Below are 72,089 nucleotides of genomic sequence, written 5' to 3'. Positions count from 1 at the left end.
GTTTTGTGAGATGCATTGAATTTTTGCGTTTTATTGTGATAATTTTTTTTTAACGAAATTTAGAGTATATGCCCTCATAGTAGTGTTACAGAGGAGTATGGGGACAAAATCCATATATGAGCCCCTAGGGACATGTGTATAGTGTACATAGCATTCAGATTTCTATTTGAATGATTTTTCTTTTGTTGAGTTGTTTTAAGATTTTCTTTCTTTATTATTAAGAAAAAAATAAAAAAATCCATAATCCACATGAAGAAAAGACTAACGAGAGGCCTGAGCACTACAAAGAGAAGAAGGTACACGAAAACGATGAAACTTCACGAAGTATGTCTCAGCAGCCACTACAACAGCCGAAGAACTTGTCACAAAGCAGTGTCAACAGGAAACCGACAAGTCATACAAGTCAGAGTTGAGTAGCTACGCCACAAAATGAGCGAGGTGTTAGTCCCAAAGCTTCAAGTAATATTCTCTGTGGTCTAAGAGTCTTAGCTATTCTAGTATAGGTGAGCAAAAGAGTCGAAGTCTAAGTACTTAAGTCTGGTGAAGTGAAGGAGAAGGTCCAAAAGACACTCACGTACTGAGCACAGTGAGATACCAGTGGAGAAACTTCTACATCGAAAACCCTTCTTGGAAAGGTGGAAGCTATTGAGACATCTCTTGATGTCACATGTGCTACATTTATTCCTTGAAACACCCATCATCTCCTTCTTTCACATTGCACGCTTTTGTTGACAAATTTCTCATATGCATATAGAGTGTCCCATAATTGGCACTTGCATCAGGCACTATTTTCGTGTTTCACCCAAGCACTCACCTTACATGAACATGTACTTCACGTTCAACTGCTCAACTCCAATAAAAGCGTATACCAAAGGCATTTTTTTTCCCACCGGGTTTTTTCCTTTTGGGCATCCCACTATTGAAATCACTCTCGTCTCAACTCCTTTGTCTCTATAGCCCTTAGTCCCATTGCACCCTTTGAATTTTCCATTTGTAGTGCCTCCTCCTTTGGTATCCCATCCTCTAGGAATGTTGTAATGACTACCTGCCTGTTTGCCTCGTCACTCGTCCCTCCAAAGTGGATGACAATGTCTATTGTCTAGCCTCATGGTGGAGAAAGGTCTTCAATGCCCCAATGGTGGTAAAGGGGAATCAAGATCGTAGTACATTGAGCAATTTGAATGCATACAAATGCTATGGATAAGATAGTAAATATGGAGAATGTGGTCACAACCCAAAGTGTAGAAACCTCCATTGTCAAACAATTTGTGACAAATGCATCACTTTGAGTGATATTCCAATGTGGCCCATACACCCATCAAAAGCTCTTGCGTGCCTAGAACAACGTTAGGCATGTAAGGGTAGAGTGGTATCAAGGGATGATCTTTGTGTTGCTATGGGAGCAGCTAAGGTAAGCTTGCTGGCATGATAAGTTCTTTGATTGGAAGTAAGCCACATGTCGCTTAATGGTGGAGTCCCCCAAGGCTAATCAAGTGTCATTGAGCACGTTCTCCAACTCTCCATCCCTTTGCTACACTGTGGTCAACTCTCATGTGAGCTCCTCTATGCAGCTATGGAGCTCCAAAGAGGGATCAGCCTTTATCAAACACAAAAACACACAATTTGAGAATTTATTTTCCAAAAATTAGTTTGTAATTATTAAAACCATAGGTGAGTGACTGTACTTATGAAGTTGTGCTAGCAGTTGTCGGCATTGACAACATTGAAGGTGTGGTCATGGAGGTGGCTCCACTAGTGGCTAAAGAGAAAGTGGCCTAATTGAGAAAAACAAAAAATTAAAAAATAGTAAGCATAATGAATGGCAATCATAAATAAAGCAAAGAAAAGTGTGGGAAGGTTATCTATAATGTGTCACAAGTATCATCTACAATATGGTCCTATCTGTGTGGGCTAGCAAGTGATGCACTATGTAACGGCACCTAGAAAAGTAAAACGTAAAAAATGGCATAAACTATCGTTCTACCAGCTAAATATTTGTAAGTAACTTGAATGTACCTTAGAAGGGACTCCTGAATATGAAAACCACGCGCCTGGTGGGTGAGTGTGTTGGCTGTGGATCAGACCTCCTATCCAAGATTAATGTTGAACCTCTAGACTAAGCTCCAAGGAACCATCGGCTCTACCCAATGTTGGTGGTCAATATCACAAAATGCAAAAGGATACAATAAAATTCTAATAGGTAGATCATGTAACCCTTATACTACTACATAGTGAGAATTGAATATATACCCTAAATCCTAAACTTTATATTTCTCACGTATGGCACACAAAGATTATCTCTATAGATACTAACATATTTCTATAAAAGCTCTAGAGATGATCCCACAACTTCTAGCATTAGAAGTTCAAATGCTCAAAGGATTCAACAATGATATTAAGATGCCAAAGGTGGTTCCTCTTGTGTGACTTGCACATGCTTTTAGAGGGGGTGTGTGAGAACACACACTATGCATGACTGACTTCTCGTCTATGTTTATCACTAGAACAAGGCTGCAAACAAAACGATCATTGCCAAAAGTACTATGATTGGACTTCACCAATATGGTCTCCCTATTGAAAGTGAAGGTCACTTATCTTGCTAACTCACTCATCAGTGGTTTTAGATAGATTGTTGTACATATTCATTATGTTGTATTTCAAATGCCTGTTTTTAAGAGCGTATCAACATTTTGAGTAGTGATGAAGAAAATGAAGTAGCTTTTAGGCTCCGTCTCCAAAGTAAGCTCTCTTGGTTGTGTATATGTGTGCTTCCAAGATCTTACACTCTTCTTCTCCATATCTTTAGCATATTCAAATATTCATTTCCATTACAAGGAGCACTTTTGATTACAAGAAATGCTATATTGTTGGCCCATTCCTTAGGAGTCTTACATCAGTGCCACCCATACCTTTAGGGTGGGAAGACCAAACCTAGTGATGATTCTCTAATATAGCATTGAGTCATCCCCAGAATTTTGATGTCTTCAAACCCAATGATAGAAATTGGTACAATTTTGAGTCGCTTAGTCTGACTACAAGCTTTAAAGGGACTCCTGTGCTACCTTTTCTGGGAATTTCTATAGAGAAAGAATCATCTCTTTTGTTATCCTTATGAAGATCCATTGGAGACTTTTATCCTAGTGATGGTAGCAAAGGGGATTCTTTCAAGCTTAGTGTCTTTCACGGGTACTTCATCTACTTGATTGACCTATTTCTCTATGTTCAATGTTACTACCTCATAATGAAAAGAGGATACACCCATTTTTGAAGCCTCCTAATCTTGTGAAGCATGCCTCTTAGAGCAACAAATCACAAGGAAACTATTGTCAATGAGCTCATGCTTCTAGGTCTTGTTCTTGTTGTTTGGTTTAAGGGAAGCAAGTAAGTAGGCTTACTAGGCCAAGTTGGTGGGGGCTGGTCATCTGAATCATCTTTAAGGGCATGCCCCTTGGTGAAGGCATGAGAGGGTTGCGCCTGTAATATTTGTGGGCCTGCTGCCAAAATTATCTCCACCTGGTCATGAGATGACTACCTTGCAAGCAACCGCTTGATGCCATTGACAGTGGCAACCGCTTTGATGCCATTGACAATTTGTAACTTACAAGGTTCTAAACAAAATCCAAGGGCAACAATTCAAAGGGTTTTCTATCTAAAGTCTTTGGTAAATATGGATGGGGGAGGACTACTTTGGGGGAGTTCTCAAGAATGAGGGTGAGGGCCTAGGAAATGATGGTTGAGTTGTACAACCCATGCCAAGGATGGGAGGGTTTGGGCTAAAAGATGCATCCCCCCTTGCAAACTCTCACATTGTACTATCTATTTGCAACAAAACCTAGGGTAGAGGATCTAGTTATGAGACAAGTTTCAATTTAGCAACATATCAAATCCCAATTTAAGCACTATCTAGAATGTATCATGTGGTTAGCCTAGTCGATGTGTAGGGTGATCATTTGTAATATTTGGGGTGTCCATTTCTTTCTCTCTCTGAGAGTCTCTCTCATTCAATCTCTCCACATCTCTCTCTCTCTCTCTCTCTCTCTCTCTCTCTCTCTCTCTCTCTCTCTCTCTCTCTCTCTCACACACACACACACACACACAGACACACACACACACACAAGGATGTGTTTAAGAGAGAAGTAGGTGTTCCATTGTGTGTGTGTGTCCACGAGAGAAAACCAGGCTTGAGTGTGTGTGTGCCAGAGAGAGAAGTAGGTCATTTCTCCATAGTGTGTGTGTGTGTGTGTGTGGGGTGTGTGTGTGTGTGTGTGTGTGTGTGTGTGTGTGTGTGTGTGTGTGTGTGTGTGTGTGTGTGTGTGTGTGTGTGAGAGAGAGAGAGAGAGAGAGAGAGAGAGAGAGAATGAGAGAGGACCTCTATATGTGTGTCCTAGATGCTGAGCATCACCACAAAGCAAGTCATACTCAAATTGAGCCATGGAATCCACATAGATGAAGGATACATATTATACTATCTAGATAAAAAGAGAGACACCCTATCATATGATAGAAAGAAGCCTATTTCCACATTAAGGGGGGATCCCAAAACTACATCCCTTGTGGACACAAATTTTCCACCTGCACAACTAAGAAGTAAGCTGATAAATGAGAAAGACCTTCTTCCACAAGCTGTTTTGGTGAGCCATGCACCATTGAACAAACTCTATGTAATTTAAGTTTGGAGAAGTGAAGGAAAGAATTCCTAAAGAAACTCACACTAAGAACATTGAGTTATGAGCGAAGAAGTTGGTACTTCACTAAATGGAGCATTGATATTTGACTCAAGTTGATAACCTAGAAGCCCCTTGTGAAAGAGAAGTATCCTCAAAAGTATGCTATGAGGTAACAAATGACTCAAGCCCATGTCAAAACAGAGAAAATAGTGAAGCAAAAATCTCCCTGCAAGATATTGAGCCCCCTTTTTGCTCAATTGTCGGAAAAGTAAAGAGAAAGAGAATAAGTTTGACTAGAAGGATATTTGAGACAACCTGTAGTAACATTGATTCATTTGTAGGTATGTAGCAAAACTTGAATCTCAAAGAACTTGAGACTCAAAGAGAATAACACCAACAATAAATTCCAACTTCTACGAATAGGAAGACCTGAAAGGTTCTCACCTAAGGATCATGTTTGCCAAAGAAGCCATCAAGTTCCAAAAAGGACCTAGTTTCAACTTGTGCTAAAGGAAATCTTCCCACCGATCGACTATGCAACAATACACAACATATCTCCAATATTCAAGGAAATAGTAATGGAACCACCTTAGGGAATTGCAAGAAGCCCATGAAATTTTTTGGGAGGACTGATTTGTAACATGAAAACAAGCTTAAAAATTCAAGGGAAAAAGTCTCCTTTACTTGCTAGATGTGGCTAGATTTGCAGCGAAGGTGTTTCCCCCCATGGTTTGAGCTCTCCAAAGGAATGTATGTTGAGATTGTATAGAAGAAGCATCCAAATGTTGATGATTACTCGAGTAGGAACTAGATCTCCCTACCAATTTTTGACACTACATGAAAACCCATCATCCAAAGGATCTCAAAAAATTTGTTGTCAAACATCAAGAAAAACACCCATGAAAAGTTGCAATCCTACCTAGAAATTAGTATTGATAAGCTCACAATTGATACTGACAAGCTCATAAAAGGACAAAGAACTGACCAAATCTATAGGGCCACACTACCACCGGGGAAGGAGAGAACATGGAGGTAGGAGTAGTCCACACTCCAACAAAACCTTCTCCTACCATTGTTATTGTTGAATAAGTATCATGAACCACATGCACCACCTCTTAACCTCATCCACTGTGAAGTCATGTTAGCAGCAAGCTAACCAGGATACCATTTTTTGGAGCTCTTATTGTAAAAACACTTATTATTTTGATAAATCAAGAATTTTGTAACTTCTATTTTTTGGATAAACTTTGTAATTGATGAGCCGCGGCTACAAGCTTCCAGATTGTATCAACCTGTCATTACCCATCTTTAGTTAGAGCTCCCAGACTATTAGTTTTGACCACCAAAAACCTTGGCTAAGGTATAAAAGCCAATTTTTGTAAGTTATTATTAAGTTCTGGATAATGAAATACACAGTGTGAGCTAATTGCGCTCACTTCTCTCCTTCTTGCGCTTCGTACTTTCTCCCCGGTTGTCACATTGCAGTCGTGTTTGTTGCATTGCAACCATAGGTAAGAGCTCTACGCATTGACGTGAGCAGTTCACAGTATTTCGTAGCTTTTGGCGTCGCCGACCCGTGGCTTAATTTAATCATAAGTAGGAATTTACACTTCAAAGAAAAAACTAAGTACAAGCAGGGTATTGGGATATCATTGCTAAGCATTTAGGTGTATTCTGGGTCGAAAATGACTAGGTCAAAAATCCACTACTATTAATAATCGCAATTTTGGCACCTGACCTAAAGTGGGATTTGAGACTATAAGCATGCGTACTTAGGTCTTATAAACTTGTCCTAGAAGTTTCGTTACATTTGGATGTCATTTGATGTTGTAATGGATGTGATTTGTTTGCGGATGAGCGATTGGCTTTTGGTGATTTCAGTCACTTGAGTGTAGCTTGAGTTGGATGTGAGTTGTTTGTGGTTTTCCAAGAGATTGACAACATCTTGTAGCCTCTATGTACTATTCAAGTCAGCTTCGAGTCAGCTCCTATTGTTTTCCAAGAGATTGACAACCTCTTGTAGCCTCTATGCACTATTCGAGTCAGCTTCGTCCCATGGATTGACAATTTAATCGTGGTTCTCGCTAAATCTGCAATAATATAGGAGTGAGGTTAGACACATGTCCCACATTTGGCGCCGTTGTCAAGGATCAAAGAGACCTAAACTAGGGAAAAACTTGTGAAGTTATCCTTTAACTTCCTCTAGGATCTCCTAGAGTAGAAACTTTCTTTTAGAAATCGCATAGCTTAAGATTGTCGTCGTTTGTTGCGTAGAGGTAGATTGGACGTAATCGTACTTGCTGAGTGCCTTTAAAATTATAGGATTGTAGAACTATATTAGGATTTTGAGAATGATTGATAGACGAGACAAGTCTTAAGATCAATGCTCAAGAAACCATAAAAAACAAGAAAATGAGTGTTTGTGGACACTTTCCACAACCCCATTGCATGAGAACCTAGGAGTAGGGTAAGTAGAATCTGAGGTGGATTAAGAACATTGCTCTCTTCGAAAGAATCATTGTGAGTTGTTATTTGAAGTTGCAAAATTTCAAGTCTACGGCTAGAAATAGCACGAAAAGACTCCAAACCACTCAATCCAACCAGAGAGTATGCTTAAAAGTTGTATGAACCAGTGGGTAAGTTCAAGGACACATTGAGGTAAAAATTTCAAGAGTTTACAAAAACTTAGATTATTTACTTTTTCTTTACATTTTAGGCCAAATTAAGTTTTGACTTGATTCATATGCTTGAATAGCTCCTAAAAAGACTGTCCATTGAAAAATTGCAAAAAAGTGTTCATTTTAAGCCTAAAGTAAATAATCACCATTATTTACTTTCAGCTCAAATTTGACCAAGATTGATACCAGTGACTCATTGCATGTGTACAAACAACTTTTGTAAAGGCACATAGGATTTGGATCACTAAACTGGCAAAAAACAGGGTAAAAACTAAAGTTTGTACTGACTTTCTGAAACTTGAGTGTAAAGTGGGAAAAAAATTGTTCAAACTTGATAAAATTTGATTCATAGGTTTATATTGATGTGATAAACATGTGTACATCCTCACTTGACCAAAAAGATGCAAAAAGTTGCCAGAAGTAAATAATCGTGATAATTTACATCTGCCCCATTTTTCAACTTTTTTGACTAGTTGACATACCACTAGTTTTACCATGTTGTAATAAGCCCACAAATCAAGTTTGGTAAGGTTTGGATATTTGGATTGAAAATTGTGACCAAATTTGCAAAGTTAGTCTGCTGATAGAAAACTAATGACCATTTGACCAAAAATTGTCCAAAGTTGATGAAACTTGGCTAGGGACCTTAAGTTGAAGTGCTTAATAGATATGTGTGAAGGTTGGGACAAAAACTTGCAAAAATATAGCTGGAGTAAATAATCACGATTATTTACATCTGCTTCAAAAATTGACAATCTTGCATATTTGAGTATACCACAAGGTCAAGCATATCAAGTAGACTCCACAAAATCAATTTTGGTGAAATTTGGATTACAAAAGTGAGACTTAAGCCAGATTCTTGAAATCGAGTCTGCGGACATGAAAACAATTAATAAACTTGAACAAATTTTGTCCAAACTTGTTGAAACTTGTCCAAGGACCTTAACAGGTTGTATACTTGGTAAACCAAGCCAAAAAGTGCAAAAATCTGACAAAAGTAAATAATCACGACTATTTACTACTGCTACATAGAGACACCAATTTTGACTTTTGAACTTGTACAGTGTTAGACCAACATAATACAAGGTCACTGGGCAATTTTGGGTTCAATCGGATCCAAATTGGTACATGTTCACTCAGTTTTCAGGTTGCAGATTAATCCTTTGATTTTTTACCAAAATCGAATCTGAAAGTCAATTGCTGACTCCCATAGATCAATTTGAAGTGATACACACAGACCAATCACAATAATTAGAAGAAAAACTAAAGGAAGACGAATTCATTTATGAAATTGAATACACCAATTGGGTGTCTCCAATTGTGGTAGTACCCAAGAAGAATGGAAAATTACGAGTGTGTGTCCATCTCAAGAAGGTGAATGCAGCTACCATTAGAGACAACTTTCCTCTTCCAATCACTGAGCATGTCTTAGAACGAGTTGCAGAAAAAGAATCTTACAGCTTCTTAGATGAAATTTTGGGATATAATCAACTTTTGATTGACCCAAAAGATCATCACAAAACTGCTTTTGCAACGGAATGGGATATTTTTGCCTATCGGGTTATGCCTTTTGGGTTAACTAACGGTCCTGCCACCTTTCAAAGATTGATGATCCATTCTTTTAAAGAGTATCTAAGGAAATTCTTGGAAGTATATATGGATGATTTATGCGTACATTCATCAATCCGGGTTGATCATTTTGAACACATCAAAAAAGTATTCAAAAAATGTAGACTTTATAGGATTTTCTTAAATCTTGAAAAGTGTGCATTCATGGGTAGACAAGGAAAAATTCTTGGACACATAGCGTCTAAAAATGGTATAGCTACTGATATGGATAAAATTTGTGTTATTGTTGATTTGCCTAGACCGACAACAGTTAAGAAGGTTTAAGCCTTCATGGGGCATTGTGGATATTATAGAAGGTTCATTTACATGTACGCTATAATTGCAAAACCCATATATAGATTGATCACACACTTTAAATGGACTGACGCATGTGAAGAATCCTTCATGAAGCTTAAGCAAGCTCTCACCTTAGCTCCATTATTGAAAGCACCAGATTGGAATAAGATATTCCACATACATGTAGATGCTTCCAATTTTTCTATCGGTTGTATACTAGCTCAACCAGGAGACGGGAAAATTGACTTTCCTATTTCTTATGCTAGCCGACAATTGAACATGGCGGAAAAGAATTATACCACCGCAGAAAGGGAAGGATTAGGAATGATCTATGCCGTTAAAAAGTATAGACACTACCTATTAGCCAACAAATTTGTGTTCTTTGTGGACCACCAAGATTTATTATACTTGGTTAACAAGCCATGCAACACAGGAAGAATAGTGAGATGTTTCATTATTTTTCGACAATTTGATTTCACTGTGGTTGTAAAAAAGGGCACTACTCATCAAAGAGCAGATCATTTATCAAGGATTTTTTCAGGAGAATCACGTAAAGGGGTAGACGATGATCTACCAGATGCCTATCTGTTCTCTGTGAAAATGATACCTCGATGGTCGAAAAACATGGTATCATTGATGACAATAGCTCAAGTGGATTCACAAATACCACTTCCTATTACAATTGGATCAATTGAGCAATCGGCTACATATCAATTACTAGATGGTAGGCTATACAAAAGAAACTAAGACAGAATATTTCTCTTATGCATTAATCCTGAAGAGAAAAACCAATACCTAAGTCAAGCACATATTACCATAGTAGGACTTCACTTTGTGGGAGATCAAACTATGCTACAAATCTTGAGACTTAGAGTATTTTGGCCAACTATGAGGAGTAATGTTCGCTCTTTTGTAAAGGATTTTCCTCAATGTCAAAAACAAACACCCATACCTCATGTAACATTGTTCCAAATGTCGCATGTTCCTAAGTGGAGTAACTATCTAGTTACTTACTTATCAAGCCGAACATTTCCTGAGGATATGAGTAAACGCCGTCAAAGAGCAATTGAAACTGAAGAAAGAGATTATGCTCTTATTCAAAACCAATTGTATAGGAGAGCCAAGGATCAACATTTGTGTTTTTGTGCAAATGAAGATGAATATATTTGAATTATAGAACAAGCACATGCTCGATTAGTTGGAGGTCACTTCTCTAGTGAGACTACCACAAGAGCAATATTAATGGCAGGCGTATGGTGGCCAACACTTTTTGCAGATGCCAAAGAGTATGTTCAAAGGTGTGATGCTTGTCAACGAGAAAAAATGCCAACACGTGTAGATAGCATGCCCTTAAGACCAATGATGGGGGCTAGAGCTTTTGCAAAATGGGGTATAGAATTTGTTGGGCCAATACAACCACCTGCTTATAGAACCCAAGCTCAATATATCATTGTAGCTACGGACTATTTGACCACGTGGACCGAGGCTAAAGCAACTCAAAACAATGATTCCATAACCATTTCTGCATTCTTATATGAGTATGTATTCACGAGATATGGACTACCAATAGAGATTGTCAGTGATCGGGGAACTCATTTCCTCAATGAGGTAATAGAGTATCTGCTGAATGAATTTATGGGCATCCATAACAAATCAGCTCTCTATCACCTACAAGCAAACGGACAAGCTGAGCATACGAAAAAAATTATTAGCTCAGTATTGAATAAAGTGGTTAGTTCAGGAAGGACAGACTGGAAATGAATCTCCATGCATCTCTATAGGCTTATCGAGTTTCATTCAAAACAACTTTAAATGATACACCCTTTAACCTTGTTTATGGTCTTGATGCCATACTGCCAATAGAATTTCTATTGCCAACATTAAGGGTAGCTAAGGATCTTGAGTGTACTGGACATGAATAGCCTGAGAGACTTGAAGATTTAGAAAAGCTAGATGAGCAAAGGCTAACTATTGTAGCTCACATCTATGCACAAAACTGAAAACAAAAACAGTTTTTTGATTCCCATCTAATCACAAAAATCTTCAAAAAAGGGGACTTAGTCTTAGTCTATTCCCTTAAGCAACACATTCCCAAGTTTAAGAAAAATGAAAACGGACCATTTATAATTGAAGATGTATCTCCAAGTGGAGCGGTTAAGTTGGCCATGCTTGATGGTGAACCAATGGCTAATTGGATTAGTGGACGTCGTTTAAAAACGTACAATTTTCCACTAACCAATGAATTGCTAGAAAGGATGCATGTAGCCAAGCAAAGAAAGATAAAACGAGAGTAGGTTATTGATTAAGCCCAAGAGGAATCTCGGCTTTGGGTACTCAAACGGAAAGCTTCTCTCAAGAATCAACAAATACCAATTCCCATCAATACTCTGGAAATAGATGATCGACAATGGGAATTTCCGAAAGATGTTGTGTCAACAGATGATGAATGGTAAGATAGAATGGAACTTCACATCAAAGTATAGCTCAACAATCATAGCACGAATGCATTGGTCGACACAAGAGCTCGAGTAAATGTAGTCAGTTATTCCACGTACAAGAAATCAACAAGTCAAGCATTGACAGCAGGAATAGCAACTATCAAAGGATGCAACAAGAACCCAACACCAACATTGGGAGTAGTCAACTTAAATGTGATAGTACATGGATGTTCATGTCCTCATCAGTTTCTATGCTTACCAGATGAACACATGAATGAGATGATGATTCTTGGAATTCCCTGGATGCAAACATACAAGGTAGTACCAGATTGGGCCGCGAATAAGCTCAAGCTATCACCTAAAGGCGGATAACAAACAGAACAAATCACAAAGCAATCAATCTTCTCCATCCTATCGACAATCAAATGCTACAAGCAGCATGCAAGGAGTCAGGTAAATTTGGGTACCAAAAGCACAGCTTAAGGACAAGCCGATTCAAATCTGGGTGCCCAAAACATCACCGACAGTACCAAAGGTGGCTCCAAATCTCAAAACACAGAGATGAGCATCTCCGAGCAAGAAACCTAACACAAAATGAATTTGGAAGAAAAAGGAGCACTTATCTTCTCCGCAAACTGTAAAACCAATCAAGCAATGGAGAGTTAAGTCTGAGAAGACTCCACCACACTATTCTGCACCAAGCAAACCAAGCTACCAATGATGAGAAAAATCTTGATAACAACCATTGTTGATACCAACAACTCGGGCAATGAGCATGCTAAAGTATCTTGGTGGTACAATCAAGCAAAGAGCACACGAGCTACAAGATTTTCTCTTTGGCAGACAGCATCAGAAAGCCTCGACATCAAAAACCCTTGAGTTAATTACTCAAGGCCCAACACTTGCATAACATATTGGTTTGAACTGCATTGATCTTCAAAGCATGGTAGAGCCAACCAAATGACACGATTGCTAAACCCATGCACACCGTCGTCCCGGAGTACGCCATCTAGGAGGGGTGAAAGGGCACTAAGTAATTAAGCGCAATGTTTGAAGAGGGAGGAAAAAGGTTTGATGTTAGCGTGTGATTTTTTATAAAATTACCTAATAATTCCCTTTAATTCATCAACAAGGAAAAATTCACTCATAATATCTTTTCGATAAGTGTAAATAGTGTATATACTATTAGAAAATCATCAAAAATAGTCTTTTTGGTTATGTTTCATTATTTTGCTTGATATTGACCCTTAAAAATAGAGAAATCCAACAAAAAACAATAAAGCTGTGTTTTTCAATGGATTTTCCTAATTATTGGATTTTCACTTTGCTTTTTTAGCGCATTTTGTTAATTTGTTTGATTTTTCTAATAAACAGGTCAAAATTTAATAATAAATAGCAAAGGAGCTCAAATGGAAAAATTGAAGACATAGTGGTGATTAGAAAGACAAGGCAGACATGCACAAAAAATTTCAATCTAATCACCAAATGGAAGCGGGAAGCCTAAATTAGGCGGTCAGACCTACTTTTGCAGAATTCTTGCAGAATGAGCTGGGAAAATTTTTGAGTCTAACATAAATTTCATGGCCTAATAGGACTAACTGAGGAATTTGGGGAAAAATGGTTCGAGAAGTCCGGGTACAGATACCCAAGGTATGCTAAAATCACCTCATTTCTACTTGTTGCCTTTGGAGAGAGAGCCTTTCGACTTCTTCGCACGAACTTTCCGGAGTCCACAGTCACATGTTTTCAGCGCCATCGCACACGAGACATGAGGGTTAAGTTCTATACTTATCAATGATCCATTTTGTACGGCCGGTAGCTAGTCTAAATCCCTGAAAAAACCCCTAGAATCCGAGCAGTGCACGAAGACCTACGACCAAAAACTCACCATAGCAGCCTGTTAGCTCAACTAAATTGGATGAGATTTGAACTATAGCATGCCCCAACATAATAGAACACTTTTATATCAATAGTTGACCATTCGGCAAGGGTCGAGGGTCCCGGGCAGAAAAGCTAGGTTTTTGACAAATGCCAGAATTGGATTCTGACTCCACAGACAGCTTGCATATGCGGTCTATATACAATGTATATGATTAGTTTCATAGAATCAATTAAGCCAAGCCCTCCAAAAGCAAAAAAAAGGATCGAAGACTACAAAGCGTCAAATTCGACATACGAGGTCAAATTGACTCCAAATGGGCCAAATTTGGATGAGTTGCTTCACGACTATGTTGCGGACAAGTCCAAAGCCTTAAAAGTGACTAACAAACACTACAGGCCAAGTAGTCACAAAAATCGATGATTTCAAAGTCGACAAAGCACGAGTGATTCCGGCAAGACCAAACTTTATCAAATTCAATTTAGGACTTGTTCTAGGTGTATAGAATGTGTTTAGGTCAAAATTTACAAGTTTTGCAAGAAAATGATGACTGCTGTAAATAATCGCGATTATTTACTTTTGTAATATTTTTTCTTGAAAATTGTGTCATCACCTCACCTATCACTTGCACACACCTATTACATGCCACATTTCAAGTATAAGTTAAATGATCAAGTATAACTTGGAAAATTGCCAAAAAACACAAAGAAGTTCTTGCAAGCCAATCCTGAGTTATGAGCCACATTTTTTGATCTAAATCACCTCATATCACATACACAAGGTCTATACAATGCCTAGAACCAAGTTGTACCAAAAAAATGTTGGTTTTGGTGAAAAAGTTAATAATCGCGATTATTTACTTTTTGGCCAAAATCAAGGGAAATTGCAACTTTGCCATCATGAGACCAAAGTACATGATGTCCTAAGCCCACTAGCCAAGTTTGAACAAATTTGGAGCTCAAAATCTCAAAATTTCTTCACATCTACTGTTTCAGAGACCTAAAGCCAAAATCTGGCACCATTTTCATCCTGTGCACCCAAATGAGCCCATATTTCACTTAGAGTATCTGTTTGGTATATACTTCAAGCCTATAAATCCAAGTTTGCAAAAACTTGGAAAAATTACTCACCTGTAAATAATCACGATTATTTACTTTTGTTGCAATTTTTACTTGGACTTCATAATTTTGATCTTTACATGTTTTTATGCATCTATGCATGTTCAAAAATTGATTTGAAGCAAATTGGACTCAATTTGTCAGCATTTCAGACTGAAGGACAATTCAGAGAACAATCTGTCAAATGTGTTAAAATTTTGACACCCTATTCACTTAACAGGAGCCATGCAAGCTGTAGAGAAGGCTAAGAAGAATCTCTCGCAAAAGGAGAAGCTGCAAGAGCTACCACCCTACCAACTAGACCCCAGTTCAGTCAAAAATGCCAAAGCAACCTACCTGTCGAAAGAGCAGCTTGAAGAGCATAACACAATAGTGTTCACATGTAGATTCAAGAGCGAAGAAGGACATCAGGTAGAACTGCAACTTCTACCAAAATAATTTTATGATGTCGCTGCAAAGCCCGAGACAAAGAAGCCAACAGAAGGCTTGGGCTCCGAGAGTTTTATGAGAAACCAGGCAACCAATTGACCATGCATAGTACGTGTTGTCCACATTGAAGGGGACAAAGAAAGAGAGTAAAATTACATATCTGGGATCACCAAAGGTTCTGACCAAAATTGCCTACCATGCTATCGGCATGGTCGACAACTTGCCACCTGCCCCAGATCAGTTAACTTGGATAGTGTCAGCACACCCTCCCCCTCGAGCCACAAGATCTACCAAGAGAACATACAAGGCTGATGAAGAGTCTGATGAGAGCTCGCCAAGATGCCCTAGTAGTGAAAGCTTTGATAATGAGGAAAGAAGAGCATGGATCGATAAAATGAAAAGAAAAGCTATGGCAGCACATCAGGAGGAGCCGCAACAAAAGAAGGACAGATTTGAAAGAGAAAAGCACTCCTACGAACGCAGCCGCCAAGCTCAAGGCAAGGACCCTGCAAAGTGGGTACCAATTGAATTGAAAGTACAAAGAACAAAACACCATGCTAGGAAATAGGCAGAAGATCCCAACTAGTTACTAGAAACAATGTATCAAGAAGCCAAAGCTTTAAAGCTAAAAGAATCCCAAGAAGCGGAACAGAAAGCTAAAGAGGCGTCGGAGCAGCAAAAGCAAGTAGAGGAAGCAACTGCACAAGGAGAAACTCAACAAGAACAAGGTGATATGTCTCATTGACCTTCTTCACCTGCTTCAGAACAGCATGATCACCCCATGCCAAGCCAACCACCATCATCAGCAGATAAATCCATAGATACTGAGCCTGCAAAGGAGACGGAGCATGAACAGAGAGAAGCTACTGAATCTGCACAATAGGTAGCTACTACACAAGAGCAAAACAAAGAGCCAGAGCCGAAAAGGGTAGCAAGTCCTCCACCAGAGGACACCACAAAGTTTGAACAAACAAGAGAACAAGGTTCCAGGGAAACACCTTCTACCTCTACATAGCAAGAAAAGGCCGAGGCATCCACAAAGCCTTAGGATGACAAAGCAGAAGCAGCCCAAGCACAACATCAAGGGCAAGAGCAACCAGGTGTCCCAACCCCACCACGAGAGACAGAAGAGACTGTCGAGACATCTAAGCAGCTAGCAAGGAATGAAGATTAAAAATCAAACGATGAGGTAATCCTGCAAGTCAACGAATATGCAAAGAAAATGCAAGACATGATGGAAAGACTCCGATCAGCAGCACTTAGCTCGCAGCACAAATGCTAAAGAACTAGAGATGGTGATTAATGCTCTCCAAGGAGAGTTAGAAGACATATTAAACTTCATCACCGATCTACAAAAGCAAGTGCAGGAATTGAAAGCTGAAGCTGAACAACATCAGCTAGCAAGGGATAAAGAGCAAAAGGAAATGGAGGAGCTCGGTGACCTACTTACAAAGTTGTTAGATACTTGCAAAGCCAAAGATGACCAACTCACAGAGGTTACCAACGAACTTCTAACTACAATTTTGTCAGCTCAGAAGATTCAGGTGCAGTTAGATGTAGCGAATGCTTCCCTACAATACTCGGAGCACAGAATAAATGATCAGGCAAATTTCTTGCGGCAAGTATGAGAAAATCCCACAGTAGCCTCGATCAAAGGAACAGACGAGGTCTACAAAGCATTAGAGAAAAGAACAAGGACCTCGAGCTAGAGCTTAAACTGGAGCAGTCTCAGTGCAGAGACATAGCTTTAATGCGGGTGCAATAAGAAGAAGAGCTGCTCAAAAAAATAGCCGAGCTTAAACGAGTTAATGAGCTGCTAAGGGATGGACGGCCAGAAACTCAAGAAGAGGCACGAACTTTAGAACAGCCACAGATAGAAATTCCCTCTGTATCTTTTGCTGAGATGGAGACACAGCCAACAGAAGGGCCAAGCACATGAAGCACTAACAAAGAAGCGACCAACTTGGTTGAACTACCTGAAGTTGCTAGCTTCAGAAAAGGGACTGGCCACAGAAGAATACATGGTGAAAACCCTAACCGGTGCCATGTCCTTCTTCAAGAGTCTACCCGATTTATCATGTGCAATGTTATATAAAATCTTCCGAATGCTGCTCACCTGCATTGAAGTATTTCATGAGCCAGAGCAAGCAAGAGCCCCGTGGATGTCATTCCTCGAGGGTAATAAAGGATTATGCTATGATCTCAGTGGTCAACCTTCCGAAGAAGTCCGCTATGGCTTCTACGCCCGGTGTATGTTCTTACCATCACAAAATATGTTGGCATTTGAGGAAGCATTTTACACATGGTTCTTCACTTTCCGAATGAAGATATTTGGGCCAGTGATCAACAACCTGACCTCGAGATTTGTCGGCTACTCAACAGTGGAATTAAAAACAGGGTTACTATGCAATTTCTGCAGGTGTCAGATAAAGAAACAAAGATCAGATATGAAAAGGCTTTGCACGCACTTAAAGACTGCCTCGCCAGCCGTCAGCCCAAAGACTATTTTAGCCCATAAAGTTGTGACAAGGGACGACACAGGCGAGGAGGGGGGGAATGTTAGCAGTAAGCTAACTAGGATACCATTTTTCGGAGCTCTTATTGTAAAAACACTAATGGATGAGCCGGGGCTACAAGCTTTCAGATTGTATCAACCTGTCATTTTTCGGAACTTTGTAATGGATGAGCCGGGGCTACAAGCTTTGTAATGGATGAGCCGGGGCTACAAGCTTTCAGATTGTATCAACCTGTCATTACCCATCTTTAGTTAGAGCTCCTAGATTATTAATTTTGACTACCCAAAACCTTGGCTAAGGTATAAAAGCCAGTTTTTGTAAGTTATTGTTAAGTTCTGGATAATGAAATACATAGCGTGAGCTAACGGTGCTCACTTCTCTCCTTCTTGCGCTTCCTACTTCCTTGTCAGTTGTCACAGTGTAGTTGTGTTTGTTGCATTGCATCCGCAGGTAAGAGCTCTACGCATTGACGTAAGCAGTTCACAGTATTTCGTAGCTTTTGGCGTCACCGACCTGCGGCCTAATTTCATCATAAGTAAGAATTTACACTTCAAAATCAAAAAGTAAGCATAGGCAGGGTATTGGGGCATCATTGCTAAGCATTTAGCTGTATTTTGGGTTGAAAACGACTAAGTCAAAAATCCATTGCTGTTAATAATCGCGATTTTGGCACCTAACCTAAAGTGGTATTTGCCTAGGGGATTCACTCTATATATAAAATGGGATGCCACCTGCGAGCAGACAATTTTGATAAAACCCCTATATACGACTCATACTAGGGAATATGACCCCCCTTTCTACGCTTATACGACAATCAATGCAAAAAATTAACGTACCCCTATCTTACATATAAAATCTAGATCTCACATGATCTAACTGAGTAAAACTAGTCAAGGAGCGTTTAGCATAGTGACTGCCAATGTACTAAGGAACCACTTATGTTGATAACTAGATGTACCCTCAATGTCTCTTAGTTTGACTTTCAAACTATGTACCTGCTCAGCTTGCACCCTAGCTACTTGTCCAATTCTGCCCCATATAAAAACATGGTCATAAAGTTGTGCTAGGTTCTTTGTGTAAATTTGCATCTATAAAAACTCTTTATAGCTTTCATCCCTCAACAGACAAACTATAATACAAAACAAGCAATTGATACAAAGAAGTGTTATTTCTTGCATGGATCTTTGTAGCTATTGACTCAAAAGTTCAAGGGCGGACTCTTTTGGGGAGCCATGATTTTGAAACACAAAAACTTTCTCTATTTTTTCCTTTTCTCACTCCTTCCCCCAACAACCAATAAATATGATACCCTCTCCCTTATTTTTAAGCTTGGGAGATAAATTATTGGGGGCCTGCCCCTAACTTATACACTTATGTTACTTGTAAAAAAAACCCCTTCCCTTGCACTTATGTGGTGCAGTAATTTTTCCATGGTGAATTCCCCGGGGGGATTTGAGAACATAAGCATGTGTGCTTAGGTCTTATAAACTTGTCCTAGAAGTTTCGTTATGTTTGGATGTCATTTGATGTTGTAACGGATGTGATTTGTTTGCCAATGAGCGATTGGCTTTTGGTGACTTTAGTCACTTGAGTGTAGCTTGAGTTGGATGCGAGTTGTTTGTTGTTTTCCAAGAGATTGAGAACCTCTTGTAGACTCTATGAACTAGTCGAGTCAGCTTCGTCCCATGGATTGACAATTTAATCGTGGTTCTCGCTAAATCTGCAATAAGATAGGAGTGAGGTTAGACACCCGTCCCACAAGTTAGATGATCAAACAAGAAGTGGTTCTTGAGATAGAATTATCTTCCTTTGCTTGTCAAAGACAACTCCAACACATGTGTTGGAACATGCACATGATTTGCAGCGCACCAAATGAGCAAGAGTCCTCTAGAGCCAAAACTAGAACTTTCCATCCTTGGGTGGAAAAGAAAAAAAACAAAGAGCATCCTCTACTTCAAGAATGAATTAAATCTCCCTTTGTCATCCATAATACAATATCTGGTAGAAAAAGTACAACCAAACCATCAACATGTTATTCATCAGACATGTATCTCCACTACCGACAATTCCAAGAAAGATGTATATTTTCAAAAGGCACATCCAATCTGCCAATCCATCTCCACAAAGAAAACATGACCATAAAAACTTACTCTAGAAGTGTTGAAGAAGATCCTATTGGTATCCAAACACTTCTCTATGGATCCAATAACCACATGCTTGCTCCCCTTACAAAAAGGCATGGAAACATGACTCTAGAAGTGTTGAAGAAGATCCTACTACTTTCCAAACATGTCTCTCTAAAGAAGAAGCTAGAAACAAATAGCTCCCCTTCTAGATCAAACAACTACATGATTGCTCCTCTTACAAGAAGGCACAAAAACATGACTCTATATGGGAAAGGCAAAGCAATCCAAGACTGCAACACATCCTGAGACCTCCATCGGGTTGCCCTTGGTGAAGAGAGATCACGGTGAAAAAGGGTAAAGAGCCATAGACAAGGGTCCATAGACTCCACATACCCAAGTCTATCCCATATTGAAGAAAAATTGCAAGCTTCTTCTCTCTCCAAAATGGCATAGCCAAATTCAAGCATCCAAGGTAGTTGTGTCACCTAGGGCTTTGATACTATGTCAAATCTGACAACAAAAGATGCAATAAAGACATGTTTTGGCTCCTGATGCACCAGACACCTCGACTCCAATATAGAATACTTGCAATGCCACACACATGAACAAGGCACCTGTGTGGAGAAGAGTGATTACTTAAATAGAAAGAGATGGAACATTTGAGAATGTGTGTGTGTGTGTGTGTGTGTGTGTGTGTGTGTGTGAGAGAGAGAGAGAGAGAGAAGGCTCTCCATGTTGATAACAAGCTACTCATACAAGTGACAAAGGGTTGTTTGCTGACAGCCCAATGGATAGACTTGAGGTATGCACATCTCTCGAGGGATTCACCATGGAAAACTTACCACACCATGTAAGTGCAAGAGAGGGTTTTGTTTTTACAATATAAGCTAGAGGCAATCCCCAATAAATTTTGTCTTTCCGAGAAAAATATCCTTCTATTAGTTACTGAAACTGCCCATAGGGATACAACCACCTCTTCAAGAGAGGGCTACAATAACCATGGTGGGAGACTCTCCCACTAAAAAAACAGCATATGTACAATGGGGCTAAATCAAGAAATGGGGGGAGGGAAAAGCCACACAGGTGATCGTAGTTCCATCGGAGTACACCCTGGACCATGGTGTAGAAAGTCCCAAGACGCCAGAGTCAAAGGAAAGCCTCTCTGCGCCGCTCCCGCATGCGGTCGGAGCTGCCCTGTAGTCCCTCAAGCTGTTCTCTGAGAGTGTGGATCAGCTCTAGCCAAAAATCACGAACAGTCTCTGCTGGTGGCACAAGGAGAGCGTCAAAGATGCGGAAGCAACGGGCCCTCCAGATGAACCAGAGTGTCAGGACACTGATGAGCTCCCAACACTCCTCTCTCACTGCACCACTCTTGTGGAGTAAGCTTTGTAGTAGGCTGGAGTGTAGGTCGCCCCTCTTGCATCACTATCATCCTGCTGGTGGAAGATAGCTCAAACTGAAGTGTTGGGGCCCATGAGGGTGGACCAAGCCACTGCTCCCCAAGTGTACTATCGAGCCGTGCAGAGAGCAAGCATCAGCTGAAGAACTCAAAGCCACACTTGCTGAGCCAAAGGACAGTCCCAAAGATAGTGACTCTGACTCTCCACAAGATGGTCACAAGCTGCACATGCAGTCGAGAGACCACTATGCACTAGCCAGCTCCCAATTGTCATAGCTCTGTGTGCGACCAACCAATGGAGCAAGGTGACTCGCCTCGTCTTTCTGGAGTTCCACAACCTCTCCCAGAAGGCTGCTAAGAACTCAGATCTTAGACCCTCCTCCTACTAATGGGGTGCTGCAGCGGGGCGGGCCTCTCTCTGTGCTGCTAGTATATGACGTCCCAGTCAAATAGTGTACTGAAAGAACGGGACACGTGGGTGGCCTATAGAAAAGAAGGGGTCCCTCCAGAGCCACTCACCAGGATTCCATTGTACTCGTGCTAGTGGACAACACTCCCAAGCCCACAGTCTCTAGTGTCCAGTCTCAAGAGCTGCTGGGTCAGGATCGATGACGCAAGTCCCTCCACAGATGCCCACTACTCTGATCCTCTGAAAATAGCACTCTGCCACCTGCGAGGCCTCTACTGCAACTCGCTGTAAGCGTCCCGCAACCTGAAGCTCAAAGAAAAGGGATGGAATAGTCTCTGAGCAGGCCCTGACTGAGATGAGAAACTCTAGTCGTGTGAAGGCTCCCATCCACCTGGGTGCTACTGGCTCGAGAGGCGTGAGCCACTCAGCTGGAACTGCCTCTGAGATGTCCTGTCACATGCTCTACACCCCTCTCATGCCCTGTGCTGGATACCCTGCACCTCCTCTGACAAGCCTGTGAACTCTAGCCAGTCACCTAAAGAGCGCGCTTGACCCACTGCCATGGGACCCCAGGAAACATGAGGCCGGCTACCAACCAAGTGGCCTCTCTGAGTGCTAGCCATGGGGTTCTAGACAAGGGGCTGCCATAGGTGCTCCTCCGTGCAAGTAGGTTGTCTCTGCTCCAAAACTCTCCACAAGAGCTCCCAAGATTGAAGCAAGCTCACACCGAAAAGATCCTCCAGTCTCCTGCTCAAACCAACTCCGTGCATATCTGTGAAGATCCATCTGATCGAAGGTCGCCAGGGGCCTCCAGCCTGAGGCACCCTAGCACGAAGACGTTGTAGCAAGAACTACTTACAGGGCTCCTCACCTGGAAGAAGTCCTCTGACTATGAACTTCCAAAGAAGGGCTCTGCTCTGCTATGCTAGGTCAATGATCCCAAGCCCTCCCTGTGAACAAGGAAGAGTGATGACCTGCCAAGCCACTTTGGCTCGGGCTATCTGAGTGTCACATCCTGACGAAAGGAAGTTCCTGATTAGCCTCTCTACGTGGTTGATACAAGAACTCGAGAAGATCCAGCAAGAAGTGATGTACCACATAGTCGCCAACAACACCTGGTTGGCCACTACTACTCTGCCAACCAAAGAAAGTCGTGATAAGCTCCAATGTAACAACTTCCTCCTGATAGACAAGAGGAGGGGAGCAATCTACTGCTCGGGAGACAAGTCCAAACCAACCTGACAGCCCAAGTACCGAATTGCAGTCCCTGGGGGAATCCACCTAAAACCCTCTCCTGGCATCCAATCAGGCAGAGGAGCACTACCAACCGAGAAAGCCACTGTCTTTCTCCAGTTGATCAATGCACCTGATGAAAAACAAAAGGTCTCCAGATCCTGCTCACACCTGAGAAGGTTGGCCTCCTCGCCATCTAAATATAAGTCTGAGTCTTCGGCAAACTCAGCGTCCAGTATCTCATCTCCCCAAATAGGGAGTGCTAAGCCCTGTAGACCAACCTGCTGCGACACCAAAAACCTGCTCATCGCCTCCCAATAGAACAGAAAGAGGAAGGGGGCAAGAGGACAGCCCTGTCTGACCGAACGTGTGAGCATGAGTATTGCGAGTAGGCGAGCGAAATAATTCGAGCGATATAAAAAGTCGAGCGAGTTCAAAAGAAAAGAGAACCTCTTACAAATGGATTCTTTGATTCAAAATTCTAAACACAACACATTGATACAAAATTGATAAATTAAACGAAATGAAAGATAAGATCATCAACCTTTTAACCTTGAGAGAACAATATTTCAAACAACCAAAAAAGATCAGACCATCAATCAATTAACCTTGACCCATACAAGAATTTTAAGACAACCAAAACAATCTCTATATCGACAAAGTACATTGCAAAATATTCTAACTAAAGCTCCTATGAAGAAAAGAAAATCCTATGACGAGTCACACTCATCATCAATATATATATTGTGCATGTGAGGTTGCTCGAGAAGCTGCAAATCAAAGCGATTATCCGACGCCATTCGTGTCGCCTCCGCTTCGACGGACACGGGCAATATACTTCACAAAAGAAACAAAAATGATTATATACTAGCAAATGAGTGCAATGATATCGTTCACAACCATTTATGCAAACATTAAACTCAAGACATAGTTAGAGATGATTAAACACACAATGGCATCAGAAAACCATAACACAAATAGAGTATCCAAAAAGTGTATAAAAAGTCCAGCTATGGGATGGGAGCCTCACTAGTCATCAAAAGGATTTCCACCCATAGGCCTATCACCCTCATCCTCCAAGTCAGCAGGAGCTGAAGCCTCCTCTCTACTCCTCTTTTTGCTATGGAACATAGAATGCAAAAAAGCTGTTATAATGTTATCATCAGAATCCAGTGAACCACACACTCGTCCCGAAGCCGCACATGCCACCAATATAGGTGCAGTACCACATCCAAACTCCAAGCAGATGCCTCTACTCCTGCATAGCATCTCCACAAAAGCACTTAAAAAAGTAGCGCTCCTCTGTAATGATCCACGGCAAGGAACCCCATCAATCGAAACGCATATCGAGGTGCCTGGAATATAATGTTGCATGATGGAATCTGTTGGCCTCATGCCAAGTGCTCGAAAACAAGACATGCTCTCTGCTGTGTAAATAGGTGGTGTGGGTCCCCGTCGATGCACCATGTACAACATCGAAGTCTCGAACTACACACACACACACACACACACAAAAATGATATCATGTATAAAAGATTCAAAACTACAAATAATTTTTTTTTCTCCTTCACCCAATAGAAAATAGTGGTCACCTCAACTCTGTCTCCTCCTGTCTCCATAAATCCGTAAGGAGTGTGATGAAGCACCACAATCCGCCGATAAATCTGCATGTCGGAGGCAATAGTGAACCTCTCTACCCATCTAAGTGAATCACCTAAAATACAAATCACCTCATGAGTAATAATTAACCTTTAGATGTGAACCTGAAACACGTACTTTAAAGTGGTGAAAGACTACAAACCTGCAAAAGAGGCCATGATTAACAACCATCCCGAGTCCGATAAAGTGTTCCATGTGAGATGAATTCCCGCACGAACATGATCCTCTGTGATCCTATCCCACATAGGACTGACATCGTAGCCACTAATCAAACCTCCATAAGGAAGGTCTAGAAAAATAAAATTTGCAGCCCAAGCAACTGACTTGCCACTCAGCCTATAAACAAGATCACGTGGGCGGGCTTTGAGCATATGCTCATGAATCATAGCCCAAGATGGAGATCGAACTCCCAATGAAAAATCTCCAGATATGGCAATGTAATCCCCAGGGACAGCGATACATCGATCGAAATCATGACTAGTTTGACCATGCATCGAGATATCATTTGCATAATCAAATGAAAGGACACGACGTAATCGCGAAGACCCACTAATATCTGAGAAAATAACAATCCAAAATTAAAACAAGAAATTTAGTAATTGATTACAAAGTATAATGTGGATACCAAGTACAAATAGCACTACCATGTGAGGATGGCATAATCTCCTCCATCATACCATCTTGAGTAGTATCTACTACAGCTTCCTTTCCTTTTCGAGAAACACCTTTTTAATAGAATTACGTTCAGATTTTTGAGAGATACTCATAGTGGCATGTTTGCATATGTGTGCATGTGTGTGTGTGTGTGTGTGTGTGTGTGTGTGTGTGTGTGTGTGAGAGAGAGAGAGAGAGAGAGAGCACATATGTGGTGTGTGTGTGTGGAATATATGTGTATGTGAGAGTCTAAGAGAGAAAGATATATATATATATATATATATATATATATATATATATATATATAGAGAGAGAGAGAGAGAGAGAGAGAGAGAGAGAGAGATAATCTAAAATTAGTCTAAAGTGGTTTCACTTTTAAGTGAATTGTGCTTTTAATACATTCTTTTCTAAGAAATGCCTTTAAAATCTAAAACATTGACTGGACAGGCAAAAAATTTCAAGATCATACATTTCATGACAAAACTTAGAATAAGGTTTTGTGTTTCTACCTGAAGATGAATCTCTAGGTCGTGTAGCTGGTCCAAGCGGAACTCCTGCACCTGCAGCTCCCAATACAGGTGGCACAGTACTAACTCCGATGGCATCAAAAGCTGCATCTCTACGCATGGCATCTCTGAGGTCTTTCTCACGAGCTAGCATATGGTCTTTCTCCATGTCTATCCACCATGGACAAGCTTCAATCTCCCATGATGTAAGCTTATGCAATTTCTCTGAATACATGCATGAACCAGCTAAGTCCAACTGTGTCCACTTTCTAGCAAGTAGTGGAATCGAAGAAAGACTCTTTCGAGACACCAAAAAGGCCAAGAATCTTGAAAACCAACATAATGCAATTAAAAACATTGCATATATTTCAATAAAATTCATTACCTTGCAACACGATAAAAAAAGTACCTGTATGCCAATCTTTGTGCAGCCATACACAAAGTGTCTATTTTTTTGAGGGCTTGTTTGTCAGCATCTTTTGTTCTCGTTTCCAAGGACACCTCCAAAGGAAATAGATGTGCCCTAGCTTCGAGTTTTATCTCCTCAAAGTAGAACAGTAGGGTACAGTCAAGTGATAATACTACATCTCCACATGTACCCAACATATCTGTCACCAACTGTGATGCTCTATCATAGACCCTAGCCAAGAAGCCCTCTCTACGAAGCCAGCTTCACCCAAAAAAAAACATATTGAAGAACCATTCATTACTCAATTCGAAGACTAAGGAGTTTGTAATAAGAGAAGACTTACGTTCTATAGACATGGTCTCCTTTCTTGATGCCATACGCAGCTCGAGTGAGATTGTCTGCCTCTAGAAGAGATAGCCACAACAACTTGTTTTGTATTGGAGCATCCACAACTGCAATTAAGTTGATCTTCTCCAATGTTGCCCAACTTCCAGGGCCCCATTTCAATGATAACACTTTGGCAAGCCAATCCGTCCCCAATTGTGGGTCCACAATGTTAAGAAGCTTATAAAATCAAACAACAGTGACCATAAAAATATGCCATTTAAATCATATCATGCACAACATCAAAATTGCAAACATACAAGAATACCTTTCCAATCTTATCAGTATACTTTGTAGTAAGATCGTGATATTTTTTCTCCTGCTCTTTCTTTAAATCCTCCTCAGACAAACTCTCGCGAGAGAGTTGATCCACCCTTGCATTATATTCCTTGGTCATTTGCACCTATCGTACAACACAAAGTAAATACAGTCATTGCTGAATTAAATGACTAACTAACACAGAAGAAAGAGAAAGCATTTTACTTACATCGTACACAAGCCGTGCAAGATATTTGCGTGTGAGTGGATACCATGGTTCCTCCCCCTTGGAATAGTATTTTCTGACATCTGCAATCAATTTTTGATCTTTCTCCGGAAGAGCTTTTAAGTAAACATTAGGATCGGCAGCACAAATATGAGTCAAATTCACAATCTCATCTCGAAGATGTGTAGTAACAAGAGAGTGGGAATTCATGCTAATAACACCAAAAAAAAAAGATTAGAATAAATTATAATGCATTAAAAGCTTAGAGATTAGATTTCCAAGTAATCTCCAAATTATCAAAGAGCTCTCACAAGTTCATTCTCTGAAGACTGCTGAGCAAGGCAATCTCAGGCACTTTGGTTGGATCTATAATCATACAAAGAACTCTGGAGTGCTTATCCTTTGAAGTAGAGAATTTTTCTTTAATGGCTTGAGTCCAAGCCACTGTTCTATGGTTCCCCTCCCAAACAAAGAACATGTGGCCCACAAGATCTGATAGCTTTGGGTTGCTTTGTAACTCCATCTCAAACTCATCATTCACCTCATCTACATAATATTAAATGTTGGTTAACATAATAAAAATACAAGCAAAAATAGCTTGCAAAGTAAAACAAAAAATTTAATTTCACTTGTGATAAATTTTTTCTCTTTTTGACATGTCCACAAGGAAACAATGAAGGACCCCTTTTCTTGCATGTAGCCTTCTTTTGCAAACGCTGACTTCAATCCACTTAAATCGTCTCTCAAGCCTCGAACTCTGGCATATGGATAGAGACGACAAAGTGGAATAGGCAGACACTCAAAGCAGCTGAAGAGTCTAGTGGAAGCCAAAATATCGGCACCTTTATGTGTAAATGCATTGGATTCATCTTTCGGTTCACTGGCTGCAGAAACCTCATCTCTTATCTCCCAAGGCACAATTTGCAAATTACTTTCTTTAGCTGCCAAAACGGGATCCACCTCATGTAAAGAACCTGGTCTTGTCTCAGGAGATAAAACATCATCCTCAAGCAACTCATGGCCCTCCCCCAACTCTGTGCCTGACACAGAACTGATTTGGTCTGTAGAATCATATGTTCCAATAGGCGTGGTATCAAGGACTCTCCTACGAGAACGTCCTCTAGACCTTGGACTGCCAAAATATCAAAAGCAAACAAAGAAAGTTAAAGAAAAACCACTATCAAACACCTTTATTGACTTAATGATATCAAATATTGGCCAAGGTCTCTTTTGCACGCACGAAAAAATTTCAAATAAAACTTGAAAGTTGTTAAGACCCCTCACATGAGAATTTTCAACCTTAAACGCTAACTCAAGGGATCTTTTCAAACTGCGTAGTCCGAGCAAAGTGTCTTTTCAAACTGCGTAGTCTGAGCTATTAAATTTAAAAACTTATAAATCGAGCAAGGGGCTACTTAAATTAAATAAAACATTGCAATAAAACATTTAAATTCACGGTAGCATCCGAAGCAATGGCCGATCTCAAGAAAACAAGACATCTTGAAACTGGCCGACAGCTTGGCGGACTCAAAACTGTCTCGGTATACGCAAATGTCACAAGTTCAAAACTGAATTTCAACGAGGATGAAGGGATCTGCGCCGGCAGAGATCCCTTGAGCAAATTTAATGAGTGCACCCATGGGGAAGTTTATTGAGACTGTTTTGATCAAAGCCCAAGCTTGTGAGAATTGTCTCCTTGAAGTAATAAAAGAACATGCAGAAGTTGAATGGCCGAAGGGATCTGCGTCGGTGCAGATCCCTTGAGCTAGCACAGAAGCTGAAATTTCTCACAAGCCGAAGGATCCCTTGAGCAACGTGCCGAAATCCCTTAAGCAACATTTGCTTTGCAATCCCTTGAACAATGGTGCAGATCACTTGAGAACAGAAGCTGAAAGTTCAAAAAAGGACTTGCCGAAATCTCTAAAGCAAGAGACCCAAGAGATCTGCGCCGGCGCAAATCCCTTGAGCATGCCATCAACAGGGAGCGAAATCACTAAAATGGGCAACAGGCCTGCAATCGGAAAGCCTTGCGCTTTGCACTCTGCCAAAATGAGGTGCTGATATCCATGCAATTCCTGGCTAGCTCTGTCTTGAATTCGTTACTCCCAGAGCATGCAAGAGTGAACACAGCAACCAGGTCCGCAGATCCCTTACCACAGAAAATACAACCGACACACATCCAGAATTCAAGACATAACAACGTTCAGTAGGAGCTCTGAAGAAAGAGACCGAAGGGATCTGCGCCGGCGCAGATCCCTTGAGCATGTCATCAACAGGTGCAGAAAACTCTGAAGCAAGCGTGCCAAGCTCGGTACAGAGAGGAAGGCAACCGCAACATGGGAAGGAGCTGAGAATACCTTTCATGATTTCGACCTCGACGCGAAGGAGCTGGAGGGCGACGTGAGGATGACCTCGGCGTGGAGCGGGTTCTTGGCATTGAGTTGTCGGCCATCTTCCTGCGCCCTCACAAAGATGCTCTCTCACTCTCCACTCTCAATCTCACTCTCACTCTCACTCGAATGCTCTGTGCTTCTGTTGTCTCACAAAGATGCTCCCTCACTATCTCACTCTCACCCACACTCGAATACTCTGTTCTTCTGATGTCTCTCTCTCTCTCTTTCTAAAAGATAATATCTTCTTCCTCTCTCTAACTCACTGCAACATTCTACTCCCTCTAATTATACGATATTCTTCAAAATTTTATTTTAAAAGAATTTACTGTTCGCAATGTTTTTTTTTTCAAACAGTAACTGATTTCAAAAAGTCTTGCCAAAAGGAAATGAGTAAATAGATTGCTTTAATGTGCCGCATTGATGGGCCGCTGTGAAACTGTCTCTCAGTTTTAATGGTCCTCAAAACTTGTGTATATTGAGATCTCGCACCAGCAAAAGATATTCTTGACTAAAAATATTAACAACATTATGGTATATTGTACTCTGCATATAAGTTCTCTTTTACGACTGAAGCCGGAGTATCTTTACAATGTCTAGACATATTACTGTTTATGGTCCTTCCAAATCACAGAAGCTTGTCATCATGTCGGATAAAAGGCATATGGAGATTTCTACCGCTAACATCAGAAGTCACTTTGCACTAGGGACTACAATGTTTACCCTACATCCTTTGACCCTGTCTGGTGGGCAAGTGAAGTTAGAGGAGATTCAAATAGGAACAGGAGAAGATGGGTACTTGCTTGATCATGAATACTGTCAATTTTACAAAGTTCGCATTGCCAATCTTGGTGAAGGGACCTCTGAAACTCCTATCCGCTTAGATTCAGATCCGGATGAGCCCTTAAAACCCATCATGAGTGTCATTGAAATGATTCGAGCATTGCCTAAAAACAGACGCTTGTTTCATTCACTTAGTCAGATTAAAGAGATTGTTAAGGTGAAGGAGCTTCCAACATATTATGATGGATATGTTGCTTATGAGCTTTCTGCTACTGGTGACTCATCTGGAATGGCAGGGATGGAACAGCGACATGATAGCCACTTGTGGACAGAATACGTAACCTGTAGTTCAGATTCTTTTATGGGTGCTATGAGATTTAGCAGATGTTCTGGACATCTCAGATGTGTAAATTTGGACTGTCCATATTACACTGGGTTCAAGCTTTGTAATGAAGTTCAATGGAAAGGTCGATTAGCAAAATCTCCACCATATGGACTAGTATCTCAAGAATATGGAACTTTGAGTTGTATGCATTGCTCTCAAGCTCCTGAATGTGTCGCCATTTGTCCTGTCGTGATCTACTACTGCTTGCCAAGAGATAAAGTGTATGCCACACGATGTGTTCTTCATTTAGGGGAACACAAACATCCTTGTAGAGAAGGAAAATGTAGAGCATCAGAAGTTGAAATAGATGCTTTAATGAAGAAACGTGCTACTCTAGAACCATTCATAACTGCAAAACAGTTGGAGCACATGACAACACAAGATATTATTATGGATAAATTAGTTGCTGAAAATGAGCCTTTTTCAGATGCCATAGGTGATGATGAATTTGCCACCTTTTTGGATACAATCACCCCATTGTCCAATAAGCGAAGATTTGAGAGAACTTTGGAGACTGCAAACAAAGCAAAGAACATTTCTGCTAAAGGCTTGGAAGCTGTTCTTGAGCTCAAGAGTAAAAGCAGATACCCTTACATACAAAGTGTACTATTTCCAGGACAGCTTGGAAAAGATCAGCAGCCCCATGTTTTTAAGATGTCTGTGAAAGGTCCTGGTAGTGGGGTTGACTTGGTAAATAGAATGAGGCCAGGTGGCAACCTTGAAAAAATGTGGATCCATTTTGATCACATCCATCGTGTAAATGGGTGGCCAACAATGTCTGCACATGTATTTGACCCGTTTGTACGAGAACTGATGACCATTGCAATTTGTGAATTTACAGTTGAGAATAAGTTTGCTCAAATTGAATTTTGGAAAATGCTTAACAAGGTTGTGGAAGATGTGGGTTTTGAAAAGCCAGAGTTTAGAGGCTTTATGGCTGATGAAGCAAATGCTAACTGGATTGCAGTTCGCACAGTTTATTTTGGAGGTGCGAAGAAAGTCACACCGGGCAAAGAAAGATCTTGTGCTTTTCACTGGGAGCAGTCCATGATACGACACACAACCAAGTGTATTCTTCCTTCGTCTCAAGAGGAGCACAAAATCTTATGCCGGAAGTGGAGATGTGCCCCTACAGAGAATCAGGCTGATATTTGCAAAGGGGAACTACGGCGCTTTTGGACCGTTGGTCATGCTATTCAAGATGAGACTCCATGCTTGGAAACATGGTTGGCTTGGTGGGATGTAAGAGTGTCGCACTGGGGGGGCAGATTTGTGTCCCAGGACGAATCCGGTATTTTTGTGCCTAATACAAATCTATCAGAGACAAAGCATGCAAGCATGCGAGCATCTGTCGGCTATAAGGAAAATCTCAACTTGTATGAGGCTGCTGGTGCAGACATGTCTATGGCAGTGCTACAAAGTGTAAAATATAATGCATATCTTAAAGGTGTTCGTACATTTGTGGGACCTGGCTTAGAAAACTTGAAAGAGCGCTTTATGCATTGTGCTTCCGGTGCATCAACTGCAAAAAAACTAGCTGATTATGCTAATGTTTCTATGGAGGAAATGGGTTTTAATAGTCCTGAAATGAATAGAATTCCAACAAGAGAGAAGAGCATTAGAAAAAAAAGACCTATCTTTGTTGATGCAGAAGTGCAACTTGATGAGGATAGCCATACGCCTGAATTTGTCACAAAAACTGTTGACATTGGAGGTTCTCAACAGCGAAGAGACGAAGCTCGTGATGTAACCAGCTCTTGGCCTCAGATGAGAATTGCCAAGAGTATGTGGGCAATCCGACGAACAGATCCGGGGTCCAAGGTGACATGTTTTGGAGTTTTTGGAGAACAGAGAAATCGATGCGGTCGGTTCATTAAGGAGGATTCTTTTGATGTTAAGAATGGGGCACCAGCCCCTTGCTTTTGGGGACGTCGACGATACCCCGGTTCCAACTCAAATCCAGGTGGAGTTAGAGAAGGATTTATTTGGTTTTGCAACACCAGTAACATGCATACATGGAATGTTCATGAGATGGTTGTGGGACCTCCTGGACCAGCGCCCGGAGTCTGGCCCGTGGCAGAGGGAACAACATTGACTTTGCAAGAAGTAGAGCATCTACAAGATAGTGGATTCGTTCTTTGTGACACATCAGAGGGCTTAAGAAATGACAAGAGCGCTCGTGCTCCAAGCAGAGTGCCTAGTGCTTTTCGGCCAAAATATAGAGAGGGCAAGGTTGTTAAGTGGAGATCTAAGTTGACCAAAGAGTTCAAATGCAGGATTGACTTGGGAAGGACCATGTCAGCAGAACTAGTTAAAGAAGTAATAATTGTATGTAATGAGTCACATGTATTCTACATTAATACGGAGGGATCATTGGCAAAAGGGGTAACTTACTCTATCACGCTATCTGATTTTCCACGGTGCACATGTGAGGATTTTCAGAAGCGAGAGAGTAAGAAGCTTGGATATATACCATGCAAGCATATATATTATGTGTTTCTTCAGGTGCTTGGGCTAGATGAAACAACCCATGAGTTTATCCACCAGGCAGCTATGACCAAAGTGGAACTTTTTCAGGCTTTAGGAGGCGCGTGCGTTAATATCCAGCGCTAGATAATGACACATATCCTACAATTTTGATGCTAATCAATGCAATGCATACCTTTTGATAAACATGCCATGGGTTTATCCATTAGGCAGCTTTGACCAAAGTGGGACTCTTTCAACCTTTGAGGGCCGGGCCCGCGAGTAAATATCCAATGCTAGAGAATCATAAGGGTTCTGCAATTTTGATGTTCATCTTTGTAAGCTATTTTGCAATAGTTTATAAAGTTGTTTACTTTTGTCGAGATATCTCAAGGTAATACTATGTCCCTCACTCATCCTTTTCTTGATTTTGAAGTGAACTTTTTGTAACATTTTATATCTAAGGTCACGCTAATTATCGTTGATTTTGAGTGGTTTCTTAAATCTTGATGGTTTAAGGTGATCAGATATGTGGATGCACTCAGCATTGCCTGAGACAACTCAATTAATATCATAATAGCAAAATGTAGTGTAAATAACTTTTAAACATTTTTTGTCTGAGGTCGCTCGAAAAAGTGTTCGCTCGGAAAAGTTTGCTCGGATTTTGGGATTCCTCCTATGATCCAAGCATCTGAGAAGTCCATCCTACGTAGAGTGCCCTCTAGAAAGTCCCAATCAACTTTGTCGTATGCCTTCTCAAAATTGAGAGGAAGAATCACTAGGTCCTCACCACGGAGCCGTGTTAGGGCAGAAGCCTCCCAAAAAGTAAAGATGTTGTCAAGGATACTACGTTCCTTGACAAAACCTGTCTGAGTCCCATGTATAAGGCTCTCTAGAAGTGGTTGAATCCTCAAACTCGGAGCCTTGGCAAGAATTTTGTAGGCTGAGTTGAGGATGGTGATGGGGCACCACTATCGAATCTTATCCAAGGAGCCACCCTCCTTGGGAATGAGGTAGATCAAGCCCTCACTCATGCTGTCAGGCATCACTTCTGTGTGCAAAATGTATTGAAAAGCACTACAGAGATATGGGCCAAGAAAAACCTGGGAGTCAGCCCATCCTCACCGGGACACCTATCATGGGGGAGGGCCCTAAGAGCCATGTGCAGCTCCTCAAGCTAAAGTGGCAACTCAAGCCTCTGACGCATCTCCTCAGTCACAAGACAAGGCACCTGTGCCCAAAACTGCTCCCTGTATGCATCCTGACACTCTGACTGGGTCTCTGCAGACAGTATCTCACGGTAAAAATCAGTAGCAACTGCATGCATATCCTCGGGCTCAGAAGCAACTGACCCATGGGGCCTCCTCAACTAACTGACCTTGGCATACAACTGCCGAGGTCCCACTGCCTCAAATAAAGCACCAGTCACACTGTCTCGCCCACCTGTGTCCACTGAGATGCCTGTCGTTGGAAAGAAAACTCATGTCGCCTCTCCTCTGTGCTAATAAGCTCATGTTGAGCCTGCTATAGCTGCTCCTCCAACCAAGGGCTGTCTGGATGCTTCTCTTGCATCCTCTGTAGCAAAGCAATGCCCTGTCTGAGACGTTGCTCCTCCTCTCTCGCTACAGCCCGGCGAGCCAAAGACTCCTAGAGAAAGAAACAGCTAACCTGAGCTAGTCCTGAGGCCACTCTATCAGCAGGAGAATCCTGTCTGTCCAAGCTCTCTGTCCAGAGAGCCTCTACTCACTCTCTAAGTGCAGAGTCCAACAAGACCCTCTCTGGGATACGAAGCATCGTGCTCCCTCTCCTTTGCCTATCTGTCACTATGAGGATCATTGGTGCATGGTCCAAGAAAGAGGTCCCTGCCAGAATGCCAACTGTCCCTCCCAAGTCACTGAAATGGTCACTAGTGTAGAAGTGATCTATCCGCGATAGATTCACTCCTACCACTCTGCGGTCCGAACGAGAGAAGGCAAGGCTGTCTAGGGGCCTCACAAAACTAGAGTGCTGTCAAACATCCGAGACCCTCAGAGTCATATAAAACCTCTCCCAAGCTGCCAGCTCAACTCCATGCACAGTAGCATGGCCACCACCAATCCTGTCAGAAGGGTCCTCCAACATGTTGAAGTCCCCTCCTATGCACCAGTGTTCTACCTGCGGCGGCAGAGACTCAACTATCTGTGACCAAAAATCTGCTCGAGCACTCGCCACATTGGGCACATAGATGTTCAAGAAGCCCACTAGGCAACCCTGAACCTGCATAGTAATCCACTGAGCCATGCCTAGCACAATAATCCCTCTACCTACAATGGCCTGCTGAAAAGAGTTCGCAATAGTCATACATACCCCACCCTGGATGCCTCCAGGTCCAAAAGAAGCTTAACGAAAAAGTATCATATCGTCCACGCAAGAGCTAACCACAACATCTAATGTGGCTCTCACACAGATGGTGCTCCTGAATCGTAAGGAGATCAATCTCTCCTCCCACAAGGCAGCGCTAAAGCTCCTGACGCAGTCGGCCCCGCTGACGCTAAAACTAGGGCCCACCTAGTCCCTGCACGTTCCATGAGGCAATCCTCATGGGGAGCAAGAGAGAACAGATGCTACCGCATCATCTAGACGGGCTATCTTCAAAGCTAGCTTGGATGGGGAGTAATCTTCATTTGAGCATCCTCTAGATAGGCATGACTGCAACGAGTGCCTGGCCCAAGCCCAAGCAGAGAGGGCCATACGTAAAGCAACCTCCTCTATCCAATAGTCCTCATGAATGTGTACATAGCATGGCAAGCAGTGTGTATCGAAAAAGAAGTAAACCACAATGTGTCTACATCCTGCTGTATCTGGAGGTGTCACCGCAAACTTGGCCAATGGCCACAAAGTCTGAAGCATTTCTGTAACTCCTAGTTCTCCCATGTGGTGAGAGAACTCTAGGACCTATGTGTGCAACCATCCCAACACTGAGTCGAGAGTCCACTCAGTCTGGTCCCTCCGGCAAAGGGGAAAGGAGAAACCAATTTGCTGAGTCCAAGGACTCTATCCCCCTAGCTGCAAGGAATAGAACATGGACCCTGAAGCAGGCTGCGTCATGGTCTGCTAAGGGGTCATTGAGAGAATGAGTAAATTCGTAGTCGAAGAAGTCCCATCGGTACCGGATGTGGATGCTCGTTGGACCACGAGGGATAGCTGCAAGGGGGGGCGTTTGTACCTGTAGAGGGGGTCGCAAGAAAGGCTATCCCTCTCTCGCCAAGCGACTCGTGGAAAAGGCACTGCCAAGAGATCTCCTAATAGCCGGAGAAGGCCCTGCCCCCTAGGTGGACTGTGGAATTGAAGCGGGAGGGGGGGGAGTAGGAGCAGGGGGGAGCGGTGGAGAAGATGGGCGGGGGGGAGCGGCAGAGGTAGAGGGACGGGGGGAAGAGGTGGTGGGAGCAGGAGGCGGGTGGGAGGATAATGAGGAGGGGGTAACTCTGGGGGGGGAGGTGCTGTCGAGGGTGAAGCTGGGGTGGGGGCGAGAGTAGGTACCTCATCCTGCTCAAGAGGACCAAATCGGTTCCCCGTGGGAACCCACTGCTGCTCAGTAGGCACCTCAAGACCACTCTGAGTGCCAGGCTATCTTTGTGGCCTCTGTCGTCGTCGACCACGGACCTACTGCCATCCCTCCTCCGCTGGAGCCCCAGGCTCAGAGGGTGGCTCTACATGTGTGCGTTGTGTGTATGGCTATTGGCTAGTCCTTGCAGGCTGGGGCTGAGGCTATGGTGTAGGTTGAGGCCTCCTCCGTGGGCAGGCCTTCGCAAGATGGCCAATCTGTCGACAAATGAAGCACTGGTTCAGGAGGCCCGAATACTCCACACTCTGTCTAAACCAACCCCCACTCAGCCGAGGCAGAAGAATGACCTCAGTGTCTCTGACCAAAACGCGAACTGAGGGAATGCCAGCTGCCTTGGGAGCTAATGAGGCTGCCGTGCGAGGTGTCTCCAGGACAGCCCCAATGGCCGAGCCTATCTTGGACAAAAGTGGTAAGTACTCCCTCCACAAACCCGAAAAGCAGACGGAGATGGAGATGTCTACCTCCTCTACTAGAACATCTAAAGTAGGATTGAAACCATGCCTCCACTGTCGAAAGTGGGCTCGTGCTACTCGGATGGTCAATGGACTCATGGCAATGACCTTGGATGCCATCTCAGAGGTCTTGAACTCGATCTGATAGTAACCTCGTCCGAGTATCTGTACATCCAAGATCTTGCCTACCTCTGTGAGAAGGTGTGGGCCAGGAGAAGGTCACGCAGCTCTCTTCTGCTAGGTCGGGTACCGAGAATCTTTCAGATGATAGAAGTGGTCTGCAAGCGCTCTACCTCTACGGCTAGGCTCGCTTGCTCTGTCGGTGAAAGAGCAAGTCAAATGGTGGTCTTAGCGGGGTCGGGCGAGGGGGCTTCTGACGAGTCCCTCTGTGGCGGAGCTGGAGCCTCCAACTGTGTCTACTGCTGTGGCGAAGAAGCGGACGGAGAAAGGACTTTGCAACCGAGCGCTCCAAGCACTGTCCAAAGAACAATGCCCTAGAGCCAATTGCAGATTGACATCGGGAAAGAGGAGGGCGGGGGGGGAAGTGGATAAGGCGGGCAAGGGGGCGGAAGCTCAAGAGGTAGCGAGCGGGGGGGTAGCGGCGCGAGAGGGCAGCGGGCAGTGGGGTGGAGGCGCGAGAGGGGGCAACGGGCGGGGGTGGGGCGGCACGAGAGGGAGCAGCGAGCGGGACTGAAGTGCAGCAAGGGGGGAGGGGGGGGGGGGCTAGGCTGCCACGCGCGAGGATAGGCGAGGGCGGGGGGCTGCGCTAGGGCAACCGGGGGGAGGCGGCAACGATGGCGCAGTAGGGGGAGGGGGTGAGAGCAGTAGCGAGCAACAATTCGCCCACTCTCTGTCTTTGGGAGATCAAAAATGAAATCCATCGCAATCCCCAATAATTTATCTCCCATGCTTAAAAATAAGGGAGGAGGGTATCATATTTATAAGGGGGAGAGGACTGACCCGGATTGATCACTTTTAACGATTGGTCACTGGTGTGCACTAGAACTCAAATGAATTGAGGGAAAGTCTTTTTTCAGGTCACACATCAAATTTTGCATCAAGGGCTGATTTTGAGCAAGTTAAGGGTTGATTTACACGAGCTTTGGATGGGTTAGAATTGGACGAGTAGCGAGAGTGCAGGCTGATTGGGCACATTGTTTGAAAGTCAAACTAAGACACATTGAGGATACATCTATCTATCAATAGAAGTGGTTCCTTAGTACGTTGCCAGTCACTATGCTACACACTCTTTCACTAGTTTTACTCAGTTAGATCATGTGAGACCTAAATTGTATATGTAAGATAGGGGTATGATAGTTTTCTTCATTGATTGTCGTATAAGCATAGAAAGGGGGGTCATATTCCCCAATATGAGTCATACATAGTGGTTTTATCAAAGTTGTATGCTTGTAGGTGGCATCCCATTTTTTATATAGAGTGAATCCCCTGGGGCACAACTATTATCGCTAGTGACATGGCCAACTACTCCTACACATGAGGCAATTCACATGATCTCCAAGTGAGCTTCCCTAGCCTTCTAAGAAATCATGGCTCTTGTGGTATCTCCTCCTAGCAAGAGAACCAATTTGGAGTAGGAGGGAGACATCTCTCATGTAGATAACATGGAAAATGTCCTCCTCTCCAATACCTACACCTTTGCTATGGTCCTTTGTGTCTAGGTGATCACATCTTTTATGAGTAGATGCTATGAGGAAAAAAATACAAGGATAATATCTCTACTACCCATCAATTATCTATGTGCTTCCCTACTTCTAAGAGGGGAAAAGGCTATGGCTTGAGGAAATGTTGGGTCTGATCTATAGCAAAAATGCTACAAGACTGACCATCTTCCAACCCATGGTACACCCTAGGGTTGCCCACTTGGGGCACCCTGCACCCAAGGGCCTGTGCACTCTATTCTCCCCTAGTGCCCTTGCTCTCTTATATACAACCCCAAGGGTGTGGGTTGAGCAACTATCCACCAGCCATGAACATAAAAAAAGGGGCAAAAGAAAAAAGAAAACACCAATGGTCCAGTAGGGCCATGTTGGAGACAATATAGCAAGGCTGGGAGAAATATTCCTAGTCTAATAATTCTAATAGCCATAAAAGCAATCCAAAACCTAAGTCTAAACATGGATAGAAACATCTTGACATGAGAAACCTACCTCACCCTAGTCAAACACAACCATAAAACAACCCTCGCACCTGTCCTAGGGAGAAACTAGGATAGACTGAAATTTTTTAGAGAGATGCCATAACTATAATAGGGGGGACACTTGTACATTGTGTGGTAGATGGCACTTAGTCTTTTTAAAGAACTTCAATTTGCAAAAGTTTACATGCTTTTCCATGGGTCCTCCTCATCCTTGTCACCCCTTGCCTCTCCCCCCCAATCTTGTTGTGTGGAAAAATCTCCTATCCCATATGGCATTGTCTTTCTCCTCACTAGCACTTGCTGTGTGAGTGGTATTTCTATGTGCTACCTTGGTGTCTCCACCTTTGACTCATTATTTGTTTGCATGGCTCATGATCTCTTTGATTATTCTATTGCTTGATTCCACAATGACGCTTCTTTATCAGTGTTGAGGAAAGATCCCTCTTTGTTATCTCTCGCTTTGTGGATAAGGGTTTTCTTTCTTCTCTTGGGATCCTCGTGCTTTGATTGAGATTAGCCCTCTCCTCAACTACCATGCCAAGAAAAAGAGTATGAGCACACTAAATGCCTATCGCCTATAAGTGTTTATGCACATTATGTCCATCCACACCAGATTCTTGAAACCTTGAAGAGTATTCTTGCTAGCAGGCAGATGCTCCTTTGTAGATTATTATGTGCACGCCATGGGGTGTGGTGGGAGATCACCTTTGAGAATGAGAGAATAAAAAAGTGAATATTAACTAGACATGATATTTATAAGGGCTTAATTATAAAAAGACGCTTTCACACGACAAGTTTATTTTATAAAATTTTACCCTTTTAAGGGGTGTTAGCAACCTAGCTAAGAAAGAGGCTCTAAAGACCATCCCATGATGGAATATTTCAATTTTTCTCAATCTGGAGAATTATAGACGCAAGCCCTTATATAGTATTACTTTTTGAAGAAAGTGCATATGTAATTATGAATTTTCTCTAGCGCTGCTATAAGATTCTAGATTGTAACAACTAATCGTTAGGCTGAGATAGAGTTGGCACATCTCTTTATTTTCGACCTAAAACCTTACGGCAAGGTATAAAAGCCAACTTTTGTATTATTTTTGTAAGTTCACTTTGGATAATGAAGCTACCTGAAATTATAGAGAACATCGTGTATTTTTTCTCTTTCTTTTGAAGCCCGTATCTCTCTCAAAATTTGTTTATTTGAAGTGGCATTACTTCCACTGCGTTCACATATGAAAGCTCTACCCGGCATTATAAGTTTCTTGCGATGAATCTATGTTTTTGTTGTGTCTAGACTCCTTCTAAATCTACTCATTACTTCACATTGTACACATCAAAATGGCATTTTGTGCATAGGAGTAGTGTTGGGTCATCATTGCTAAGCTGATAGGTGAATTCGGGATTAAAAATAGTCAGGTCAAATTTGCTAATCGTGATTTTGGCTAGAGCTCAAAAGGGGTATTTGAGGGCTTGTTCATGTGTCTTTAGATGTTGCCTATCCTATCTATATGTTTGATTGCGTTTGGACTTTTTTTTCTTGGTGAAATGGTGAGGTTTCCTTGTAGTGGCATGACTAGTTTTAGCTGCCTGACATGCGATTGAGTGTTGTTTTGAGTAAGTAGGGAATGAATGTATTTTCCAAGAGACTCACAATCTCTTGTAGCATCCATGCACTAGTCGGATCAGCTTCGTCCCATGTTTGACATTTATGTCCGTGGTTCTCACTATCTCTACAATAAGATAGTTTGACTTGGCAAGAAAAGGGCCCAACATTTTGGGGCCGTTGTTGGGGATGAGGTAATCTTAACTATAGAAAACCTCAGAGTTCTAGTAACATTGTACAATGACTTCCTCTACATTCACCTAGACTCAAAAATCATTGTTTAGAAATCACACGGTTGAGGTGTGTCTACTTCCACTGTATAGAGGTATCTTGGGAGTAGTCGTACTCTCCAAGGAACTTCTAGTCTTAGATTAGGGCCCGATTAGGGTGTCTTTGAGTGGTTGATAGATTAGACTGTGTCAGATTCTAAAGGTTGACACTTATTTCACTATTAAAAAAGATAAAACTTAGTGTTAGTGGACACTTTCCACTACCTATTGCCGACTTGACTAAGAGTAGGGTAAGTAGATATCTAGGTGGATTTCCAGCCTATCTCACCACATGAGGTGTCATTAGTAAGTTATCTTGGAAATTTTCATAGATTTTAGGACTGAATCTTCAAAAATAAGCTAGAAAAAAACCAAAAAGACCAGCATTTTGGATCACAAATGATCTTGGGAAAGGCATGGGAAAGCTTTTGTAAGCCAAAAACCAACTTTAGGAGAAGATATCTCATTGGTGCTTCATGTTGGTGAATTTTAGTTTGTTTGGCCAAAAGCTTTTGAAATGCTTTGTTTAAAATTTGAATGATGTCAAAAGATCAAAAAAATTCATCTAATGTCAAAAAGATATTAATCATGATTAATATCTTTGGCCCACGAAAGTGACTTCAACTCCACCAAGACCCTACCACGTAAAGACCAAACCTTTTTACAAGGAGTATAAGGACTTGGAGTTCAATTGAGTGTGAAGTTGCATATTGATAGCATCTTTACCTTGACGTTAGAAAATTAATAGGTGAGTGATTCAAACTGAATCCAAACTAGGCAAGACCTTGTGATAGGCTTTAAAACTCTTGTTTTCCAATTCTGTGTCACAAAAGGTAGAAAAAATTGTGATTCTAGTCAAAGAGGTATTAATCGTAATTAATCTCTCTTGGCTTGAAAGTGCAAAATTCTTACTCAATGAACATACCACATGCTAAAACACAGTGCAAGGTGACACTAATTTAAGTTTGAAACCATTTGGACCTATAAGTGTCATTTGGATATTGATTTCACTGAAGCCCAAAAGTAGACACAAAACTTGGCCTAAGAAACTGGAAGCTGAACCAAATTTCATGAAACTTAGCATATGAGTGGTTTAAGGGGTAAACATCCAGCACAAGTGCATGTTTTGGAAATTTCTCGATAAGGATTGGGTCTCTGATAGTATTTGATTGCCTATGCCAAATTTGAGATGATTTGCATTAATATTGACCAAGAATGATATCTATGTGGTGTTTGATTTTGGAAATCATTGAAAAATCTGTGCAAAAATTTCCAAACTTGCTAAAAATAGACAAAGAGCTTGTTCGACACACACTTAACCCAGGGGAACTAGCAAAAGTGAAAAATATTGGTTTTTGTACTAAGGATCTATTAATCATGATTAATACCTCTAGCTAGAAAGAGAAAGAAGTTTTCACATTTATTGGACACCAATGTCAATAGATTCATCATACAGCTAGCCTGAAAATTTTAAGGTCAATTGGACATTGTTTGCTACTTGAAATTGAGTATTCTAGAGTTGAAGGTTGCAGATTGATGTGGCTAACTATTTTGATAGGATTGAAACAAAATTTTGCATCAAAAGTTTCTTCATATCCATGTGATCCTCAGACTAACTTATACACTTTTTATTTCACATAGAGATTGGAAAGAACTTTGGACATTGCTAGATTGAATTGACCGCATCTAAAATAGGTTAGTATTGGTACAAAAATCCAAGTATTCATTTTCATTGAAAATCTCAAATCTTCATGTACCTAAAGTGTTAGCGGCTGGATACACTCAGCGGAGAATGATTGCCCGGCGGGATACTAATTTCCTTTGTAATCATTCCTTAATTGAGAAGAAACCGTCATTTCACCTTTGTAAATAGTGGGGCTTGCAGAAGCTTCCAAATTGTATCCCATTTTTTACATTTAGACTTAGTAAATGGTTAAATTGGAACACTAGGGTTTGAGATTGTAAGTGATTTATACCACTTTTGACCTTAATGCAAAAAACCTTTTGTCATTCTATATAAGTTTTGTCTGTGTGAGTTGAGCGTACTCTGTGTATGAGAGAGAGTGAGAGTTTATCTTGACGCTACACGTACACTGGCGGTCAGAATCAAGTGTGGAGAAGTGCAGCGTGTTGCCCCCGAAGAGAGCTACGCGCCAACACCTACATTGCAGGTGTACGACCCGGCTTTGCAAGATCGACCCACGAGCTATATCTGGTGATTCGGTGAGCATACGTTGTCCGTTTTTGCATTTCAGCATATCCACGCGTTCGCAATGGGTAGAGCTACACATTAGGGACTTTAGTTTTCAAAAATGACGACCTGCAAAAACCTGTCAGACATCCTACGTGATTCTGCACCGGGTGTTTAGGGTTGGGGTTTTGGGTCACGGACTTTAGGGAGAGCGACCTATTGGTGTTAATAGGATTTTCCTCAAGTTCCATAGCATTTTGAGAACGTTTGATGGGTATTTGGCTCTTGAAAGCGTTATAGTAAATTTCCTCTTGTGTACTCTTGAAGGCTGTAACTTAGACATTGGGTAGAGACCTCTGTAGGAAGTAGTCAATAGTCGGTCGAGTGTAGGTTGACACCCTATGCTTGCTTCCACGTGCTTGTGGGTCGAGCTTCGTCCTTAGCTGACAAATCTTGTTAGGTGAGTTCTCGCTGTGTTGACGTCCATCGCGGCGTATCCGTCAACATTGGCGTCGTTGCCGGGGATGAAAACCCTAGGTAGGTGACCGAGACTAGTCCTTGAGGATAGGGATTCTCTGGCTTGCCAGAGTCTTATTTTACATTTAGATAGGATCAGAGGGTGGGGGACTCTCTAGGTCTTAGGAGGAGTCTAGGAAGCGAGTGTCTGGTCTAGATCCTTCGACTTAGGTAGTATTAAGTAGATGAGTAGGAGTTGGAGTGGTAGAGGTGGTGAAATGATAGCTTGAGAGTCCGGGGAGGCCAAGAAGCAACCGCGACACCAAAATCACCATCTCATATGATGAGTAGGAGTAGAGTAAGTAGGACATCATGATTTATAATCTGGAGCACTTCATGCATGTTATATTTGTTGTTAGGCTCATCAAAGAGCTGTAAAAGACTGAAAAGAGTGTTTAGAAGCTGAATTGAAGTTCATAAGTTTCTGTGAGAATTTCTGAGAGAGCTGCAGAGCATAGGGAGTACTTCTGTCAAAAAAAAATTAAACTTTAAGACAGTAAACATCCTACGCGTAGCATGTCTCCAGGGGGGTTTTAGCAGGGAATTTGGGAAAACTGAGGTCACCTGTATGTTCAAAGGGTGGGTTTCACCCTAGTAACATATAGATTTGAGTGTTTTTCCCTTATTGGATTGCCCAAAAGCTAAAAGGTGGACTCAGAAAACGTAAAAGTTAAGAAAAGGTTTAAATTGAGAGAAATTTGCATATTTTTGCACTTGTAAGGCATATTGGCACTTTCTGAGAGCATATGGAAGGCAAAGTAGCACTTTAGTGTGAGAAAAGGAGCAGTAGATATCCTACGCATAGGATGTCTACAGGGTGTTCTGGTGAGAATTATGAAAATCTGAGTTGATAAGTGTGTTTAGAAGGTAGCAATTACCCTATATTCACTTGGAAGGGGGAACTTGACCTTATCTTGACAAGATAAGGCCAAAAGATGGAAATTGCCAAACATCTTACACAAATTGGACCCAAGGCATAATTTTTGAGACCAAAACCATAAGATATCTTCATGAGCATGATCTACATGATTTATTGAGTGCATGAGAAAGGTTTCATCTCAATTGGGTGAGAAAATTGGGTTTTAAGTAGACTTTAGCATTTTTGACTGAAAAAAGGCTAGAATAGCTAAATTTGGGGTCTTTTGAAATCCAAACTAAAATCTAAGCATAGCATTGGGTTGCTGACATCAAGGGAAAGTTGTGGCTCAAGTTTGGAGACAAACAGAGCACTTAGACATCCTACGCGTAGGATGTATTCACAATGATTTAGCACTCCAAATCCAACTGTGAGCATACCAGAGTGATCGGCACCTTAAGAGGAGTCTGTGGTTTGAATTTGGAACAATTTTGAGCAGTTAGACATGCTACGCGTAGTATGTCTAAGGCATGATATTGAAGTCAAAATCTGACTGTGGACATAGCAGTGTGTTGTATAGCCTTAGGCAAGCCTCCTAGTCAATTTTGGTCCAAATTGGAGTTGATTTGACTGGTGAAATATTAGATCAACATCAGGTTGTTGGAACAGATTTCTGATCAGTTGGCCAACTTATAGGTGTCCAAATAAAAAAAGTGAGAATAGCTGTGGACTCAGCACATCAAGGAGAATCTATAGTGCAAATTTCAGCCAAAACAGAGCAGGTAGACATGCTACGCGTAGGATGTCTACAGGCTCTTATTGAAGTCAAAATCTAACTGTGGACATAGAGTGATGTTCCAATTGACTTAAGAGTTCGAGAACTTCTTTCAGAAGTGAAATTGGACCTTGTTTGACCTTTTGACGGACCAAATATGGAATTAAGACTTTACCTCTAGACTGACAAACACTCGGTTAAAGTACAGTTCCAGATTAGCAGACCTAATCAAGAACATCCAAAGTGTATAGAGTATAGTAGTGGTTGAGGTTAACCCTCCAGTTATACCAATCATTACTAAGACCACCTCTAGTGGTTAAATGCTTTGATTCGATTTTCGAAATTAAATGCTTGTGTACATGTATATTCAGCGGCAAGGCAAGAAGTTGTGCGGAAACTGATCCCTTGCCAGGTGAGTAGTTGGATTTGTTATAAATTGCATTGCTAAGTTTGATGAATTTAAGATCAGGAAGACACATTCCTAGAGACCAAAAAGTTGCAGGTGATCAGGGTAGCTTAGTGTCCACTGAGGAGAGTGTAACTCAGGCAAGGCTAGATCCATTAACACCAATCATTGAGGAGGGTAGTGATACTGACACTTCATCACATAAGTCCTTCATGATGGGTAGTCAAAAGCCAGGATATTTCTCCGGTGAAGGACCAATGCTAGGAGGAAGTACCTCCCAAAACCCTTTGAACGATGCCAAGTTCACTATAATCTTCTTAGAAGGAACAAACTCTAGGGGGCCCTAGTTTATTCTGACTATCAGGGACGCAAGTGTATTTGTATAGAGGAAAGACCTTCTCAGAGACTGGAGATAATTCAAGTCTATGATGATGGAGATAGATTTCGAGACAAAAAGGGGAACCACTATCTGATAGTTAGTAACCCTGAGGAGTACAACAGATATGGAGATAATGTGGTAAAAGGAAAAATGGTCTCAGAGGCTCAACAGCCGCCTCCAAAAATTGATCGACCTGGAGCTCTTTTTATGTATGATAAAAAAACAACCACGGTCTCTACCTATAATGAGAATGTGGAAATTTACAAGCATGAGAGTGAGGGATGCAAAGAACCCTACCCAAATGAATTAAAGAACCCTACCCAAATGAATTAAGCAAAGACAAGGTTCTTTACTTATTCTTTTATGAAATTGCTATGGGGAAGGATATCATTTTTTTTGACAGGTACGGGCGAGAATACAAACAAATTCTCCCAGAGGAGGTAGAAAAGGCAACAGTTCCAAAAACATCAACAAATGCCCCCGAAGAAGTACCAAGGTCCACCTATACCCTTAGCAAGTCAACAAATCCATTTTCGGAAGAGTACGACACAACATCACATTCTAACCGACAAACACACATTCAACTACCAGAACCAACAAGCAACCCAACCATCATTGCAGGCATGGCTTCAACAAAGTGCGACATTAGAACAAGACCAAAATAAAGATGGTTATCCAACCACAAGAGGGCTAAGAGATTTACAAGAAGCACCACTCTATTCATAGTATCAAGGCGAGAGTAAGCCAAAAACTCAAGAGTCAACAGAGCCCGGAAGACAACCCATAGAACGAGTTAGAAGAGATGAACCACCTCTTACAAGAACCATCAGAAATTATTTCTTAGGGGCACCTTTGGGAGAGGAACCCTCCCACTACCGAAGGCCAGAGGAGGTATATCAAGTAGGACGAGGAGAACCAATGATAGGATTTGTAGACCATCGTAGAATTAGACCTTCATAGGTGCAAAAATGGATAAACAAGAAATACACGGGAAACAGAGATCCTAGGGATCATGTAGCAGCCTTTGTGCGTGTAATTAGAGCTGAAGAAGTGTTGGACTTCCTTACTCAATTTGCAGGGTTTGGGCTTACCCTAGAAGAGGATGCCGCTACTTGGTTTGACTCTGTGGAGCGTAGAGATTTCGAGTCTATGGAGGAGGCTTTTGATGAGTTTATTGAGGAATTCTCACAAAGGGGGATAGCTCATAATACAGTCTCACAAATCTATAAATTCAAATAGAAAGAAGGGGAATCTGTGCGAAAGGCAGCCCTACGACTAAAAAGATATGTGAAGTTTTTCCCTGTGGAAGAACTGCCAACTCAGTCCAGACTTATGCTTATATTTATTCAAGGACTAAGGAACGCAGATCTCCAGAAGGACTTACATATGAAGAGGAGCACGACGTTAAATGAGTTAACTAAGGAGGCTCTTTACCTTGTAGACAATTGTGCGGTCTACACGGAGGGTGAATTCAAGGATCTTGATGACGATTCATCCTCACAACAAAGTGGAAGCAAGTCCGCTAAGATAGAACCGAAAGGAGAAGTAGCTGTAAGCCAGGAGCAGCTTGTGGAGGAAGTGCTAAAAAAAATTAATATGTATGCCAAGCCTCAGGCTAAGCAACCGAAGTGGTGTGCTATTAAACAAAAATGGACAAACCATGTGACGAAAGAATGTTATTATAACAAGGGATATGTGAGAGAGCGACCTTATGCTCCCCAAGCGCAGGTACCATCTCCTCAACCTCCACCGATGCTTAGGTATCAAGTAGGCAACCTACCAGGACCTATAGGTGTTGAAAGACCACAACCAGTATTGGGGCAACAACCACCCCTACCAGGATTACGACTGGTCGCCATAAGATACACACCAACGGTAAACGAACCAGAAGAGAAGGCTTTGGTACCTATGCATGCATATTACAAAGATTCCTATGGATATGTAGCAAATCCTGTCTATTATCCACCGGAAGAACCCACAATGCCAGAACCTTGGAGCATGATTGGAAGTATAGGACCACCAACAGCTGCACAGGCAACAGGAGAAGGAAGATACAGCTTGGATGAACGAACACTGTTGTTCATAGCCAACGGAGGCATGGGTGGGTAGAGGCATGCGTACCAATAGAGAGGAGCTCAAGGAGCACCTCAACAGCCTAAGGGACCCTGCTACAAGTGTGGCGGAGATCATTGGCTAAGGGATTGTCCTCACGATGAAATCATTAGAGTCAACACGTATTGCACCGAGTGTGGAATTACTCACTTGATTCCTGATTGCCCTAAGAACCCGAGCAAAGGAGCAAAAAATACTTTGAACGTGCTGAAAGCAGTACCTTCCAGTGAAGGGTCAGAAAACGAGACAGTAATACCTATTCAGGCAGTGACACAAGCACAAGCTCAAAGAATGACAAACTAACCTATAATTGAAGAGCCAAAGACCGATGCCCCAAGTGCAGAAATGAAAAATCAGAGAAGCACTTGGAAAGCTAGAAAGGCGCGTATGAAAGCTAGGAGAGAACGAGAGCAAACGGATCTATCCGAGGAGTTAAAACACACAAAGGATAGATTGGAGCGGTTAGAGGATCTAACTAGTTTAATTTCACACGCTGCTACAACCAAAGGAGCCAAGGAAATAGTAGAACCCAAAAGTGTAGGATCGGGAGGATCAGTGCTGGTAGAAAAAGTAAATGAGCAGTTGGACGCACTTTTAAAAGCATACAAAGCCAGACTCAAAAACAACCAAACCCAAGAGCAAAGATGGATGACTTATCCATATGCAAAAATAGAAAAATAGAGGTTGAAAATGTGTCGAAAGATGATTGAAACTTCCCAATCCTTGATAGAAAATCCGCTTGGTAAACCTGCAAGTTGGCATGAGGTACCAGCTCCAACCCCTATCAAACCAACTCTAGAGAAACAAGTAGACACGAAGGAGAGACTCATGACTACCTCTGAGTCTAGGAGAGAACCTATCATAGTGCCAAATACAACAGATGAGACAATTGATGGTTTCCAGCCTAAAACATTGGTAGAAATGGGTAAGGATTGTAACAGTCTAGATGACCTGTGGAAGCAAATCCGGGAAGCAAATGAAGCTAACAGGGTGAACCACCAAATAAATAGCACTAGAAAGGAGGAAAGTGATATCTTACTTCCCATTGAAGAGTTCGAGACAAGATCACAAACGAACTTTGATATGCATTCACAAGGGGGAGACCAGGGTTCAATTAGTTCGGGGCACAGCCAACCAGACTTGCTAAAAACTCTACCCTCTTACCTAGGGGAGTATGAAGCTAAGTCTGAGGTGAGAGAAATCCCATCTCAAAGACTTTCTCCTAATAGAGTAATGGATTCACAAGGGTTGATTGAGTTATTGTCCACCCCTGTGGCATGCAGAATCACGTTAGTCGAACTCTTGAGATTACGACCAAACATGTGGACCGTCATAGGCAAATGCTTAGAAAAATTTGGAGTAAAAGACCCTACCTCGAAGTGTCAAGAATGGATTAGAGAATTGGGCAAGCCTCAACTAAACATTAGGCCAGTACCTTTAAACAAGGTTGGAGAATATTGCGAGGGAGAAGATGGAAATACCACACTACCAGTAGAATTCCAGGGAGTAGTTTCCAAAGCTATTCTTGACAGTGGAGCGGGAGTCGCTATCGCCACCAAAGAAATCTGGAAAAAATGGAAAAAATCGGCTTTGAGAGCTACCAGAATGAAATTGCAACTGACAGATGGGTTCATGGAAAAGCCTCTAGGACTTTTAGAAAAAGTAATTGTCACCTCTTGCGGAATCGAGTATGAGCATACATTTGCAATAGTTGATTTTGACAAAAAGAACAATTACGAGATCATCTTGGGAAGACCATTCATGAGACAATTAAAGATGGTCCAGGATTGGGGTTACGACCACATATACCTCAGAAGTGGGGAGACTACAACCAGAATATACCTAAAATACCATAGTTACAAGGATGTGAACCAGACACCATTGGAAGAGTTTGATTCAGCTACATTGGCAGGGTCCGAACTCCCATCATGGTTAGGGCAGAAAAAAGAGCTATGGATGTGCGGAGCTTCACATTGTGGGAGCTTAAAAAGAGAAGAATGCATCTTAGAAAGAGCTATTGAGGACAAGGATTACATTCCGGAACCTTTTCATGAAGATGCCTTAGAACCTCTGGAATGGGAACACATACTAGCAACATTGGATGTCTGTACCATTACAGATAGCCCAATGACAAAATTTTGCGATAAGGATGGCTATGATGTGCTACCCTATTACATGGTAAGCCTTATACCAGTAGGAGATGAGAATGTAGACTCACCAGAACAAAAAGAGTTTTATGACTCCTCTGAGCATCTGGAATTAAGCAACGATGCAGATAACGAGTGTTCAGACAGCTCAAGCGAGCGTGGGGAGACAACCGTGAATATCAAGTTTTATGATTTTGCAAATCAACACCCTAGACACCAGGAACGCTATAGAAAAATAAGAGCAGAAAACAAAATTAGAGAGAACCTGATGCCCAAGATAAAAGATAAAACTCACTATCTAATGCTTGTCAAGGTAGAGGATTGTGTAAAAGACCAAATATCAGGAAAATTCTCAAGAGTTCGAAAGGAAAAGACACATGAGGAAATAAAACAAGCACGGAAGACTAAAACAGAAACAAAATCAAGGATATCTCAACAATCAAAATAGGAAAAGACAAAAGATCCAGAGTGGACCAAAATGGAGCGTGAAAAGAAATACCAAGAACTAAAAATGTCGTTACGAGAGGTATGGACTACTGAGGGAGAAAGTGACGGTAAGGAGGATTCAGAAAAAGGAAACATGAATGTACCATCCCACTATCGAAAATTTACCATCCAAGACAGAAAAATCATAATGACACCACCAATAAGGAAAAGAATAAACCAGGAATCTTACAATGGGCCAGAAAATGCAAATTGGATAGACATCACTGCGCCAGGCAAAGAGCCTCAGCTTGTCTATATAGCAAATGATTTAGAGTCTGAAGAAGAAGAAAGGCTAACACACCTTTTCAAGAAGTATAAAGATGTGTTTGCATGGTCCTACAAAGACCTCAAAGGAGTTGATCCATCGATATGCCAACATAAAATTCCTTTGAAATCAGATGCCAAACCTGGCAAACAGCGTCCTTAACATATAATGACACATTCGCTAAACAAATCAAAGAGGAGATTGACAAGCTCATGGATGTCGAATTCATCTATGAAATCAAGCATACAGATTGGGTGTCACCCATTGTGGTTGTCCCCAAAAAGAACAGAAAGTTGGTGTGTGTGTGTGTGTGTGTGTGTGTGTGTGTGTGTGTGTGTGTGTGTGTGTGTGTGAACCTCAAAAAAGTGAATGCAGCCACAATAAGGGATAATTATCCCTTGCCGATCACAGAACGTGTGCTTGAGAGGGTGGCTGGAAAACGGGCTTATTCCTTTTTAGATGGGTTTTCGGGGTATAACCAATTGGCAATTGCAATAGAGGATCAACACAAAATAGCATTTGCCACAGAGTGGGGAATATATGCGTATAGAGTTATGCCTTTTGGACTAACCAATGCCCCAGCTACCTTCCAAAGGTTAATGACTCATGCGTTCAAAGAATACCTGAGAATATTTTTAGAAATATATATGGATGATCTCTATGTCCACTCTCTTATACGAGAAGAACATATTGACCATTTACAAAAGATATTTGAGAAGTGCAGAACATATCGAATCTGTCTCAACCCGAAAAAGTGCATTTTTATGGTAAGGCAAGGCCGCATCTTAGGACATATTGTCTCAAGAAATGGCATAACCACTGACCTAGACAAACTTAGAGTCATAACAGACTTGCCCAGGCCTACTAATGCCAAACAAGTACAATCCTTCATGGGACATTGTGGATACTATCGAAGATTCATATATATGTATGCGGTCATTGCACAACCTCTACATTGTGGATACTATCGAAGATTCATATATATGTATGCGGTCATTGCACAACCTCTATATTGCTTATTAGTCAATTTCGACTGGACTTAGGAGTGTGAAACTTTATTCCAAAAGCTTAAGGAAAACCTTGTATCAGCACCTATACTTAAAGCACCAGATTGGGAAAAGATATTCCATGTTCCATTGATGCCTCTGCATACACAATTGGGAGTATTCTAGCTCAACCTGGAGAAGGAACAATGGATTTCCCAGTTTGTTATGTGAGCCGACAACTAAATAGTGCAGAAAAGAACTACACCACCACTGAAAGAGAGGGATTAGAAATGATTTATGTTGTAAAGAAATTTCGGTATTACTTGCTTGCAAACAAATTTGTGTTCTTCACAGATCATCAAGCTCTTTTGTATCTAGTAAATAAACCATGCAATACTGGGAGAATTGTACGGTGGTTTATTATATTGCTAGAGTTTGACTTCACAGTGGTAGTAAAAAAGGGTAAAACTCATCTACGGGCGGATCATCTTTGAAGGCTACAAAACAGGGAAGCTCCTAAAGGAGTAGATGATGACATACCTGATGCTTATCTTTTCAATATTGAAATGATACCCAAATGGTCTCAGGAAATTGTTAGCATTCTTTCCTTTGGAGGTAGATTTGATAACAAGGAAGATAGATCCAAACAACAAACATTTCGACAAACAAAAAAATTTCGGTTGATTGCAGGACGACTGTACCATCTAGGCTCGGACCAAACTCTACGATTATGTATAAATCCAGAGGAATTCGAGTGTTATCTTGAAGAAGCACACATCCAAGATTGTGCATTTCATTGTTCAACAATGAAAACACACCAAAGATTGAAACACTTAGGAGTTTATTGGCCAACTATGTATGTTGACACACATGCTTATGTTAACAATTGTACTATATGTAGTGCCAAACGACCGGTGGATCACGCGATATTGTTTCAGGTAACCATTGCACCTGCATGGAGTCAATATATCATTGATTTCTTAACAACAAGGACATTTCTTGAAAACATAACAAAAGCGTGAAAAAGGGCTATAGAGTTGGAGGCTCAAGACTTTAATTTAATTGGAAATCAACTCTACAAGAGAGGAAAGGACAATCAACTTAGAATCTGTACAAGTGAAAGTTAATACCTGCTGATTCTAGAACACGCACATGGAGGAATAAGTGGAGGCCATTTTTCAGACAATAAGACGAAAAAAATTATCTTAAACGCAGGAATATGGTGGACTACATTGTACATGGATGCCGCGGAGTTTTTAAAGCGTTGTGACGCATGTCAGCGCACTAAGGTGCCGATAAAGAGAGATGAGATGCCACTACAGCCAATGATGGGAGCACGGACATTTGCAAAATGGGGAATTGATTTTATGGGGCCTATTTCACCCCCTGCATATCGCACCCATACCCAATATATCATTGTGTCTACTGACTATCACACAAAATGGGCTAAAGCCAAAGCATCACAAAAAGCAGACGCAAGAACTACTACACAATTTTTGTATGAGAATGTCTTTGTACGGTACGGATTACCAATAGAAATTGTCAGTGATCGAGGAACACATTTTCTTAATGAAGTCAACACTATGGGCATACCGGGTAGCTTATAAAACATCTATTGGAACAACACCGTACAACATGGTGTTTGGTCTAAACGCTATTTACCCATAGAGTTTTTAGTTCCAACTCTACGAGTAGCGAAATGCTTGGAATGGACAGGCCATGAGCTCTCTTCAAGAATAGATGATCTTGAAAAGCTAGATGAACTTCGACTGGGAGCTGTAGCTTCGATCTATGCTAAAAAGAGAAGACAAAAAGAGTTTTTTGATAAGCATGTGCGTACGAAAGAGTTCAAAACAAGTGATTATGTACTTGTTTATACTTTGAAGCAACATGCCAAGAAACTTAAAAAGCGAGGGATGTGACCCTTTATGATTAGTGATTTGTCACAAAGTGGAGCTTTCAAACTTGCTACATTGGCAGGAGAAGAAATTCCAAATTGGATCAGTGGGTGTCGGTTAAAAAAGTATCATTTACCACTAACACAGGATATGATTCAACAAATCCATCAAGAAAAAGAACGGATGAAGGAGAAACAGAGGGTACGAGAAGAAGCACAAGCAGAAGCAAAAGAACGCATTGCAAAAAGAAGTCTTCTACGACAACAACAACAAAGTGGATCACCGTTGCAAATAAATGCTATTCGATTAACAAATTTTGGTGAAGACACAGGTGAACCAATAATTGCAGTCAAAGTGGGTAGCAATCAAGTTGAATCAACGGCATTGCTTGATTTCGGAGCTCAAGAAAATCTAATCTCTTACAATTTATATAAACATCTCAAGCTCGAAGATCAACTACATCCTACTCAACAAGTGCTGGAAAGTAGTACATCACATTCGCTAGGAACATTGGGCTGGACAATATTGCATGTACAAATACATCAATATGTTTACCCCCACAAGTTTTATGTGGTTGAGGATGCGAGCACACTACACCAAAAGCTATTGGGACAACCTTGGCAAAAAGAGTATAATGTGCAGATAGATTAGAATTCGGATACGTGCAAAATTCAGCATGCACAAGAATAACAGGTGGTAGCCTTTGCTCAGCCAACCCGGAAGAACCAGATGATAGCACCACCATCACTGGATAAAGAACAAAAAGGATGGGTGCCAATAAAGCACAACACGATACCCATGGAGAACAACCAGGGAACTGCCAACCATGTTCACTACAAAAATAAGACAACACACACTACAATGAATAGATCAAGGGTAGAAACACGCAAAAAACAAGTATGGGTACGGAAGGATAGAGGCGACCTGGCATACAAACCACAATACAACAGCAGAAGTCAACAGAAGAACACAGTTAAACCAACAACCAAGGGAATAAAAAAGATATGGATCCCGAATAGAATGCTCAGTAACCACTTAAATACGACACGCATTTGGATCCCCAAACCAAAGCAATAGGAACTCCCTTCAGTACAAGCAACACCAGCAGCCAGACACTCACTACATATGAAACCGGCAAACCAATCTATGTGGGTGCCGATCAGCAGAACAGCAATGACGACCAAGGACAAGGCAATAAACCTACAAAAGCCTCCACAACAAAAATCCAAAGGGTAATTAACATAGAAAAAGATTATAGCTACAACGAAAATGACACTTCCATCCACGAAAACAACCACGGCCATATCGACAGTAGCGGCAACCCAAGCAACTTTTGCAAGAAAGACGATCAAACAAAGAGTTGTAGAGTTACAACTTTTACTTGCAAAGAAAATCCGTCAGCCAAATCAACAACAAACAGGAAACCTCGACGTTGAATGCCAATAAACATCTTGCTTATTCCCTCCTCTCGCACAGCATTAATTTTTCCATGCATTGACTGAGTATGCATCAGATAGGGCCACATTACAAGGCCACGCATTAGCACAATATTTAACCCATGCACTGCACATACCCCGAGGCGATACCTTGTCGTCTGGGAGGACTCCGACTAGGAGGGGGGGAGGCATTCTCAATGCGGACCCAATGAAGGTGAAAAGAGAAAAAAAGGGCATGTTTTTCGACTATTTTGAAGGGTTTTTGTTTGATTGCAAAAAGATTTGAACTAACCTAAGTACAGTTGCCCTTATACAACACGAATCTACAAGTATATGGGGCCAAACGCCAAATTAGGTCTCTAGATGTGTGTATATATATAAAAATAGCCATTTTTCGGGTAAAATATTGGTAAAACGAAGAAATTCGGCCATAAAAATTGCATGTGAGTGTACATAGTGTTTTGCAGTGATGTTTTTTGAGATATTGTGATTTTTGGGGATTTTTTGGGTTTATTTTGCTATTTTCTTTTTAATTTTACTAATTATCGCCAGAAAAACTTCAAAAATACAAAAAGCAGGTGAAATATGGTCGTAATGAGAAACAAAAAATATGGGGATAATCAGTGACTATAGGACAACCTATGGTACAATGGGGGTGCAATTATGTGAATGGAGCGGGAGGCGTGTTTTGGCCAGATTTTGACCGAAACGTCAAATTTCTCGAAAACTGGGCAAACGGAGTCCAAATCAAGAACTTTTCGAGCCTAAATCGCATCTCGCAAGAAGTTAGGAGCACATGTCAAATTTCATAGAAAGTGGTCTGGAGACCCCTATTATAAGATTTTTTCACTTCACTTAGAGCTCGTTTCTACTATTTCCTTCTTGAGAGAGAGCTCTAGCCACCTAGAACGAACCGGACTTCCAGCTGCTTCTACGACGCGCATGACTATCCGACAGGCTCCAGATATGAGAGGTAGGCTCAGCACGTTGAGCTTTTCGCGTATGTTTGATGTTTTATCGCGAAAACTAGTGTAGGGTTCACACGGGGAACGGGCAGTAGAGACTTACAGGTAGAGGTAGCCACCTAACGGCTAACCCAATAGCAATAAGGCTTCATAGGGGGTTTACCCTAGCATAGGAGACCACTCTTGAATGCACAAAGGCAGCAAAAAACCATTGGGAAAAGCCCTTACACCACAAGCCCTGCAAGAGGCCACCAAGTGTTAAATCGGTGGAAAGTCGCCCAAATGCTACCAGAACTCATGGGTAGGAGCATCTCCACATGCTCTACAAGGCTATATAGCCCACATGTCCATAAGGCGACCCGAAGCAGGACTAAGCTTTAGAAACGGCATCGGACACACAACGCGTCAACTGGCTCTCACGGCCAAACCGGATGTCTGTTTGCCACCAAACTTCACGAGCGGCTTGCCTAGACCATCAACAACCAAGTCCTATGGTGGTAGACCACCACAAGTCATCGACGGCATGCAAATGCAACCACGGGTGCTTCTAGAGCGACAAATCGCCAAACGGAGCTCCGGTGAAGCCAAAGCCAACAAAAACCATATGGCAAGGTTCCCCAAGGAACCATGAAGCTATGGAGACTAACATCAAGAAATTTCATCGCCGAAAAGCACCCCAAGAGTCAGAAAACGACTCAGAGGTTCTGAAAGCCAAACAGGGAGTTTATATCTATCTTTTGACTTTTTTATTGAAATAAGGCTTGAAGGGGACTCAGGGAGGCTAAGGGCATATACTAGTAGCACTTCTCCAAAAGAATTCATAAGAAGACATCCTATGCGTAGAATTGCTCAGGGTTGGACAAGACATCCTAGGTCGTAGTGGCACATTTGGACTAGTTTTGGTAGGTCTATGACCCTTTATTGCCTCTATGCTCTGACTTCCCATTTTTTGATGCATATGAGGTCAACTCTTGTCCAAATGTGAGATGCCACTACGGCCTATGCGTAGATCACATTTGGACAAGAGTTGACCTCATATGCATCAAAAAACAGGAAGTCATAGCATAGAGGCAATAAAGGGTCATAGACCTACCAAAACTAGTCCAAATCACATGAAACTTGCACAATATACTCATTATCACATTGTCAAGCTAACTGTGGAGTCAGATATGAAAAATAGTGAAATAGACATCCTACGCGAAGGATGTCTAAATGCCCTATTTGACCTCCAACTGGTGTTTTTGAGTTCCACATATCTTTATAACATCTTCACAAGCTCATATATCAAATTTCAAGCCAGACCCATCCCATTTGGCCCCCAAAACCTCAAAGATGCACTTTTCTGAGCCTAAAAGCACTAAACATGCTCCTAACAACACCAATCCTTGTCCAAATCAAAATCTAAGAACAGGGCCATGTTCTACATGCTAAGGGCTACCCACAGAACCAAAATCAAGTCATTCTAAGATAAGGGACATCCTATGCGTAGGATGTCTCCAAGGTCATATTGACCTTCTATGCAGGAATTGACATCATGGGAGTCTTTTACATGGTATAAGAAGCCTATATATCAAATTTCAATCCAATTGGATATCATTTGCCCATCCATATAGGACATCCTACCCATTTTGTGAGCCAAAAGCCTAAATCTGCTCAAAATTGCACTCTTTGATGTCCAAACCAAATTCCAAGTACATAGCCATGTTGCACAGGTCAAGGGCCACAAGCATGTCAAGTTTCATCAAAATCAGAGAAAGTAGACATACTACGCGTTGTCGTGGAGCTCCGCTCCCACGCTAAGAAATATGTCAAGAAGATGCATATCAAGATTATTGAAAGCCTACTTGATTAATGGTAAGTGATCATGGCTTGTTAACAGGCCAAGTTTAATGATTAATGTATGCCAGATGCGGCTTTAAAAGGCCAACTGATACCTTAATGATGTCAAAAATGACTATTCTTGAAGTGAGCACAGATGGGATATTATGATCTATAATTGTAGTGCTTAAAGTGCTCTACCGGCCTGTCTTTACGGCTCATCGATTGGAGCTACGGTGAAGAAGTTATGGCAGCTTGAAGTTGGAGTTAATGTAGATCCATACCGGATTAGGCAACTGCAGCTAAGGTGACAGAAATGAAATGAATGTGCGGGCTTGAAGTGATCACTTTGCGGCGCGTGTTGGTCTTTTCAGATCAGCGATCGGAGTTCCGGTTGCCAAGATATTACTCGTTAAAGATTCACCAGGGGCCGGCTCCGTACCAGTTCGGTCCGCTCGGTCGGAGTGCCATCTGGAGTTTTTCAGCCTCAGCAAGGTTTGTATGCATTTTATGCAGTTTGAGAAGTCTAAAGGGATTTACGGCTTGTCAGGCAGAAGCCGGTGTCGGGTGTCGGCACTGTTGGGCTGGGTAATTTTGGCATTATTCGAGATGCTGATATGGACAATAAAATTCACGAAGATATTGGTAGTCAAGGAATGCTCGAGAGAGATGTCGTGCTTGGCATTGCCTTGGCCGGCATGTGTACCAAATATGATTCCTTCTTTTCTTTTACGGAGCAAATCCTTGATCGATGCCGCATGCCAAATAAAGTGCCTAATGCATGCCAAATGTAATGTGCTTGGAAAAGCACAAGAAGTGCTTGACAAGCTTCATGTTCGGGATGTACTCACTTGGAATGTGCTTATTGAAGGGTATGCTCGAGATGGCCAAGGTGAAGCCGCATTGAAATGCTTTGATAGGCTTCAATTTGAGAACTCTCCTTAGATACAATTACCTTTGCTTGTGTTTTAAAAGCCTGTGGAAGCCTAAGGAGGCCAATACAATTAAAAAAGAAAAGGGCACCCGCCCAATAAGGGCCTAATAGGGGTTTAATAAGGAGACAATGGGAAAAGAAAAGAAAGGAGCAAGAATGGCGCAGGCAGCGAAGGAGGAAATCTGCTCGTAGCATGCGCTCAGAAGCTCGGACGTGCTCCCTCATGAAATGAAAATCGCCCATCAGGCCTGTGCGCTCCCTTTCGGTGCCACTCGCGGCAATTTTGGAGGAGGTCGAAATTCGGGGTGCCACATCACCAGGGGTAGTATTTTATGCTCCCTAGCAACGACGGGAGGGGGCATGCTAATAATACAAAAACGCCTTTTGCATGAAGGATATGGCAAGCAAACCAGAGGGGAGTCGAGGGAGGAAGAGGGCTCCGGAAGCAAAGCTTGGAACGAAGGAAGATCGGAAGGGCACTCAAGGAAAAGAGAGGAGAAGAAGGGTAAGAAAAGAGAAGCAAAGCTTTCTCTTGCTCTCTCTCATCCTCAGTTAGGAGGAAAAGAAAATCTCTCTCTCTCCCGCTCTCTCTCTTGCTCGTATTGGGAAAGACACGACACGGAAGTCGGCTCTTTCTCTCTCCCCCGGCCTTTGAGAAGCTCGAAGGAGAACACTCTCGTTCTCAAACCAAGGAGAGGGTGAAGTGGGAGAGCAAGGAGTTTACAAGCAGGATAAGCAAGAAAGGAGAACGAAGGTGGCTCTCTCTCTCATACATAAGCAAGCAAGAGGGTCTCTCTCATCCATGAGTAAACAGGCTTCTCTCTCGACAAGAATAAGTCAAGCATAAGGAAGCAGGAAAGAGGGTAACCTCCCTCTACCATAATTGAGAATTACAAGGGAATCAAACAGGGAATTTCATCATATATGTACGTCCTGATCAGCTTCAAATGACTCTAATGGTAGGCATAAGTGAGAAATTTACAGTCATGATCTAATTTGAGAGCGTTAAACTCTCCGAGTATTGCGAGTAGGCGAGCGAAATAATTCAAGCGATATAAAAAGTCGAGCGAGTTCAAAAGAAAAAAGAACCTCTTACAAATGGATTCTTTGATTCAAAATTCTAAACACGACACATTGATACAAAATTGATAAATTAAACGAAATGAAAGATAAGATCATCAACCTTTTAACCTTGAGAGAACAATATTTCAGACAACCAAAAAAGATGAGACCATCAATCAATTAACCTTGACCCATACAAGAATTTTAAGACAACCAAAACAATCTCTATATCGACAAAGTACATTGCAAAATATTCTAACTAAAGCTCCTATGAAGAAAAGCAAATCCTATGACGAGTCACACTCATCATCAATATATATATTGCGCATGTGAGGTTGCTCGAGAAGCTGCAAATCAAAGCGATTATCCGACGCCATTCGTGTTGCCTCCGCTTCGACGTACACGGGCAATCTACTTCACAAAAGAAACAAAAATGATTATATACTAGCAAATGAGTGCAATGATATCGTTCACAACCATTTATGCAAACATTAAACTCAAGACATAGTTAGAGATGATTAAACACACAATGGCATCAGAAAACCATAACACAAATAGAGTATCCAAAAAGTGTATAAAAAGTCCAGCTATGGGATGGGAGCCTCACTAGTCATCAAAAGGATTTCCACCCATAGGCCTATCACCCTCATCCTCCAAGTCAGCAGGAGCTGAAGCCTCCTCTCTACTCCTCTTTTTGCTATGGAACATAGAATGCAAAAAAGCTGTTATAATGCTATCATCAGAATCCAGTGAACCACACACTCGTCCCAAAGCCGCACATGCCGCCAATATAGGTGCAGTACCACATCCAAACTCCAAGCATATGCCTCTACTCCTGCATAGCATCTCCACAAAAGCACTTAAAAAAGTAGCGCTCCTCTGTAATGATCCACGCCAAGGAACCCCATCAATCGAAACGCATATCGAGGTGCCTGGAATATAATGTTGCATGATGGAATCTGTTGGCCTCATGCCAAGTGCTCGAAAACAAGACATGCTCTCTGTTGTGTAAATAGGTGGTGTGGGTCCCCGTCGATGCACCATGTACAACATCGAAGTCTCGAACTACACACACACACACACACACACACACAAAAATGATATCATGTATAAAAGATTCAACACTACAAATAATTTTTTTTTCTCCTTCACCCAATAGAAAATAGTGGTCACCTCAACTCTATCTCCTCCTGTCTCCATAAATCCGTAAGGAGTGTGATGAAGCACCACTATCCGTCGATAAATCTGCATGTCGGAGGCAATAGTGAACCTCTCTACCCATCGAAGTGAATCACCTAAAATACAAATCACCTCATGAGTAATAATTAACCTTTAGATGTGAACCTGAAACACGTACTTTAAAGTGGTGAAAGACTACAAACCTGCAAAAGAGGCCATGATTAACAACCATCCCGAGTCCGATAAAGTGTTCCATGTGAGATGAATTCCCGCACGAACATGATCCTCTGTGATCCTATCCCACATGGGACTGACATCGTAGCCACTAATCAAACCTCCATAAGGAAGGTCTAGAATAATAAAATCTGCAGCCCAAGCAACTGACTTGCCACTCCGCCTATAAACAAGATCACGTGGGCGGGCTTTGAGCATATGCTCATGAATCATAGCCCAAGATGGAGATCGAACTCCCAATGAAAAATCTCCAGATATGGCAAAAATATGCCATGCCCGTCAAAGTCAATAGATGAGAGGTCATTTTGAAAAATGCATCGGTTCCTAGAACTCAAGACTTGTTTAAAGTAGCAAAAGAGGACAACTTGTATGCAGGTAAGAATAGATTGGTTCTTTAAAAACTTTCCTCCCATGACTAAGTTTTTCTTGCAGAAAATATTCATCCATGCCTTCTATATCTATTTGTAAACCTTGAATTGCAATCCGCTTATAATCCGGCATTTTGACCATCTATATAATCCAATTCCTCTGGCTAGAATCTTAATGCTAGTTAAAATAACCTTTGGTTTCAAGTGCTATCTTAAATTACCCTTTTTGTATACCCTCTTATGAACTAACCCTTACCATAGTAGGTTTACTAATTATACCATAATCATCATTTCCCAAATGTGTTCTACAACTCTTTTTTACTTATTTATTTATTTTTAAAGTTCTCTGATGAGCTTGATATGAATTAATGAGAGAATGTCACAAATAGACCTAGCATATCCTTTGCAAAGGTTTCTCCAACAAAAACATCAAATCCCAAGACCTACTCTTTTTTCTGGAGCTTGCAATGCTAATTCCTTCTAGTAAGGATATGCCACCAACAAGTTTCCAAAACCAGATTTTTGTCAAGAGGCTCACACTTCTTCTGAAAGAGTATCACATTTCTGGATTGTTAGAATGCTCTCAATACATTAGCTCTTACTATACTTGTTAGTCAGTAAATCCTTGTTCTTGATGCATCTAGAGCCAATTACAAGGTTGTGTCTAAAGCAAATGTGTGTACATCCACCTTGTAGATTGTGCCCATGAAGACTCTGATTATATTGCAAACATACAAGAATACCTTTCCAATCTTATCACTATACTTTGTAGTAAGATCGTGATATTTTGTCTCCTGCTCTTTCTTTAAATCCTCCTCAGACAAACTCTCGCGAGAGAGTTGATCCACCCTTGCATTATATTCCTTGGTCATTTGCACCTATCGTACAACACAAAGTAAATACAGTCATTGCTGAATTAAATGACTAACTAACACAGAAGAAAGAGAAAGCATTTTACTTACATCGTACACAAGCCGTGCAAGATATTTGCGTGTGAGTGGATACCATGGTTCCTCCCCCTTGGAATAGTATTTTCTGACATCTGCAATCAATTTTTGATCTTTCTTCGGAAGAGCTTTTAAGTAAACATTAGGATCGGCAGCACAAATATGAGTCAAATTCACAATCTCATCTCGAAGATGTGTAGTAACAAGAGAGTGGGAATTCATGCTAATAACACCAAAAAAAAAAAGATTAGAATAACTTATAATGCATTTAAAGCTTAGAGATTAGATTTCCAAGCAATCTCCAAATTATCAAAGAGCTCTCACAAGTTCATTCTCTGAAGACTGCTGAGCAAGGCAATCTCAGGCACTTTGGTTGGATCTATAATCGTACAAAGAACTCTGGAGTGCTTATCCTTTAAGGTAGAGAATTTTTCTTTAATGGCTTGAGTCCAAGCCACTGTTCTATGGTTCCCCTCCCAAACAAAGAACATGTGGCCCACAAGATCTGATAGCTTTGGGTTGCTTTGTAACTCCATCTCAAACTCATCATTGACCTCTATCCAAAGTGGATCCCACTCATTTGTCACCTCATCTACATAATATTAAATGTTGGTTAACATAATAAAAATACAAGCAAAAATAGCTTGCAAAGTAAAACAAAAAATTTAATTTCACCTGAGATAAATTTTTTCTCTTTTTGACATGTCCACAAGGAAACAATGAAGGACCCCTTTTCTTGCATGTAGCCTTCTTTTGCAAACGCTGACTTCAATCCACTTAAATCATCTCTCAAGCCTCGGACTCTGGCATATGGATAGAGACGACAAAGTGGAATAGGCAGACACTCAAAGCAGCTGAAGAGTCTAGTGGAAGCCAAAATATCGGCACCTTTATGTGTAAATGCATTGGATTCATCTTTCGGTTCACTGGCTGCAGAAACCTCATCTCTTATCTCCCAAGGCACAATTTGCAAATTACTTTCTTTAGCTGCCAAAACGGGATCCACCTCATGTAAAGAACCTGGTCCTGTCTCAGGAGATAAAACATCATCCTCAAGCAACTCATGGCCCTCCCCCAACTCCGTGACTGACACAGAACTGATTTGGTCTGTAGAATCATATGTTCCAATAGGCGTGGTATCAAGGACTCTCCTACGAGAACTTCCTCTAGACCTTGGACTGCCAAAATATCAAAAGCAAACAAAGAAAGTTAAAGAAAAACCACTATCAAACACCTTTATTGACTTAATGATATCAAATATTGGCCAAGATCTCTTTTGCACGCACGACAAAATTTCAAATAAAACTTGAAAGTCGTTAAGACCCCTCACATGAGAATTTTCAACCATAAACGCTAACTCAAGGGATCTTTTCAAACTGCGTAGTCTGAGCAAAGTGTCTTTTCAAACTGCGTAGTCTGAGCTATTAAATTTAAAAACTTATAAATCGAGCAAGGGGCTACTTAAATTAAATAAAACATTGCAATAAAACATTTAAATTCACGGTAGCATCCAAAGCAATGGCCGATCTCAAGAAAACAAGACATCTTGAAAGTGGCCGACAGCTTGGCGGACTCAAAACTGTCTCGGTTTACACAAATGTTACAAGCTCAAAACTGAATTTCAACGAGGACGAAGGGATCTGCGCCGGCGCAGATCCCTTGAGAAAATTTAATGAGTGCACCCATGGGGAAGTTTATTGAGACTGTTTTGATCAAAGCCCAAGCTTGTGAGAATTGTCTCCTTGAAGTAATAAAAGAACATGCAGAAGTTGAATGGCCGATGGGATCTGCGTCGGCGCAGATCCCTTGAGCTAGCACAGAAGCTGAAATTTCTCACAAGCCGAAGGATCCCTTGAGCAACGTGCCGAAATCCCTTAAGCAATGTTTGCTTTGCAATCCCTTGAGCAATGGCGCAGATCACTTGAGAACAGAAGCTGAAAGTTCAAAAAAGGACTTGCCGAAATCTCTAAAGCAAGAGACCCAAGGGATCTGCGCCGGCGCAGATCCCTTGAGCATGGGAAGGATGGGACGAGGTGCTGATAGTTGAAGGAGATTGGCTGAACTATCTGCTGAAAAGGGTTAGAGAAGCAAAAATGGGAGCATAACATTGAAATTAGCTCCAATTGAGGAAGTTCAGTTTGATATATTCCCCATGGATTTGGATAAACAATCATTATATGGAGATTGGGGATCTGAGCAGTTAGGCTCTTCAAAACCTGGAACTTTGCAGACTCTACCATCCTACTTAGGAGAAAATGAAGAAAAATCAATGGTCTACAAAAAAAACAAACTAGAAAGGCCAAGACAAAACTTGGATGTGGCTAATCTACAATCCATTTTGCCAATACTAGTTCAATGCACAATCAATTTGGGAGAACTACTGGGTTAAAACTATAGTTGTGGGGAGATATACAAACCACCATGATGGAAAAGATGGGCCTAAAGGAGGCATCTCAAATGGACTTGGAAAAATTTCAAAACAAAGATATACATACTAGAATTGTCAGGTCATTACCTATAAACAAGATAAGGGACTACTGCGGAGGGAATGAGGGAAACACTACCCTTACAATACAATACAATGATATAACTACCATGGCTGTTTTAGATAGTGGGGAAAGCATTTCCATAGCAACCAAACCTATCTGGGAATCTTGGGGAAAACCTACAATTACAGAAACAAGAATGAAACTACAATTGGCAGATGGATGCATAGAGAAACCAATGGGCTTACTTGAGAATGTGATAGTCACTTCCTACGGAATTGACTACCAACAAAATTTTTCCATCATAGATTTTGGAAAGAAACTCAACTATGAAATCATCTTGGGAAGACCATTCATGAGACAGATACAACCAGTTCAAGATTGGGACAATGATTATCTCTACCTGAAACAAATAGGAGCAATTACCGAGTAAACTTGAAAGATCATTCTTACAAGGATGCCGTGAGGACACCAATACAAGAATTAGACTCTGAGACCTCTGTAGAGACTAAACTACCTTCACGTTTACATAAAGACACCCCAATTTGGATGTGTGGGGCTTCTCACTTGGATAGTTTGCAAAGGGAAGACTACAATCTAGACATAGAAGTGAATAATGCAGGATATATACCGGAACCATTCCTTGAGCATTTGTTTGAACCCTTTGAATGGACTCAGATCCTGGCCACAATGGATGTACGTGTCAATGAAATCAACACCTACACAATTATGTGATGCAGAAGGCTATGACATAGTCCCTAGCCAAATGGTATTCATAAGATGATTGAGGAGCAACAGGTCTTTTCGGATCACTACTATGATGCCATGAACAAGTTGGAAGAAGAGTCATTTACAAATGAATAATCAGACTCAGAAAAAGAGCATGTAAGGCCAAACTTCCATTCCAAGGAGGGGAAGAAAGATTTCTTGAGTTTCCAAACCAACATTGGAGACGTTAACAGAGATACTGCAGAAAGCAAGAAAAAAACTTGACGAAGAAAATCACAAAACAGCCGTTGGAGATACCAAAACTAAATTCTTAATGAAAGTAAATGTTATTGATTGCATAAAAGACAAGGTAACTGGAAGGTATCCCGAATTGGCACTTAAAGAGGGACAAACTCAAAAGAAACCAAAAATTTATAAGATTGAAACAACCAAGTGCAAAGAGCCTCCAATGAAAAAAGTAGAGCGTAGTAAGGCTAAATCCAAAGAGTTGAAAAGGATGTTGAAAGAAATTTGGACAACGAAAATGGAATCAAATAGTGATAAACATGGAAAAATCAATGTTCCATCTCACTATAAAAATTACACTTTGCAAGATTGCATGATTGTTGTCAGCAACCATTATGATAGTCAACAGAATCATGGAAATCCTATGAAGGGCTGAAAAATGTGAAACGAATTGACCTAGCAGATGGAGAAGAGCCGAGACCTAAATACATAGCTATGGATCTGTTGCAAGAAGAAGAAGAGATTTTCATTAAGGACATTGAAGGAATATAGAGATGTTCTTGCATAGTCATATAGAGATCTCAAAGGAGTGGATCCTACAATATGCCAACATACTATCCCTATGAGAGATGATACCAAGCCAAGTCGACAAAGACAATACATGTATAATGAGACCTTTGCCAAAAAAATCAAAGAAGAGATAGAAAAACTATCTATGAGATAGAACACACATATTGGGTATCAACAATTGTTGTGGTGCCTTTAAAAAATGGCAAACTCAAAGTGTGTGTAAATCTCAAAAAAGTGAACTCTATCATGATACGAGATAGCTATCCTCTTCCCATCATTGATCACGTGCTAGAACGGGTAGATGGCAAGGAAGCTCATAGCTTTTGAGATGGATTCTCTTGGTAAAATCAATTGACAATAGATCCCAAGGACCAACATAAAACAGCCTTTGCTACAAAATGGAGAATTTTTGCCTATAGAGTCATGCCCTTCGGCTTGAACAATGCATCGAAAACATTCCCAAGGCTGATGAGCCATTCCTTCAAGGAATATGTGTAAAATTTCTTAGAAGTATACATGGATGACCTTTGTGTGCACTCCACCAAGCGAGAAAGTCATTTTGAGCATTTACGATGTGTCTTTGAGAAATGTCGCTTATATAGGATTTGCCAAAAATGCGTTTTTATGGTTAGAGAACACAAAATTCTTGGACATATTGTGTCTAAAAATGGCATAGCCATAGACATGGAAAAAGTAGCAGTTATTGCTGAGATGGCTAGACCAACAACAGTCAGAGAGATTCAGGCAATTATGGGACATTGTGGTTACTATCGTAGATTTATCTACATGTATGCTGTGATTGCTAAGCCCATTTATAGCTTTATCACTTATTTTGAATGGACCAACAAATGTGAAGAGTCATTTCAAAAGCTTAAGCAAGCTTTGACCTCAACACTAATACTGAAAGCTCCTGACTGGGACAAAGTATTTCATGTACACATTGATGCTTCACATTTTTCTACAGGCTGTATCTTAGCTAAGCGAGGAGAGGGGACTGTGGATTTTCCTATCTCCTATGCTTGCCAACATTTAAACCTGACAGAAAATAATTATACAACCACAAAAAGAGAAGGCCTTAGTATGGTGTATTTGGTCAAGAAATTCCAACACTACTTTTTAGCCAACAAGTTTGTCTTCTTTGTAGGCCATCAAGACTTACTCTGTCTGGTAAACAAACCCTGCAATACTAAAAGGTAAGATGGTTCATCATCCTACTTGAATTTGACTTCACAGTGGTGGTTAAAAAAGGCACCACACACCAAAGAGCAGATTATCTGGCAAGATTCACAATAGGGGAAGCACCTAAGGGGTAGACGATGATTTGCCAGATGCATATATTTTCTTTGTGGAAATGGTTCCACGATGGTCATAAAACCTTGTGACCCTAATGACCATCACACAAGTAGATTCTCAAATACCAATTCCCATTACACCACGATTGAATGCGAAATATGCATTGTATCAATTGCTGGCTGGACGGTTGTATCGGAAAAACAAAGATTAAATCCTGTTCTTGTGCATCAATCTTGAGGAACAAGAAGCCTACTTGAGTGAAACACATACCACAGAAGTAGAACTACACTTTTCACAAGACCAAACCTTACAACGATTAACTTGGTTGGGGGTTTATTGGCCCATCATGAAGAAGGGAGTTCATCAATATGTGAATGAGTGCTCTCAGTGTAAAGTAAATGAGCCACCATACCCCATGCCACGTTATTCCACATTGCAACCACACCACAGTGGAGCGGTTACCTGGTAGAATATCTAACCAACAGAATCTTCCTAAAAACATGAGTAAAAGATGAAGGAGTGCAATAGAAACGGAAGCTGCCAACTATATCTTGATTGGAAACTAGCTCTATCGACGAGGGAAAGGCAAACATCTTAGATTGTGTGCAAATGAGGAGGAATATCTTTGTATTTTAGAACAAGCAAATGTAGGTCTAACAAGAGGTCACTTCTCTTATGAAACCACAATCAAAGCTATATTGATGGCAGGCATCTAGTGGCCAACTTTATTTGTGGATGCAAAAGAGTTTGTTCGACAATGCGATGCATGTCAAAGAGCAAAAGTGCCAACAAGTTCCAATAAGGGCCGACAATATGCCATTGCAACCTATGATGGGAGAACGAGTCTTTGCTAAGTGGGGTATAGAATTTGTAGGACCAATCCAACCACCAACTTACAAAACTTAGGTACACCATATTATTGTGGCCATAGATTACTTAACCAAGTGGACTAAGGCACGCGCCACCAAGAAGAATCATGCTAGAACTACGACTGTATTCTTGTATGAATGTGTATTCACTAGGTATGGACTTCCTATTAAGCTTGTGTGTGATCGAGGATCACATTTCCTTAATGAGGTGATATAAGATTTGTTAGATAAGTTCATGGTAATCCATAACAAATCGCTCCCTATCATCCTCAAGCAAATGGTCAAGCAAAACATATGAATAAAATTCAGAGTTGTGTACTAGCTAAAATTGCTAGTTCAAGCAGAACAGACTGGGAAATGCATCTTCCTTCTGATTTATGGGCTTATTGAGTTTGTTTCAAAACAGCTTTGAGCACAACTCCTTTTAATTTGGTCTATGGCCTGGATGCGATCTTGCCAATGGAATTCTTATTATCCACTCTCAGAGTTGCTACTAAGTTAGAGTGGAAGGGACACAAATTGTTGGAACAACTTGGAGATTTGGAACAATTAGATGAACAATGATTAGTGGCCATTTCTCACATCTATGCACAAAAACAAAAACAAAACATTTCTTTGACTCACAATTGCTGCCCAAAGTTTTCAAACCAGGGGACTTAGTCTTAGTATATTCGTTGAAGATGTTTCATCGAGCAGTGCAGTCCAGTTAGCTACATTAGACGGAGAAATTATGGCAAATTGGATTAGTGGATGTCGGCTCTGTAAATACGATCTTCCTTGAGAATGCACGCAGCAAAGGAAAGAAAGCGTAAACGACAATAGGTAATAGACAAGGCTTGGGAGAAGGCTCGCATTCGGATTCTAAAACAAAAAGTTGCAAGGAAACTTGTTCTATAAGATGTACCACTCAATACTCTCCAAGTTCATCCCATAGCTGAGGATGAGGTAGAGACTGATAATGAGTGGATGGATGGTCTTGATATGCGGATCAACATGAATATGAAAAAGGGATACAAATTGAAAGCTTTAGCAGACACGGGAGATCAAGTCAATGTTGTCAGTTACTCAACTTATCTCAAGGCAACTACTCAATCACTTTGAGTACTCTCGAGCCACTACCAAAGGCTATAACAAACAAATCACTCCAACACTAGGAAAAAATAGCTTAAATATTTTGGTTCATTGATTTTCTTGCCCGCATACCTTCATATGTATTGCGCTTGAACACATGAATGACGACCTAATACTAGGGGTTCTCTGGATGAGAACCTACAAAGCAGTACAATATTGGGATGCCCGAATGTTGGAACTTACACTTAAAGGCAAACAACTAAGAATACCGTTTGCAGATAGTAAGGAAGAATGGAAAGGATCTCTCAGTGATTTCCCATCTTGGAAGCAAAATTCATCAGTCACAAATATGACCACTGCTCCATTAAAGACTACTTCTAGCCAGCCTATGAAAGGAGTAAAAAAATTTTGGGTACCCAAGAGCCGGCTCAAGAACCAACCTCAACAAGTATGGGTGCCAGAAAGACCGGTACACATCGCTGACAACCTTAAAGAAAAAACATTACATCCACCTACTCAACAAAAGTCACCGCTACTTTACAGGACATGGATATGGAAACCAAAGAAGCAAAGTACAGCCACAAAAAGAGCAAATATCCACGGCAAACAAGTTCAATAATGGGTACTGAAGACCCCACAAGAAGTCAAGTCCGCTACACTCAGGTATAAGTGGGTACCTAATGTGAGGTCCCCACCCCACCGTATCAAACGGCGGATCTGATGGTGAACCTGGTGGCCACTAGATCTATAGCGGAAGCAAACAAAGTGGCTCAGGGTTCAACTAGTGGACGATCTCTCATCACAAAGTGAGTCGAGTTCGAGCCTACTAGCAATGAGATCTAGCTCCACCTCGGAGGGGAAGCGTACTTAACCTATCTAGCGATCCTAAGACCCACCTTCCAAGAGGAGAGAAACCTCGAGTGCCTTTTTCCCCATGTTTCAGAGGCACGTACACTTGAGACTTCGCCGCTCTAGGGGCAATGAGTATTACTAGTATCAATTTAAACACTATGGGGACAGAGAGTTCCCGACCAATCGGGACCACCCTTCTCATAGGCATTGGCAACCTGAGTCAAGCCCCCACTTTCCACCCCCACACTCACATTTCCTTGTGTGTCCTAATTTCTACCACAATGATTGTTCAACATAAACATTCCTTGATTAAATTCTGAATCACAATGTTCATTAACACAGCCCTTCAATTAGTATTGCAAAGCGGCACCAAGACAGTATTCTAGTAAAAATTATAATCAAACTTATTCATTAAAATTCCAATGTTCTGGAGGTACAACATCCCCCCTCCAGCGAGAGTTTACTCCTCCCGTTGTCGCCTAGTTGTCCATACAACTAGGTATGTCCAGCGCATAGAAAGCACAGCATGGACACTCCCACCACATAGAAAGCAAGACGTGGGTTCCCACCACATAGAAAGCAAGTCGTGGGTATCCACCGCATAGAAATCAAGTCGTGGATTCAAGAGCCCTTAACGAGGAACTCTGCCCCTTGTGATCAGTAGGGGGATCATGACTAATTTAACATTGGAAATAGAATGAACATGTCGAGCTAAATTTTCCCTATAGACATTCTTTCCTATTGCAAACATTATATCCATCAATCATTTCTTTCCTACCTTAGACTTAAATGTACAATGAATTCAAATGCCGAGATTTCCGTCGGATTTCTCCAACATATTTGGGGATATGTTCTTTCCTAGCTAAACGTGTGCAATGTTAATTAAACAACTGAATAAAATTGTGACCTACCTCTTCCATTTCTTCGTCAATGGCTTGTGAGATGGCCGGTGCTTGTTCGTCCATGGGAGCTTTTCCCTTTCCATTCACATTGCTCGTTCCCGCCTCGCAGTCGTGGGCACCACCGAAGCT

At 41.4% G+C, this 72,089-nt stretch overlaps 1 protein-coding gene across 1 annotated transcript; it reads right to left on the bottom strand.

Moving 5' to 3' along the window:
* Positions 1-23,826: 23,826 nt before the first annotated feature.
* LOC147458217 (uncharacterized) lies at positions 23,827-64,157 on the bottom strand (the record flags this gene model as incomplete). Its single annotated transcript, XM_086513412.1, has 14 exons — positions 23,827-24,099; positions 24,390-24,511; positions 24,599-25,012; positions 25,101-25,181; positions 25,620-25,942; positions 26,026-26,286; positions 26,369-26,589; positions 26,678-26,812; positions 26,897-27,104; positions 27,205-27,402; positions 28,421-28,426; positions 63,477-63,555; positions 63,639-63,656; positions 64,025-64,157. Coding segments are annotated over 14 exons (2,472 nt in total), but the record flags the coding sequence as incomplete, so codon positions are not given.
* Positions 64,158-72,089: the final 7,932 nt, after the last annotated feature.

The sequence above is a fragment of the Adiantum capillus-veneris genome, chromosome 5 (genome assembly GCF_014529385.1).
Source record: "Adiantum capillus-veneris isolate H3 chromosome 5, ASM1452938v2, whole genome shotgun sequence".
NCBI classification, from domain to species: Eukaryota; Viridiplantae; Streptophyta; class Polypodiopsida; order Polypodiales; family Pteridaceae; genus Adiantum; species Adiantum capillus-veneris.
This window is presented reverse-complemented; position numbering and strand designations above follow the sequence as displayed.